The 71,042-nt window shown below is 43.5% G+C and overlaps 1 protein-coding gene across 1 annotated transcript; it reads left to right on the top strand.

Moving 5' to 3' along the window:
* Nucleotides 1-20,248: 20,248 nt before the first annotated feature.
* On the top strand, nt 20,249-70,368 carry CAST (calpastatin). The gene is made up of 30 exons (XM_042023614.1): nt 20,249-20,457; nt 25,110-25,175; nt 32,156-32,227; nt 46,592-46,651; nt 50,806-50,856; nt 51,125-51,181; nt 51,336-51,452; nt 52,466-52,564; nt 53,079-53,180; nt 53,751-53,831; nt 53,926-53,979; nt 54,587-54,682; nt 54,827-54,922; nt 55,609-55,707; nt 56,868-56,951; nt 57,608-57,655; nt 60,044-60,148; nt 60,457-60,552; nt 60,916-61,017; nt 62,040-62,123; nt 62,631-62,678; nt 62,841-62,936; nt 63,448-63,573; nt 64,334-64,435; nt 65,496-65,588; nt 66,016-66,069; nt 66,504-66,593; nt 67,420-67,499; nt 68,557-68,623; nt 69,139-70,368. Exons 1-29 carry the CDS (start codon nt 20,287-20,289, stop codon nt 68,612-68,614), a joined length of 2,487 nt encoding a protein of 828 aa, XP_041879548.1. The 5' UTR covers nt 20,249-20,286; the 3' UTR covers nt 68,615-68,623; nt 69,139-70,368.
* Nucleotides 70,369-71,042: the final 674 nt, after the last annotated feature.

The raw sequence follows: 71,042 nt of genomic DNA, 5'->3' as shown, positions 1-71,042 counted from the left end.
GGCAGAGAGACTCCTCTTCCTAAATGGACTGAACAATATTTGGAAGTGGGCGGCTGTCTCGTTGTGATAATGTTTTCATAGCATGGGCAAGAAGAGACTTCTCTTTCTAAATGGACTGAACAAGGTTATTATGGAAGTGGTAAAAGACTGAACATCTCAAGTGTTGTCTTTGAACATTGTCAGTGGGAGAAGGGAGGAAGGTGGGGGGAGGAGGAGAGTTCTGAAGGTGGTATAATTTTTTTTTTCTTTCCTCTTTTAGGTCTGTTAATAAAGTTCTTTATATTCTTTCAAGTTTGGTGCCTGCTTTGCATTTCTCCTAATCCTTATCTCACAGCAGATAAACAGTAATGAGTATTTTGGACCAAACCACTACACTAAATTGGTGTTTCTGCCCGGTTACAAACCGAACCCACGACAACCTCAAAGGGTTGTCAGGTGTAGGAACAGGCTTTCCAGGGTGGAGTTACCATCCTTGGAGGGATTTAAAAGACATGTAGATGTGGCACTTGGGGATATGGATACTGGTGGACTTGGAAGTGCTGGGCTAGTGGTTGGACTCCGTGAGTTTGGAGGACTTTTCCAGCCTAATCTTAGAGGAATTTTCCAACCTAAATGATTCTGTCATTCTGTGATTCTCCTGTTTGTTCCCTGCCTGGCAGAGCCTGCCCCACCAGTGGAGGCAGTGAGGCTCCCAGTCTGCTCACAGGCTCTGAACCCACAGAGATGATCGAGGTGGATGCTCAATTCAGCACGTGCTCAGACTGAACCAACCAATCCTCATTTAGGCAATGACCTCATGAGCTTTTTCCTATAGCAGAACATTTTATTGACTTCACCTGCAGTTATTTTCATGCAAAGAAACCCTGCCTGGACTCTTAATATGTTTTCATGCATTTAGACAGTAAGTTTTCATCTGTTCCTGGCAGAAAGCACCATGTGTTTTAACAGCCTGCTCTGTGAGGAATGGCAACAAATTTAACTCTCTGTATTGTTTCTCCCAATGAATTAGTTATCTCCACTTATTTCTCAGAAAAAAAAAAAAGAAAGATGTAGATGTTCTCTCCGCACCACGTACAGAGTCCCTTCAAACAGAGCTCCTCCTCCTCTCTTCTGCTGAAGATGCTGCAGAACAAACTCAAAGAGCTGACCACCCCCACCACCAGACGTTCCTGATTGCTTTCACCTGCCCTGCAAGAGGGGAATGTTCCCAGGTCACCCAAGGCTATGTACAAAAAGCCCAGTGCATCCTGTTAAGGAGCTGGGTCCTGCCATGGTGCTGTGTGGTGCTAGGAGAGAGAATGAGGCCCAAAAATACATATTTGAATTCTTAAAATAGAATTTTAAAAAGAAAAAAGCAGTAATTTTTACTGTTTGTGCTAATGGCTTCTATTCTGGAATAATTTCTTCCTTTTCCTGTATAATTTTTCCTTATTTTATATAAATTATGCCGCCTCCTAATCCCCAGAAAACACATGACAAAGCTTTCACAGACTTTGATGGACTTGGAAATGGAGCAATTTTAAACAGAGGAGCACTAATTAACCCATTATTCAAATGAGGCAGAAATCCTTCCACTGCTTTTGGGGGCACAATGATGATCCTAGGGGAGCACTGGGGGCTGGATCTGTAGCCCCTTCCCTGGGCTGGGAACAAAGGGCCAGGGCTGTGGCCAAAATGCTGGTGTTCAGCCCCTCGGCCACTGCTCTTCCCACTCCTGGGAGAGCCTGGGAGAGAGAGACAGCTCCAGTGGCTTGGCCATGCTGCTGAGGCACAAATCAGGAAGATTAGTGTTTGTAAAACAATTCAGTGTCTTCTGGTCAGGGTCTGCAAAATGCTGCAGCCCTATTTTCACCAACAGAGATGCAGAGAGTACATCCTCTCATGTGGAAGAGAGACTTCCCTAACCTTGTTTGTATAGACTTTTCTATAAAACACCAAAAACTGTCTTTCATTACCATGCCTTGGAGGCAACATTGAGAAAACATCAGCAGAAATGCAGCAGGAATTCCTGTTGGGTCCTCCTGCTCTTCCAAAAGGCAATGGGCTGTGAGTTACAGGTTTCACAGAGCCAGTTTTTCTCAAGGTTTACAATGCAGCAAGAAGCACTGGGCATCATTTCCATGGCACCAGTGCAATTTGGCTGTTCTCTGTCAGAGTGTGCAGCTCTGTCTGAGCCATGTCTGGGAACAGTATAAAAGGATAGGGGTGTTTTTGAGATGTCTGCAGCTTGACAGAAGAGAGAATGAGGTTGGACAAGCCTGCAGAGATCTGATTGCTGCTTTGCAGAAGATCACGGGAGGTTGGAGGCAGTATAAATCAAACAGTCATGGAAGGGATTATGAGATAGGATTACTGGGAAGAAGCATTTTCTGCCGAGAGGGGAATAAACCTTAAATGAAAGTGGAGCCAAAGGAGAATCAACAGAAGACCAGCAGAGATGACAGGCAGTGCTGGAAGGTATATCTCAGTGGTCTGAAGCAGGATGTTAAAATACCTCCATGACTTTAGGAGCAAACATTTTCACCATGTTCAGCTGGTGAAAACCTTTTTAAACCAACCTTAGCCATAGTGAAAATGGGGTTTAGTAAATAATCTCCACATGGGGAAACTGAGCTTTGTGATACCTTTATCAGGGCTGGATGCAGCCACAGCCAGCAGGGATGCTCACGCTGTGGGTATATACATAGAATCACAGACTCAGGGAATCACAGAATTGTTCAGGTAGGAAAAGACCTCCAAAATCATCAACTCCAATTGTTAATGCAGCCCAGCCAAGCCATGTTCCCAGGTGCCACATACAAATCTTCATGTGCCTACACACAAGATGTGAGGACCAAAACCCACATCACTGCACACTGGGCTTCTCCAAGTCCCTCCAGTGCCCACTGAAATCCAGTAGCACGGTGACTGCTGACACCAGGAGCAGCTTGGCCCTCAGAGTCTGACCACAAGTAGGGCTGCCCCAGCATTATCAATCCTCTGTGCCAGTTGCTGAAATTCCTCTGATTTATTTTCAGAGGTCTGTCTGCCAGTATAGTGGGAGGGAAGAAAAAAATGGCCTGCTTTTAACTGAAAAGCTGTTTTCACATCATCCTGGCTGTACCCAAGGCTGTAGGCATCCCTGTGAAACAGCCACATCCCTTGACTTGCATGCAGCAGAGAAATTCATCACATAACCATGAGGACAAGCCAGCCTCTCTCAATAACAGCTCTCCCATGAAGATTTAGGGAAAGGGCTGGGGAAGAAGCTGCTGTGTCAGGCTGGCAGCATGCAGAGGCAGCCAAGGCTCTGCTAACAAGCCATGAATGTACCCACTGATTAAAATAGACTGGTGAGTAGAACAGGTTATTCTTCCTCCTACTTAGCAAATTGATCGATTTTCCAGCAGGGAGGTAATAGCTTCAGTCTTCCAGGGTAACGTCTTCTATTAAGAAAACATGAATAGTTTGAGTTTATTTCTAACAACAGTCTGGAGCATTTGCAAAGGTCCAGGGCAGGATGAAGGAAAAAAATTTTACAGTTTGGCATCAGTCACTCTGGGTAGTCCTATATGATAGACTATATTAGGAGCGTATGAGAAGTTAGAAAGGAAATACAGCATAACATCTGCAGGGAAATACTTGGTGCTGAAAGAGAAAAAGGTTCCATTGACAGGGGGAAGCCCAAAGGAAAGGATTTCAGGATAAAATTTATTCTGTACCACCATCCCAATAGCTCCAAAATGCAAATCACTTGCAGAGCCAGTGGTGAAGTTCATTTGCTTTCTGGTTGTGTTGCCTCTGCAAGATGCAAGTGACCAATGAAGCTTCACAATGAAACCTGCAATGGTTAATAATGCAAAGCAGACACAGAGTGAAGACACAGCAATTATCTATACAGGCTTTATGAATGTCATATTTTGCGGGAAAGATTCTCCTTTTTTTTCAAGGACAGCAAGATGAGAACTGGTATCAGGTTTCTCATCCTGATTTGAGCAAAACCTCTGAAAAAATAAGTTTATGCAAGGGAAGGAGTTGTCACATATCGATGGCCTTTTTCTGTCTGTAAGACCTCTGTATGTCTGTAATGCTGGAAATCAGGCAGTATCATTCAGCTGCAGCTCCAGGACAGAGATCAGACTTGTGTTGCTCTGAGAGGGGAGCAGCTCTACTTTATCATCATCCAGCTGCAACAGCTCGAGGGCTTTTTTCATCAGGAATGCTGAGAAGAATCAAGGCCCTTCTGGGGTGGGCATGCACTCTCTGTGCTCTCAGAGGTCTCACAGAAATTCAGGCTGCTGAATTCCAGCTCTAACCCCAAGACCTCTGGTCACAGCAGCCATGCTCCACGACAGCAAAGACATGGGGAGTTCATGTATGGTGAAAATGCCAATTTAAGCTTCCTCTTAAAGACAGCCAATACCCAAAGCAATACTGGAAAACAGCTGAATCTTGCCCAGGATACTCATCATTACTATATGTGCTTGTTTCCTGGGCTGATATTTTCCTAAAGCAAAATCCATCTTGCATCCTTAGCCTAATTTCCTAAAGAGCTTTGAACCCTATGAAACTGTTTTGGTTTTTTTTGTTGTTGTTTTTTTCTTTATTTGTACAAGAAGGAAAACAGACCCAGTGGCAGAAGGTAGGTCCACACTTGGAATAACTTTTCCCAGCTGTTGTTATACCTGGTATTATTTGAAAGGAAAAACTCCCTTCAGAGTCCACAATCTATTAGGCACCAGAGGATGCCCTGCTTGGTTTCTTTCCTAACATTTTTTTGATGCTCAGAAAGGCTTTTTGGTATCTAACAGACTGAAGGCTCTTTAGATTCATCCCATGACACCTTCATCATACACATCCCTTAACATCTATCAAGGCAGGCCCTTCTGCTGCAACCTTATTGGAAGCCAGTAGAAAAGAACCAGAAGGCACAAATCTGAGAAAAAAAAAACTTGACTGACTCCTAGGACCATGGAGCAACCTGTTTTATTGGATTTTATTTGGGAAATTTTTTCTTTAAATTGAAAACTATTTTTCTCTTCCTTAAGAGGATGGGCAGCTTTGCTAATATGAACAGAGCTTGTGCTTTGGCCAGCATATTTTCTTCTCACTTGCTTTTGGGACTGAGCTTGTTCCTGTGGAACTGCTGGTCCTGGGTGGTCACAGACACTGGGAGGTGGACATTCACCTGGGCCTGAGCCACTGTGAATGAAGTCCATCTACTGTGGATTTTAAACCATCCTGAACGTGGAGGGGACAACCACAGCAATGCCCCTGTACTTCTCGTGGATCATCACAGCGTGTCACCCTTGCTCCACGTATTGCTCTGCCGGGTTGCACTTGTAAGGAGCTGAAAAGTGGGTGAACCAGCTGTGCAGGAGAGCAGTTATCATGTTGGAATCTGACCTTCCCCACTGCTGGCTGGCTTGTTCTCCTTCTGCTGTTCCTCTTTCCAGGAGAATATGCAAACACTGGGCAAGAGCTCAAAAATCCTTACACATGTTGGCCCTTCCTTGTCCTCAAAGCATCCAAAGAGTTTGAAAAAAAGCCCGTAGCATGTACTAAAGATCAGAAACCGTAGATTTCAAGAAAGGTGCAAATACAGACACCATTATCATATGACCCAAAAGAGTTGCCTGCAATCCAGGCTGACACTGATGCTTCCAGTGTGACCACAAAAGAACCAGAATGGAAGGATCAGTTTCATCATGCAAATTGTTCCATGCAAACTAGACACAGATTTAGTTTCAATGCACTGACAAGCAGAAGAACTGTGGAGGAGAACTGTGACCACAGGCCAAGTCTTCCTTGACCAGCCTGATCTTCTGTGACAAGGTGACCTACTCAGTGGATGAAGGAAAAGCTCAGGTGAGATCACACCTCGAATCCTGTGTTCAGTTTTAGGCCCCTCATGACAAGAAAGACATTGAGGTGCTGGAGTGTGTGTCCAGAGAAGGTCAGAGGAGCTGGAAAGGGTCTAGAGATGAAGTCATTTGAGTGGCTGAGGAAGCTGGAAGGGTTTATCCTGGAGAAAGGGAGGTGATGTGGCCCAGGACACATCACACCTCTCCACCCAAGTCAGCAACATCCACATACAGTCCCCATGTTCCTTTCAGTTACAGCTTTGAAGGGTTTGGTCAAGGTCCCCCTTGGTCCAGAGAGCCCCAGAGGGCTCCTGTGGCTGGGTTTGCCCACGGTGGGGGCGCCCAGGACATGCTGAGTCAGGCAGTGGGGACCAAGGCTGGGACCTGTGGGCTGGGAGATCCGGCTCTGAGGGTTTCAATATCACGCAGGGTGTGGCAAACTGGGATCTGTTCCAGGGACACCACCAGGCAGCCCCAGCCACAGCCCCACTGCAGGTGGATTCTGACAGCCAGTGAGAGCACATGCAGGGGTAATGTTGGGCTGGATGGGAGCTGGAGAAGATGCCCAGGGGGTTTCTAATGCAGACTGAGAGCTGGTACCCTCAAGGCAGGGCATGGTATCTCTCTTGGGGCTGCAGGCAGATGGAGCTCGAGGCTCTCAGTGACCACAGGTGCCCAGAAAGGCTCTGGGGACATTTCAGGTTCTCCCAGCCCTCTGCTTCCTCCCAGCCAGACCTGCTGAATGCCCTTTCCCTCCACTCCCTCCAGGCCATGGCTCCATCAACCACTCTCATCCTGGCTCTGCTGGGCATCTTGCCCAGCCTGAAGCTGAAGGACCAGGTCAATGCATCCACAGCCAAAGGGATGCAGGAGCATGAGGAATACCTGCATCAGGAGATGACTCAGCTCCTGCAGGAGATTGAGGGGAGCAGTGGCACCATGGAAACCCTGCTCCCTTCAGCACTGCAGCAGCAGTGGCTGCTTTGGGTCAGTGCAGCAGCAACCCTGGTCCTGGTTCTACTCACTGTGGGCTGCTGGCTGGTGAGGAGAAGGAAGACTCAGGAGCCTCCTCAGCTGCTTACACTGTTCTGGTCTTCCAGAAGACACCTGTGAAGTTGGAATCAGGCTGATTGTGTGATGTTTGCCAGTGCTGAAGTCTCCAGTCTATGACTTATGATTCATTTGAGAATCCTCACAAGATTCAAACAAGTGTCTATATGGTGGCACTGACAATCTGCCAACAGCCTCCCCTCTTTGGTATAACAAAGTCCCATGGGTTGTTTTCTATTTTCCAAGTGTCACGTTTTTTTTCAGCCAGTCCCATCTCCCCGTCCCTCCTGTCATAACGAATGTGTGAATCTGGAGGTTTGCCCTTTTCCAGGGAAATCACTGTATTAGAAACAACACTTGGCGTGAAACCCAGGGCTGGGTGCTTGGGCACACAGAAACATCAGCACTGCAGATATGAGCAATGCAGACCCGAGGCTCCAGCACCACCTTCTTCCTGGCTTTTGGAACATGTTGCTCCGCAGGCACCGTGCTGCCTCTTCCTGCAGAGCCAGAATGGCTCCCCAGGGAGCAATATCAGACTTCTGGAGCTGCAGCTCCTGATTACAGCAATGTCTTCTGGTAGCAGGAGACAGACTGCAGAAGCTGAGCAGCAAGGGTGGAGCCATGTCTCACACCACGGGCAAGATGTGCCCATGATTTCGTCTTATCACCTCAGGGTGATGTCTGGAGGGAGCTGTCCCTAGTTCCCCTCACAGCCCTAAAATCATGCTGCTGAGATGAAAAGAATGTGGTATGTTTGCTTTTCTCTTAGGTCCTCTCTCCCCTCAGGAGAAGAACTCATCAGGCCAATTAAAGGAAAGGGTTTGGGCTGCCCGTGTGAATACAGAAGAGCAACCTAAAGGTTTTCATTAAGAGGTCTTAATTAAGAGATGTTCACTAAGGGAGGCTGCTGCTGTAATAGGAAGGTGTCTTAAAGGACAACCTGACTAATGCAGGGTATAACAAATGTCTGCAACAGCAAACAACAGCAAGAAGTCGATGAGCAAAGTCCCAGGCTGTGTGACTCCATCCTTTAACCCCTTAGAGCCTGCTGCTGGAGCAGGATCAAATCCCTGCTCCACTCCAGAATACACATCTCAATGGAGAATTTTTGAGACAGAGTGAAGGTGCACTGTGGCACAGGGCTCTCTGTGACAGCAGCAAACCCAAACAACCTTTCTGAGGAGAACTGAGCCCTTTCTGAGCCCTGTCCCCCTGCTCAGATTTAGTGATGAGTCTCACCCAAGGTCTGCAGCTCCACACCCCTGGAGGGGATGTGGGAGCTCGACACGAGAGGAATGTTGTGGCCCTTGAGGGGATGCTGCAGACCTTGAGGGGATGCTGGACCTCACAGATGTTGTGACACAGGAAGGGGTGCTCACAAAATCTCATTCTGATCTCAGCCTCACAGGTGTCTTCTGGGAGACCAGAACAGCTGACTGTAAGCTGATGAGGAGACTCCTGGAAATGCCCTTGCCTGGCCAGACACGGCGAGCAGGACCAGAGCTGCTGCAGAGCGCCAGCTCCGGGGCCTGCCTGTGCCTGGCAGCGGGTTGCCATGGCTACAAAGTGAGCTGCTTTGAGGGGGAAAAGATTAAATCTGGCCTGGCTGCCAGTCCACAGCTACCCTGGGAGACGTGGCAGGGCCTTGTGCGGAGTGCACAGTCCGGGAGAAGCTCTGACCCCTCCAAAAGCCGCCACCCACTCCAGGGCTTCCAGCTCCCAGGTGTTGCACACGAACTTTGGAACAGGAAAGTGAAGTCATCCCGAGCTATTACAGGAATCAAGGAAGAACTGAGCACTTTGTCCAACTTCACTGTCGTCAGAGGGCTCTTGTCCCCGTTCCCTGGCCAGCTGCTGGCTCAGGAAGAGCTGTGCCTATCCCCACCATCTCCATCTCCTGGGCACCACAAGAGCTGACACACAACAAGGGTCTCCTTGGGCCACATCCAGAGTTTTGTCTCACTCCCCAGCACGGCTTGGCAGGCTCAGCGTTCCCTCACTCCAAAGTGCATCTCTGCCTAAAGCCTTTTTTTGGCTCGCTGCAGTCAGGAACTGAAAGCATCGTGTCGGGGTGAAGAGTGAGCACAGAGCTGCATGTAGAAATCTCTTGGCCGTGGATTAGTTTTCAGCTGCTTGTTCTGCCTCCAAAAGGAAGAAAAGAGAAAAAAACAAGGCAAAAAACAAAGAAAGGGAAAAAGAAGAAAGAAAAGGAAAAGAAGAAGGAAAATAAAGGAAGAGGAAGAGAAAAAGGAAAAGAAGAAGGAAAAGGAAGACGAGTAAAATTTTTTAAAATAACAAGCAGATCCCATGACCTCACCAGGTGGCACACATTTTAAGTGCTTCAAGAGAAAATAAGGAATGAATCAACAGACTATGCTCCATGACTATAATCCCTCTTCTGCCAGTTTGTCTCTAGTTTGCAATTAGTATCAAATGCATTTTTGAAAAAAATTTAAAAATTAAACAGGCTGTCTATTACTGGCATTTCAGCTGTGTCCTCACATGTACACTGGCAGAATACCTTGTGCATCAAATTTTAATTGCAATCAGTTCTGAGGCTAGAACACTAATGTTTTTATTTATAGCAGTGAACCATCACTGCTGCAGAGCTCCCTTTTACCTGTTAAAACTGAAGTCTGAAAAAATAGGATGCATCTGATAGAGCCCACAGCAGTTTGCTCTCTCTCTCTCAGCTGTAAGAGGACTGATAGTTTCCCCATGTGTCTCTCTCCACACGACCTGAGAACAGCCTGGACACTGATTTCACAGAACGATTTCCATTTTTCCACCTTTCATAGCGTTGCTGCCTCCTATCTCAGGCCCAACATGATGGCAATCCTTCATTTCCAGCTGCAGGATCTATCAGCCCATCTCTTTGGATGTGGCAAGGTCTAGAAACTCTTCACAGAAACAAAAACACTCACTGGCACATCACCAGTGGGTTTTAAAAGCAGATGAAGACTTTTTAAAAAAATCCATCCAAAAAAGACCTTATTTTCCCCTGTAGTTGTAGGAAGCCAAATACCAGAGTTAAGTTATGGTAAAAGGAGATTGCAGAACTTTAAGATTCCTACCACTCAGTTTTGTTTGCTTCCTGTTCCAAAATTTATAGAAGTAATGATACCAACTGAATCTGAGTGACAGGTGAAAACAAATTTAGGCAAGGCTAGATAACAACTAAAACTTTTGTGTTTTCAATCTCAGAAAGGATTCGTTTCCTAGGCAAAGAAAGATCACCTGTCTTGAACAACATAAAGACAGAAGTTCTGCTGCACATGCAAGGGAAGGGTCCCACCCACAGGGCAGGGAAATGTGCACCCCAATTTCCTGGCCAGCTCACTTTGAGGATGCCTCTCACTGCAAGATCTGGCACTGCCAGCATGGTTATTTCTGCCTTCATTCACTACTCAGGCTTTTAATTTCTATTAACAAATTTGAGACCTGAAGCTTGGGGCTACTTTGCTATTTGAGTTATTATTGCCTGAGCCTCCCCCCACATTTGCACAACAGGAATATAAAACGGCTTTACATGCAGATAACTAGATTTTTTTCCCCACTTTTCCTTCCATGTCACACCCTATACAGAGCCTCACAGACAAGGCTCTCTACATGGTGCAGGAATGGGGACACGATTCCCAAAAACGTGATAGCGTCACTTGTTTTTGTTACAAGTTTTGCTGCTGCAGAGGGGAAGAGGGAGCTGTAAGCTCTGGCAGCAGACAGGATGAGATGAGCCATAGGGAGGAAATGAGTCACGGCCCCAGCGGGGCAAAGGGAGTTCCCCAGAGAAGAGGCAGCAGAAATCAAAGCCTGCTGTCCTCCTGGGGCACCCTGAAGAAGAGGAAACACAAGCTGGGACAACATGTACCGCTGGACAGGAGAACTCACCACTACCATGCCACTGATGTTCAGAGCCATTTTGAGCAGCTGACAGGGCTGTGTATATCTGAGAGCTTAAATTCCTCAGATTCTGTCTTTCTGCCACATCTTTCAGCACTTCTCAGTATGGTAGGGAGATGCTTGAGACTCACAGACATCATCAGAGTATCAGAAGGAAAAGCTGAATAATATAATTTATCCAAAGTAATGATGCTTCGTTGATGCTGTTCTGATTCCCAGGAATGGTAGAAACCAGGGGACACTATGGACCCTTTCTGGACGATTTGGGGCTGAGGAGACAAAAGCCTGTGTACAGCAAATATTAACCTAGGTATGATTTACTTTGAATGAACCTGCACTGCCAACAGGACAATTCTAAGTCACCAAAAAAAATGAAAACAACAATAAAAAAAATTTATAAATATATATATATATATATATGGCAAAGTGTAGAAATGTCTAAGAGACGTCTTCAGCTGTGAAAAATAAGGGTATAAAATCTGATACCTCCTGGGTGTGTGGTGTAGCTGTTTTTGGGTATCTTACAGAGCCCTGGTCCACATGGTGAGGAGATGGAGAGGAGGGGAGGCAGCGCAGGCGGGAGACACCCCCAACAGCACAAGCACAGTAGTGCCCAACTTGTCCCAAACATGTTGTTTCTCTGCTCAGAAGTTCAGATCCGAGCGAGAACGACTCTTGAGAACCTTAGCGCACAGGATTTCTGGCAAGACAAACAAGAAAAACAAAGGGTACAAGCACAGTCTTGTCAACAGGTCCGTGCAGCGGAGCCCGGCTCATCTGCAGAGTCAGGGTAGGGAAAGGAAAGTTTCAGCTTCAACAACCCAGGTCTGCCAGACTCCGGGCACTGCTGCGGGTGAGTCACGCCTTGTGCATCTCATAAAGAGCTGCTCTGTAAACACGGCGGAATGCAGACAGCGAGGAGCAGCGGGGAACGGCAGGATTGCGGTCAGAGGGAGGAAAATCACCCGGCAGCCACGCACCCGCCCCCGTCCAACCCTGGGAAGAGGGCGCCTGTCCCCTGAGATAAGCCATTGTCCGAGCAAAGGGCTGCTCCCCGCCTCACACCACTGCCAGCGTTTCCCCAAGCCCCCCTACAGTCCCGTGGAATTCCCGTTCGCATTTTGTTTTATGGGATGTACCTGGTATTTCCCATCCCCAGGGGGTGCCCTGGTTCCCCGAGGATCCTCTCCTCGGAATGCGAAGCCAGTCCCCCGACTCGCTGTAAAACACACACAGTTGGGCAGCAGAGGCAGAGGATGTGGAGGAAATGTCTGTGCCGGCATCGCTGCACAGATACAGGCACGCTGGCACCGAACTCGTTAACTCTTTGTTCTTCACAAGTTACCAGCCTGCTTGCAACCACTGGCAGCGGGTTTGGGACTTAAAAGGATCGGGTATCTTCTGACAACAGTACACAATGCTGGCAGAGATTTCCGGAGTCTTTTTTTAGAAAGACAACAGACTGTCTTGTTGCTGTCATGATTTATCCATTTTTTTCCCCGGTTTTTCCCCTACAGGGGGAAAGGGGATTTTCACAGGTGCAGGTATCTTAACCCAGCTCATGCAAAGTACTGTTTTCACACTTTACTGTTGCAGAAATTATGTTTTTTGGACTTGATCTAAAACTCACTGAGGGCAATGGGAAGCCAATATTTGCAGTGAGGTTTGAAGCAGGTCCCTGGCGAGAACAAGTGGCCACATTTCCTCCAGTTATGGCAAATTCTGAGTGGTGGACAAGGATTTTGACTCCTGGTCCCCCTAGTAGGTGGACATTTGCGCTCATACTGTGTTATTTGCAAAATACCATCTATTTTCATGGTCTTAACAGCAGGATGTATTTCTTTTCTCACTCAAGGCCATTATTTTTGCCACATTTAATAATTGCACATTAATTATTTAGCTTATTACTCCACCCCAAAGCTGCTGTGCTGCTGGCCTAGAGCCTCAGGAGAGCAGAGCAGGACAGATCTGTCACGTAGCTCACTGGGGTGAGTCACAGCAGAGCTGCGAGGGGAGCAGCAGGCATGGGGTGAGGGTGTCATCCACCTCCCCACACAGATCCCAGGGGTCCAGCCCCACTCCCCTGCCAGGGAGCTTGTCTGCCCCTCATTCAGAAGTAGACTGGGAATTTGGACACGGGGCAGGGGTGCTCTGCTTGTGCCAGGGCAGAGCACAGCAACACCATGAGCAGGGGTGGCCAGGCTGGTTCTGGCAGCACAAGCCTGGGCACGGTGCCTCTGTCTTGGGCAGTGCCATCACAAGGCACTCCACACAAAACAAACTCATTTCCTCAAGCAGAGGACTTCCTGTTACTCCTCTGCTGCTCCGTGGTGACTTGAATTACTTCAGATTTTGCAACATTTGGGGCTGTACACAAAACCTAAGTTACTCCAGAACCACCGTACATTTGCCCCCCCAAATGCCCACGTTTGTGACAGTCATGGTGTGTCTGCAGATGGAGTTTCTGTCACCTGCACAACACGGCACAGGGCACTGGACACCCGCAGGTGGCGTTGGGGTGGTCACTGCCCACAGGGAGCAGAGCATCACCTCAGCTCGCAGGGCTGTCTGGCCCCATCAGCCTGCCTCGGAGAAACAGCATGTGGCTCTGCGTAGAAGTGACAGATTTGTGGGTTTGTGATGTGCAAAAAAAAAACCCCTCCTCTGTCACAGCTTATAATGATCTGCACGCCAGCCGCATGTAAATCGTGCTGGGTTGCTCTACCCAGTGGTTCCACTGCAAATCAAGTTCTCTGCACTCCTGTGCTCATGCTTGTTCCCAAACATGCACAGAAACGGGTTTTGCTGCAGTGCAGGAGTGCAGGGCTGCTCCACCACGTATCTCAGGGCAAACACAAACCCAGAAGCTTAAAAGAGAAAGAAGGAACTGAGAGCTGCTCCCAAGGGAAAGCAGTGTGTGCAGAGTGGAAGCGATCCACGCTCTGGCTCCATTAATGCCATATGTCTGATTTCAGAGGAGGATGAGCAGGAAGGGAAGCTGCTGCAAGCAGGGATGTCCTTGGGCAAGGCACTGCAGAGGCTTTCATACAGCCAAGCTACACCGAGTGCTGTGGCTCTGGTGCTCACTTATCTATGGTTCAGCTCAATGCCCCTTCAATTTGCTTGCTTTTTTAACTATGAAAAATGTCTGCTGCCTCCAGAGCAACACAGGGCTGTAAAATACTTTCCATGCTACCCATGTTTCCCTTCCAAGCAATCCCAGCTCCATGTTTTCATGCATTTCTGAAACAAGAAATAATTTACTGCAAAGCAGCGTTGCAATTCCCCATACAACATTCCTGTGGCGGCCTGTCCTAACCTTGGCTTCCTTCGTGTTGTTTTGACTGGAAGTTTTGCTTCTTAAGAGGCACCGAGTGTGGTATGAACCTGTGAAGAGACCTGTGAAACCGTGTCTGTAGGGAGCGATCATGCCAAGATGGAGAAGAACTTAATCCATGCAAGTGAGAAAATAGATGAAAGAGGGAAGTAATGGCAGAGCAGTGGACATAATGGATTCAGGGATGCAGGCTGTAAGCAGATACATGGTTGTTAATATTAATGCAGCTTTTAACATGTTAATGTAACTTCCAGATGAGGCACTGGCTAATCAAGTTAAACACAGGATGAACCAGATGCTAACGAGGCTGCTAAATGCTCCACATCCACCAACCCCCATCCAGCAAATCTGCAATTACTGAGCAGACAAAGCCCAGCATTGTAATTTCCCTCCCTCTCAACAGGAATTTCTTGTTTGCCAGAGGTTTTTTTTTTAATACCCTGTCACAAGTGCAGAAGGAAACCCTATGGAAGTACTGTTGTAATTACTGACATCTTGTTTCACAGGCAGCTGCTGAAAGAATACGAGAAGAATCACAGAATCACAAGATAATTTAAGTTGGAAAAGACCCTTGAGATCATCGAGACCAACTGTTAACCCAGCACGGCCAAACCCAACACTAAACCATGTCCCCAAGTGCCACATTTACATGACTTTTAAATCCCTCCAGAGATGGTGACTCCACCCCTGCCCTAAGGCAGCATCACTCTCCAAACGACGAAGGATCAGGGAAGAATTTTAAAACCCTAGGAGGAAGTAAAAGAGATATTTCACAGTCCTGGCAAAAGAGCATTTTGTGTGTTACAATAACCAGCAGTGTCCAGTTCTCTCTCAGAAGCACAGTCCTGAAAACCCCCAAGGGAACAGCTGGAAAAGTGACCATCTTTTTTTTTTTGTATTACAGGGTCATGGCCATTCCGTGCTGCTTCTGTCACTGATAGCTACAAGTCATATCCAGCTACAGGCTGATGCCCTGCATAATCCTTGCAAAAGCTGAGTGGAGGCAGGTGGAAGAGGTTTTTTCCTCACATTTCTAGCCCTAGATGATGTCCAAGGTTTCTGTCAAAATTCTGCCTTACACTAACAATTTGTAGTGTAACTTCAGTGCAAATTTATTATACCTACCAGTGCTGTTTCGAGTTATTTTTCTTCAGTGTTTAGTCATTAGTCTTTTATTCTACCTGTGAATCATGGGAACATTGGTTAGTGATATAGTGCTTTGCACGATACACTTGTACCAAATAGCTGCAAGACATTTATGTATGTATGAATGTATATGCACACTACATATAAAGTAGTTGAGCATTGGCTTTAATTTTGCTTTTGGATTAGTTACAAACTGTATTTTAATCGGGATGGGCTTTTTCAACCTTGATTGCAGTTATCTGTGCATGGGTAAGATAGCGAGAAAAAGAAAATACAACCGAAAACATAAGCAGGGATGTGATGACATGTAAAACCTTTCCTTCATCACCCTGGGATCAAAAGTCACCCACTGCATCTTTGCAAACCAAAGCAGACAATTTTTAACTTCTTTTACTGGATGCATTTCAGAGAACTGCAGCTCTTTTTCGCAACCCTTCAGGGAGCCTCTCTTAATACCAAGAACTTCAGGATTAATTTCACCTGAAGAAGGGTACTGCCCTGAGGGGAACATTCTTCACCTTGAAGGTTAAGGATAAGTGCACTGTGGCACTGGAGGGAATGCTATCAGTCTCAAGCCAATGACTGTTTCTGTAGCATATGGAGATTAAGTGAGAAAATGTCCAAGGAGTATAATTTTTAATCTCTTGCATGGACTTTATGATTTGACACAGATCAAAGCATTTTCCAAAAATCTACACGTTGACATTGTAAGCTGTATTTAAAAGCTATGTGCTTTATTTTGTTAGCATGGATTTCTATTGATTTTGAAACCCTGGTGTATAAAGAGTTCAAAGTATATTCTAAATACACAAGGCTTTTCTGTCTCACCTCTCACAGAGCTCACCAATCTGCAATTTCTGCCTACAGACTACTCTAACCCTACAGTTTGAGAATCCAAGACAAATGGTATTGTAATTCTCACATGTAAAAATCTTTACAAATCAGGCTTATAAAAGTTCAATGAGGCCTAGATCATACATTTTTCTTACTTTCATAATTTAGTTTACATCTGAGAGAATGCCCCTCATCTTGGGTAAGTTCTTTGTAGATAAAGCAGCAGACAGACGTGAGCTGCAGGTCGGCCACTCCTGCATAGCTGCAATGTTTGACATGCACTGGGGCAACGCCTCACTCATCCTGCTGCTCTTCCTTTCAGACTCACTTTGGGGCCATAACCTCATCTGCATCTGTATCCAGTCCAGAAAAAATGCCTGTGGTTTGCTGAAATTTATATTAATTTATAGTGTGGTCTCAAATCAGTTACCTTGAATTTCTGCTGACTCCCAGAACTGACAACACCGTTTGGCTCCCCCAGCAGAAACTGGGGGGAGACAAGAGGACCAAACACATGGGGGTGGAACACAGTCTGGGATGATGAAGGATACCATTTTTTTTTCCCCCTCACAGTTGTATGTGATCCATCGTACTAAACTTTGGGGTTTGCTACATTTCAGTGTAACAAAAGAAAATATGGATATATAAAAATTTTCGTACATATCATACAGATTTGGCTCCAGTAATTATGCAAAGTTAATTTCAAAATGATTTTGATTTTTTAATTAAAAGTTCACCTCAATTACAAAATAACAAATTATCAAACCTCACCAAAGACTCTAATTTTCTCTTGGTTGGTGTCAAAGTTTATGTCTTCTCTCTGAGGGGAGGAAATCTCCACTCATCAGTGGGGATGGAGTCCAGCAGGAAATCTTCAGACCCCACTAAACTAGCAGAGGACATACCACTTATAAAAGATGTTTATAACATGTACAAAAATAGAAGTATCCACAGATATGGAAATAAACCCTTCTTTTAAAAAGTAAGGATTGGCATTAATGCTTTCTAGAGCAAGGATGTCATCAAACCATGCTTATCAACAAACAGAATTTCCATAACTTAAAATACCACTTTCCATTTACTGAACACACGGTGAACAAAAACAGTAAAAGGAGAAATGAAATGTACTTGTTGGTCTTTGTTATTGTGGGTGTGTTAAAACAGGGTGGGACTGAATGCATCAAATTAAGAAGAAAAAAAAAAAAGTAAATCCGGATGGTTTTGGGTTTCAGAGGAAGACAACAGAACAAAAACTTGAGAGGAGTTTCTTTGTAAAACACAGGAAGAGGAGGAAAGAAATTTTAAAAACTATTGTTTTAACTAGTTTTTATACTAAGACTTCTTTTAAACTACCCCGGCTGAAAATCCAGTTACACAAGAGATTTTGTACTTTATTTTGTAGATTTTGTGAATGACTCATAAGCTTGCAGTCATACCATTATGCAAGTTATATTAATAAAATATGTATGCTTGGCAAAAATTTCATCCCATCCTGCCAGAATTTTGAGCACCTTTTTATTGGGAGGCATTTGACGTCAACTGGCGCCCTTTGGAGATGAGGCATGGTGGGGAAAATGAGTCTGTGATTCTTCATTCCAATTTTAGACTCCTAATACCTTGAATTACATGGAAATGTATCCATGACTATTAAAAGCACACAAGCTCTTTTTGAATACTTGTTCACATCACACACTATTGCAGTAAAGAATAACCTGTGTGTTCCTGATGTGGCCACCTGCTCTTTTTCCAGCCAATAAACATTGAAAAAGCTGATGTTTGTGCCGTCCATCACCTCTTGCATCTGTTTCTGATCAGCCCTGTGCAGAACTCAGTGGCCAATGCCAGATAAAATCTCACCAAGCCTCAGTGGATTTGTTCACTTGCAGATTCTCTGAAGGAATACGTAGAAACTGTGACAGAAAACTCTGTGTGATTTTTATACTACACGCTTTTATGCTGCTGCAAGGAAAACTTATTTTTTCCTAATTAAAGATAATAAGTGTCAGACAGACTTGGATAATTACTAGCAACTGCTCCACTCAAATACCCAAATCTTTACCCAAATGAGTAACCTGTTGGAGTGGAGTTTAGGCCTGCAGTATTTAAAAGGCTGACTCAGGCATCCATCAGCTGACTCTACTTCTGTCAGACGAGCAAGAACCTGCTTTTCCATCCCCAGGTAAATGTCCGCTGCTTTCATCCTTTACATGTAAAAGTTTTCAACTAGTTAAGAATAAATTTAGGCAGAAATTGCCAGTAAGCAATGGTTTCTTGAAGCAGTGGCAAGCTAGAGGAACCTTTTAATAGAAACAACAATGCCAAGCCCTTAGCCCTAAAGCAAGATTTCCTTGCTGGGCTGGATGGAGCCCAGTCAGTTTACAAAACACTGCAACGACTGCAGGAGCTGGAGCAAGTGTGTGGGCAGCTCCCCTCCCTCCTGCAGCAGTGTTCAAACCTCATTTATAAACTGAACCTACTGGCAGAGCTGGAATGGATGATGTGCTTCTGGGTCAGCAGAACCCTGAATGTCCATCCTGATATCACCAAGGGTTTCATGTGTTACTGCCCTGTTCCTGTGCAACTCCACCACTCCAGTCACTGTCAGCTCCAGCTGTTTGTCATCAGGCACATTGCAGTGAGATGGGTGACGCTTCCTGAGGGTTCCCTGTAGCCCTCTGCCAGCAGGGAGGGTCTGCCGCCTGCAGCTGGAGAAACGCAGCACAATCTATTACACCTGTCAGAGCGACTGGAGGTAAACCTGCACACAGCAGCCCCATGTAGAAGCCAAGCATTAAACACGGCCCTCGCCTCCCCCTCCTCTGGAGCACCTTGCCTAGGTGTCACATGCTGAAACACTTCAGAGTCAGCCATAACTCTGCATGGATCTAATCAGAAAGGAAAAGCAGGACTGGCTTTAGGCAGACCCATCTGAACATTCCCCCTCTCTCTGCAGATTAAAACCATTTCTCAAGACCTTGAGGGGAGACCTCACCCACTTGTCTCCTGTCTGACAGCCCAGGGCATAGGCACTTAACTGGGTTTACAGACTTCCTACCACACGGATTAGTCCTACTGCCTCTTCCCCAAGGAAGGAGACAAGCAATCCCTAAAGACTGGGACACTTTTCCTTCCTCCTGCTGATGGACAAGGCCTCCTGACACAAGAATGTGTTCAGGAGCTGCTGCTGTTACCTCTTTGGAGCAGTGCAACTCATCCAACAGCTGTTCCACCCATCCAGCGTGTGCCTGGGGTTCCCTGACACGGAACACTGCAAATGCCGACTTCATTTACTGTATGCAGCCTGGCAAGACAAAGTCGTCAAACTGCACCCATTCCTGCACACAGTATCTGTGTTTTCCATTTTATAACCTGACCTGCAACAAATCCCCTGAATGTGAGGGTTTAACACCACATCAACCCATGGGATGCGTGGCCAACTTCCAAACCAAGTGTATTTGCGTGGTGGGAACGAAGCCATGCCAAGGTGACGGCCAAGGCTGGAGCCAGGAGAGGTGGCAGGGTAGCACAGCTGTAGGGAAGGTGGCAGACCAGCCAGAGGCTGGTGGAAGAGCCAGGATGCCCAGGCTGGGGAAGGAAGCTATCATAGGAATAGGATGCCGCAGTTGGAGGGAAGCTGGCACAGGAGCCGGACGGAGGCCGGTGGAGGAGCCGGGTGTTGGAGCAGCCCCAAGCACCATCCGCCTGGCTCCATCCCGGGAGAAGAAGCCGCGAGGTGCAGGATCCACGCTGGGAGCTGCCATGGAGCCTGCTTAGGGTCAGCCGTCCACACCCAAACGCTTTTCCAAGGGGAAAGACTTTCGTGAGGACAAAAAAGTCTGCGAGCTCGTCCCCCCCCTACCACACAACCCTATTTTAAAGAAAAGCCACTCTCGCTCCAGCTGAGCGCCGTCCCACCACGGGCTCCCCGCTCCCGCCCCGCCACCTCATCCCGGACCCGCGGCCCCCCTGGTTCCCCCGTCCCGGCTCGGCCCCGGCAGGAAGGGGAGGGACCGAGGGCCGTTCCAGCCGCCCGCGGAGCTTTGGGAGCGACCGGCCGCCCCCCGCTCCTCTTCCCCGGGATCGACATGTCGGCGCCCGGGAAGGGCAGGCAGCCGCTGCCCGCGGCGGTAAGGCGGGCTCGGGGTTGCGGGGAGGGGTGTGAGGAGGGCGGCGATGCCGCTCCGCGCTGCCCCGGGCGCCCCGCGGCCCCGGCGGGGGAGCGGCTCCGCACCGGGCACCGCCCTGGGCGCGTCCCGGGCCGGGCCGGGCCGGGCAGTGCCGGGCAGGGCGGGCAGGAGGAGCAGCCGCAGCGCCATGGCTTTCGCCCGCTGGTGGTACGCCATGGTGAGTGCGGGGGAAAGCCCCGGGAGAGCCGGGACCACGCCGGGAGTGGCTGGCGGGGGGCGCGGGGTGGGCGGGCGCGGCGGGCGGGGTGTTCCGGCCACTCGGGATGGAGAAGGGGTAAGGAACGGGGGCTGTGGTGCGGCTGGAGGCGAGACAACGCTTTTTAGGAAAAAACTCCAGTGCTTCAGGTCAGGTGGAAGCGCGGTGTGCTCCGGCCGCCGCTGCGCATCCCGTGCCCTGTCAGAAAGCGACACTGAAACCCGGGGGTTTTGGTGCTCTTCTCGGTGCTCGTCTCCCGAGTAGCGCAGGCTCGCGGGATGGCGAAACCGCAGCAGAACGCGTAAGTCAGGATTGTATGTGGGGCTGTTCCTGTTTTGGGAAAAACTGCGCTGCGCCTTTTTCCAGGATCGTGTTCTTCACTGCAGGTGGGTGGCGGCGATGCTGCCGGGAAGAACCGTCACTTGCCAAATCCTCCCTGAGCAAACCACAGCTCTCTGATGGCTCCATGCGGTTTGGATGGACTTGGGTCGCTGCTCATTACTGTGACGAACCGCGACTTCTTTAAATGGCTTTAAAAAGCCTTTAAGAAACCTTTATGGTTTATTACTCACAGGAGGAAGCAGTTGGTCTCTGTATGGGGTGGTGAAAAAAAAAGTTTGCCTTCTGTTAAAGTTTTACAGAAACCATATGTTGTGAAATGTTGGTTTCAGAGAAAACATCACTTTAATGTATTTCCTAAATATATGATCAGGTAGATGAAATGTTTTGAAGTTATGACTCTACTTCTAAGTTGCTCCACGTAGCTTAGACCAGTGTTTAGCAGTGTTTTCAGCTATCAGTCATTGTGTCAGGTCAAATCAGTGTGGTGGAGGTGACACAAAATCACGAAGGGGAAGGTTTGAGAATTACTGCATTAAGCAATGAAATGGATGTAAAAGGTCTCATTAGCTCTGTGTCATCGCATCCAGGGTAAGAAAAGATACTACAATATGACTGTGTGTGATCAGGTAAGAAAACTGCTCCTGCACTTGCTCTTTTGGAAACCCATGGTTGTGGTTGTTGGCACTTGGGGGCCTCCACGTGGGACTGGAGCCCTCTCCTCTCCCATGTGTGTGATTCACACTGGGGAGGTGGGAGAGGCAGAAAAGGTGGGTGAGGGGAGCAGACACAAAGGAAGTTCACGTGATTCAAGTCTAGGAAGGTTTTTACTGACTGGTGTATTTAAAGCTGAGGTTGGATGTAATAAAGGCCTGGGTTTCACCTTTCGATTCCTTACCTGGCTTGATTGTAACTCCCCTGGCACCTCTCTGCAGCTGACAGTTTTCTGAGCAGTGTCAAAAGATCTCTTGTGTTCCTCCCAGTTCCAGCTGAGAGCGAAGGTCAGATTCCCATCTAATTTAATAGCTGTAATGCTGAGTTGATTATTTCAGCTGAGAATCTTGCAAGACTTCACTTCTCACCCGGGTACTTTACGTCCCCTGAGATGCTGCGCAATGGCCTTAAACCAAAGGCTTGTTAATGCCTTCTAAATCTCCTGAGGTTTTGAAGGAATTTCTTGGAAGCAAAGCCTTTAGTGAGGGGTTGGGTTTTTGGGTTTTTGTGCATATAGGTGTCTGTTCAGCTGTTAGTAATTTTCTATGTGCTTTTTCACCAGTTGCTTTCTAGTTTATGAGTGCTGTTTGACTCAGAAGTTAAAGGTGTGTCTTAAAACAATAGTGTGGTGACATTTTTGTGCACTTTAGAACAGGATAAAGATCTCAGGATAAACTTTCTTGCTCATGACACTTACGTATTTTTGTGAACATGTAATTATGGGTAGGTTTGTGTGGGGTTTCTTTTTTAGTTAGTAAGGTTGGAAAATATTTTGGGCCAGCATAAAAGCTACAAGGAATTGTTAGCTCATGAGTCAAACTAGAAATGTCACTTCAGCTTTACACCCTCTGTTGATGTGAGAGAGCTGGGGCTGCTCTGATCCACTGGTTTGGTTATGAATATGTATCTTTGGCACTGTAAGGGAAGATGAGAAGGAAAAGTCAGCTTGTCATTATGATATGTGAGTATGAAGCAGGAGTGAATATACACTGTGCCACAAAACCTGAGCTTAACATTCTTACTAAGCAGATTGATTTACTGCATGTATTTTATTTGTATATTTAATATTTTTACTAGAGGGTTCAAAGCTTGGAAACGCAGATAAGAAAAGAGCTGTCGAAGGACATTTTTGGAACAGGGTCCTTCATCATACCTTATGCATCAACTGTTCAGAGAACCAGCATGTTTTCCTCAGGTGTATTGTGAAGCTGTGCTTTGCAAGGTTACCTCTTCAGGACAGCAGACTTTGCTGCAAGGCAGTACTTTCACAGGCTGTTTTGTTATCTGAGGCCAGAGAGTGAGTATCAGGTCTCTGTGTGTACACAGTGCATTACTCAACTTACTGGATTAAAAAAAACCAGACCAAAACTGCTTTGGTCTGGCCACATGTGCTTCGCTCCCTCAGTTGGAATACACGTATTTTTTGGCCTCTGATTCAAAGTCTCTTTATTACAGATGCTGTTTGACATAGCTGTCTGGAGGGAAGGTGTCATGCTTTTGATGTCTCTCTGACTTGAGTTTAGGGATAGCAAAGTTGTGGTCCTTGTCCTGGTTGACTCCATATCCTCTCTGGGCAGTGAAGCTGCCCTGGGGTCCCTCACGGACACAGAGATATTTTGCCTGAGGGGTGATCGAGGGAATCCTGCCAGTCCCCTTCTGTATCTCCCTCTGCGTAGTCCTGGATCTGTCTGGGTGCCCTTTTGGTGCCCTTTTGGTGCCCTTTTGGTGCCATGGTCCTGTCTGCTGTGGGTTTGTTTGGTATGAGGATGAGGAGGTGGACTTAGGGAGGAAGGGTAACACTGGATTCAGTCCTGGTAAAGGTCTGGCATACTCAGAAGGAAGCAAGTAATTAGTTCCTACATTCCCTGACTTGATTTTGTAAAAGAAAAAAAAAAAAAACTAAGGAGAGCCTGCACTTCGATTGGTGTTGGTGCTTTTAAAGCTATGTCTGAATTTGAAGAAGAAAATGAATGAGAGCAATAAAAGACTTTAATAGCTGGATTCAGGGTAACACTTGATTTTTGGAGCATTTTGATGCTAAGGGTATCCATAAAAAGAGCCCAATCAACAGAGGTCTCCTTTAGCTCCTGAGCCTTATGGCTGGCTCTGAAATTCCTGTTCTGTCAGCAACAGGACACTCACTGATACTGCTCTTACTGATACGTGTGTGATATGCTTTTATTGTAGCAGTTAAGAGCACAGATAGCTGGGTAAATTGTGTCTGTACTGGAAGTGCTATTGTGGAGCAGTGAATCAATTAATCTCTTACCTGAATAGACAACCTGCAGGGCTTGTTTTTCCTCTAAAGAAGCATAATTGGAATATGAGTATAGCATTTCCAATTTTAAAACTTTCAAGTATCTTAGTCATAACCAATCTCATTTTAAAAACTTGAATAGTTAGAGGTTGTCCAAAACAATTATTGAAACTTTTGTTGCTATAGTACTTTTTTCAGCCTGCATTTTCTCCTGCTGATGTGCTGGAACTGATTCCTGTTGAAGATAGTGCAGTGATACATGGATCATTACTTTCTCCCTATAGCCATGTAAAGAAAAATCTGCAGGAGCTCATTACTTTGTGGATTAGCAGGCTTTACCTCCTACTGCTCAGTCCTGAAAACAGAAGGGAATAAATGGGTCTCAAATAATCTCCTGTCTTTACTTAACAAAACAAACCAGATGTGAATCCTCCCTCCCAGATGTCTCAGTTGCTGTGGGAAGTTACACTAGCTGAGATACTAGAGAGTAGCTATATTATGTTGCCTCTTATATTTATTTCTTGCTTTTTGCTTTTATTATTTTTGAAAAAGATTTTTTTGAGGGACCGTATTCACCACTTTTCAGAGATGCAGACAGTTACAAGGTGCTGGATGCCAGTGTGTGTGCTGAGCAAAATTTGTCTTTCTTTACACTGCTGCACATAGGAAGCTACTGGCGTTGTACATCAGGTTAGGCGAATGGAAGAGGTTTAGAGTCTTGGAGGAGATAAAAGATGCAGGAGGTTCAGGGATCCTGGAAGAACTGTATTTCCTAATGTGCCTGAACTGTTGGAGCATTTATGTTTTTCTGTATCGGCACCAGAATTACAGCAATCGTGGTAACAGCTTTCTTCCAGGTGAGGAGGGCTGGGCACAACAAGCATTTTAGTGTGTCTGAGGGAAGTTCAGATGCTGGAGTGGGTTGCACACATTGTGTTGGCATCTCTGAGAGCTGTTCAGTTTCTGCTGAAGCCTGTGGTTCTGACATTTCCAAAACAAGCATTGGAGAGTGCTTTGCTGCTAGGGGTGAGTGATAAGCTGAATATCTTCCAGAGCTTTTCACGAGAACAGTCGTGTAACTGCCCTAAGAGTCATGACCTTATGACTGATTACTCTTGAAGTTATCCAGCAGGCCATTTAGAAATCCTGCCCATTAGTGAGAAGAAAAACTTAAGTGTTCCTTCCTGTCATATTGTGGTAGCTGAAATGAATCATCCTTGCACTAAGAAGTTTGAGAATTTCTTTGTGTGGAAGATATGACTTAAGGTCTTAATAGCTACACTTCTATTTTCTTTGTTTACAGCATGGTGACAAGAAGGCAGATGAAGCTTCTTCCAAGGTGGGAGAGAAAAAAGCAGAAGTGGGAGAGGTAAATTCAAATGTTTGAGCATACTAAAAAGAAAAGTTGGTAATGAATTTTCTCATATATGTGTTTTTGCCTTTTGATAGCAAAGTGGTATCTTTTGGACAATTAACTGGTGACTCCACTCAGTCATTATTCATCCCAGGAATGTTTAGTTTTGTCTTGTGCTGCTGAGCAGTGTCCTGGAAATATTTTATTTGCTTTGTTCATATTTTCCCTAATATTTCACATTGGTATCCATGGAAATTACCTCAATAGAGTGTCTACTGTGCAGTGCCAGGGCAGTGTGGGACACATCTGATGGCCCTGGTTTCACAGCTGCCCAGAAGCACAGGTGAAGTGAGTGCACTGTGATGCTTTCCCCCTGATGCTTCATCCATAGCAGAGGCTTTGTTGGAAATAACTTTGCCTAAGCCTGTTTGACTGCCCTGCAAATCAGGGTCAGTGGCTGCTTTTATTACAGTCCTCTGAAGTAGATGATTTAAGCAACTGCTTTCCTTTCCTGTCCAGAAAGCAAGGCTTCTCTAGCCTGAGAATGTGTTCCTTCTTTCCTCTCCAGACAGCTTGTTTTTTTCACAAATACCATTGTGCATTTATACATTCTTGGTTTAATGCCGTATTCTTTGACTGCACATTGTTCCTCTTAGTAGAGAAGTGCTGACATTTTTGTGGGAAGGGTGGGAATCGCGGCCTGTAGTTTGGGGTTCTGGGGTTAATGTTTCTGACCTCTCATGGAGAAGATCTGTTTCCAGCAAAACAAGACTCTTACTGAAATTTATTGTCCGGATACTTCTGCTTTTTGAGTCCTTAGGATACTGCAGGTATGTTTCCTCTTGTGAATTTCTTTGTATATTTTACTTGTTCCATCCACTCTGCAGTGCTTAAAAGTGGAAATAGATCAAAAACCTCTTCCACAGACCCACTGAGGGGCATTGACCTCGCTGTGACTCACACTTACCTCCAAGACACTCTGATTTGTTAAACAGTGGAGGAAGCAACTCAAAATCTTTGTACAGCTTTCCCAAGAGTCTGCAATGTTACATTTTTGTTTAAAAGTCAGAGATTATTCCTTTACCTTCAATTTTTGAAGCAGAAGTTTATAATATATCTGTAGAGAGCTTTGGGCAGCGTTGTCTAGAATACTGAGTTTGTTCACCTGCCTACTAGGAAAGGTTTGGCATTAGGAAAATTACAAGAAAATGTGGAGGTCTTTGAAGAGTTTATATCCATACTGAAAGGAAAACATTAAAATCAGTATGGTTGTTGTATAACTAAAAATAACAACAAACAACTCTCATCTCTCAGATTCTTTGGGTATATAGTCCTGAAGGAGTGAGAAAAGGAGGGTAGAGCTTTGAAAAGCAGAGGTAGGAAAGGCCTGACATTGGTTTGAGTGGGAGATGCCAATTAGCCACAACATCAAGGGGAATTCAAAATGAATACTGTTAGGGTGTAGAGCAGGCTTCTTAAGCATTTCTTCTTGGAGACTTAGAAGCAGACTGAAGAAAACACAGCAGGTTTACTGTAGATAGAAACCTGTTTGGTAAGACATGGACTTGCACAGAAAGGATGGAACTGTGATATCATGGTTGACGGGGCCGTGTAGTCCTTGGAAAGACTGATCTCCATCACTTCATTGCCTAAAGATTTAAGCCAAGGAAGGACAGTCATACTTGTTTGAGTCATTTTGGCAGTGCTGCTCAAGCTTTAAGTCTAGACAAGATGGGGGGGGATGTGCTTGCACAGGAAGGGTTTGGGTTGAGATTCACACAGTCTGTCAGTCTAGTGATGAGAAGCTGAGTGTGTGTGTATCTGTGCATGGTGCGTCGTAGGAACAGTCAAAAGATGTGCTGGAAACTACAGATGTGTTAGAATATGTAATTGAAAAAAAAAAATACAGGCAGTTTTTCATCAGTGTACATGTCAATAAAAGTGTGTGTGTATGTGTTAAGTTGTATTGGACACTGCTCCAGGACAAAGGCTCAAGTTACAGGGATCTGTCCTAAATCTTCATGTCTTGGTTGTTAGAACCTTACATTTATTGAATTCTAGGGAGAATCAGACACTTCCTGAAAATCTAGATCAGCTTTACTGAAAGGTTTTCATTCCTTGTGGGTGTGTGTATGGGGGGTGTTAACAGAAAAGAAATGGTGGTTGTTGGAATTGCTGGTTGCTCGTGCACATGAATCTGTGGCATACTTTTGCAGCTGGGATGCAGCTGCCACCCAGCAAAAGTGAGTGATGTACTGCAGGTTTCCCCATATCTGTCCCTCTGTTCTCTCACTGTGATGTAACATCCTGGACCTGAGCCAACGCGTTTGGAGATGCCATTGCAAAGCGTACAAAATAGTAAATTTCCTTTATTCCCCTTGCCTCCTGGTGTTCCAAGGCTTTTAGCAATTTGTTAGCATGTGAGGGACAGCTGGTGTGGTTTTATTTTATCCCTCATCTTGATACGGTCTTCAGCTAATGTGTGCCTTTCTACCAGTTTCAGATCACTTCCACTTTTGAGGCCATTGGGGCACTAGTTCTCTAGAAGCCCTTGGATACTAAAATATAAATGCTTTCAAGGGCAGATGGAGCAAAATTGCTGAAGAGAAACCGAGGGTGGTTTATAAAATACACTGAAGTTCAGAAGTCCCTGGCTCACAAATGGAGGCTGGAAGAGTATTTAGAAACATCAACATGGATCTGGACTGTTTCTCCATCTCTGGTTTTGTTTTCTTTCCTGTCTGCTGCTGACCACTGCTAGAGACAGGGAAATGATGCAAGTGGAGCTTATCCAAACCCAGGAAGGCAGGTCTTGCACTGTAATGAGGTGCATTGTCCTGCTGTCCTAATCTTGCACGCCACATCCAGTCAGTGCTGCCTGTCAGAGGGTTGCCCTTGGGGCACAGTGTGTTCTGCTACACAACCACGTGAATTTCATAAGAATAATGCAGAAGAAGTGCTCACATTGTGTGTGGCTGTGCTCTGAAACGCCCCTGCTCTGAGTGGATCCATGTTACTAATATGGAAAAATACCTTTCTCTTTTTACTGTTGCAGAGGGAAATACCAATGAGAGGTTCTGTATCCATATAAAAGCCCAGCCTGTGCATGGCTGCTGTTTGGATGTTAAAATGCAATACTAAAAAGGAAGGCAGAACCATATATTATAGGAATTGGAAGCCCCAGCTTAGGGTGAGGCCATATTTCACCAGGTATGGTGTGAAGCAGGACCCTTTCTAACATGGCCTGGAATTTTGAGTTGTGCTTTACAGCACTGTAGGCAGAACCTGTGCTGCTTGCTCAGCTCATTGTGCTTTACTTAGCAGGAGTTATATTCTTTACTTCGAAAAGTTGACAGTGATTATTGGTGCTAAAGCATCTCTATCCTTTTAGAATTGATTCTTTGCTCCGAAATCGCTGTCTGTGGTACTTTTTAATCCTGATGTTTGCCACTTAGGGTTCCTTATCCAGAAAAAGCATTAATGGGGACAACGGGCATTTTGACTGGTGACAGTCTTGTTGGGGTGCCCACTGCTGGTCTAAGTTGTGGAAGTGCAAGGGTAACCTGCAGTGTTTGTGAGGTTTCTTCTTACTCTGGTACCAAATTAGTTATTTATATCTGCATTGTTTGTTTGTTTTCTTTCCCCCTTGTGCCTCACAGCACTTCGGCACTGGCACAGGGGATTGGGGCCTTAATCCGTCCTCAGTGGAGGAGTGGAAGGGCTCTGAGAAGCACAGCAGCAGCTTCTCTCTCTGTCCCTCTTTTCCGTTTTGGTGCTTCTTTTGGCTAAAATGCTGAAGGTGGTTGAAAAATAACATTATTTCAGTCAAATTCTGGTACTTGCTGAGAGCTGTTGCAATGTAAGTCTGTGCTTTCTGAAGGAATATAGAGTGATTGCTGCTCGAGCTATTCTTGAATGAAAGATTCATAAGGGGAGGCTGAAATGCTGCTGATGGTTGTCAAAAGCGTTTGCAGAACAGAGATAGCACATTCTTGTCTCTTGTGTATTTTCTAAGACAAGTGTACCATATGCATTCTTACTCCAGTCTTGCAATGAACACTTGAATGCTGTAGTTCAAAATGAACATTTAGTCCATATTCTGGACACCAGTCTTGATACATGTATTTCCTTTTAAAATCTGCTTATGAGAAGGATGTATATTTCATCTCCCCTTTACTAAACCTGCAGAATTAATATTCCACTCTGAAACTGTTCTTTTTGTTTTGAATCCACTGCTAATGATGAAGAGATTATAAGTACCTCAATGCCACAGCTTTTATTCCTTCACACACAATTCTTTACAGGCCCATAATTCTTTTAATTCATTTCATAAAGAAGCTGTGCTTTGATAATTGGTTATCTCTGTTATTATCAGGTTGGGAAGCAAGGTGTGAGTACAGCTGCAAGGTAATTCTTCAGTTGTTTGTGTCTGAGATTGTCACAGAAGAAAAATACTCTTCCAGTCTTGGAGGGGGGAGAAGATGGGAACAGCTCTGATGTATTTGTCAATAAAGGGTATCTGAGCTGGTTTGCCTGGAGGGAACATCTTGGGAAACACCATAACATCCTTATTTTAGAGTGGAAGAAGGATAAACCTAAATGAATGATGTGGCCAGCCCTTGTGTTTTTACAAATGTATTAAGGGGGGGTAGATACCAAAGAAGTTGCTGTTGAAAGGTGACTCTGGGAACTAAAATGTGTGGTGGTCAGTATTCAGTAAGTAATACTCATTTAATCTGGTGGCTGAACTTTCCACATGGCTTATCTGCAGGTAGTCTTCTTCTCTGTTCCAGGGCAAAATGTATTTGTTAATTTTTCTTCTCTGTCTTTACCTTTAAATGCTGCTTGGCTTACCACCAAACAAACATTTGCATTAACATTTTTTCTTTATTCCATTTAGTTGATTAACATAAGTTCATGCTCTGAACAAGGATTTATTTCACCCTTTTAGCTGGTTCTGCTTTTTGGAGAGGGGCTTTTTTTTTTGGTTGGTTGGTTTTGCTGTTTTGGGGGGGGACAATGTTTTTTTTTCCTGTTTTTTGGGGGGGTTTGGGGTTTTTTGTGGGTTTTTTTGTGGGTTTTTTTGTGGGTTTTTTTGTTGTTTTTTTTTAAGTCTTACTGTTACTTTGTTTTGTTTTGGTTTTGAGTTTTTTTTGTAGCTCAGGCTTGTTGGGGGTTGGGGAAAGCTACCCTTTCAGGGCCTGAAATTTTTGAGTATGTTGGTAGGTGCCATAAAGACTCCCTTCTCTAAAACAGTACTTTATGAATTTGTGGAATTCTGTGATACTTTCAGAGCATCACAGTTACGTTAGACATCGTCTTTGGTCCCAAAGGTAAATCCTGAACACCATGAACCCTGAGTCAAAGGCTGAGCATGAGGTGCCAGTCAAGATCTGTGGTGCTGAAGGTGTGCCCACAATACTGATTGCTCTGCAGAGTTCTGCTCTTTTTTTTGGCAATCTTTTTGTTGTGACCTCTTTTTTTTTTCTTTTTCTCTTTGAAAAGGGGAGGCTAGCACTTCAAACTTTAAACTACGTGAACAACTTAATTAAAAGTTGAAGGGTTTGTGGATGATGCTTATTACAGAATCTTCAGTGCACTATGTCAGTGTCAGAAAGCCGAAGGTGTTGTGCCTCTCAGTACTGTCTCTACAAAATTGTAACGCATCACACCTCCATCACCTTCCTCCAGGATCATTACCACCTTAGCTGGAACACTGCTTCCTTCTTAAGGGAGTCAGAAATGCTCATTGTAATGAGGGTTGAAGAGTGTGTGGAAACAGATTGTCTGCTCCCTTAGGAATGTGTGGTCAGAGGAGAAAATACCGAGACAAACCCGGCCGACACACGGTGGAAGGGGGCTGTGTCAAGGGTTCTGTGTGTCTTTGAGTTTTGTTGCTGCTTTTACCTCTGACCATCCCTCAGCCTGGGCAGAGACCCCAGGCTCTGGGCTCCAGTGGCTGGGCAGGTCTGTACTGGGCAGCAGCACTGGACTTCAGTAGCTGTGCAGGAGAGTCCTGGGCTGGCACACTCCTAACATGGTTTTAACAGGCAAAAATCAGTGCTAGCCTTGGGTTTTGCAGCATCCTGTGGAGTCTGACTGGGATGTCATTGTTTCCAGCGTGATCCTTGGTGTAAGATCCCTCTTTGTTCCAGCTGGTACCAGTTTTGGGCCGTACTTTGGTTGTGTTAATCTTGTACACATGGCCACAGTGGGTGACCCACTGCCCCATCTCTGGAGGTGACTGTTGAAAGCGCATCTTCGTTTGCTCCAGGTGATCTCCAGGTGATCTCCAGGTGATCTCCAGGTTTTCAAGCTACATTAGAAAGAGAACAAGAGGTGGAATTACCTTAATGGCAGAGTCTCTGGATCTCCCAGAGTGTTACAAATCTGGTGTCCCATGCATTGAAAAGTGGTATTTCTGAGTTTGCTGGTTGGATCTGTGTTGCTTCTGCAGCCTGCCCTGCTTTGGAGAATGTGAAATCTTTAATTGTTTTGTGAATCTTGTGTTTTTTAGAAAAACTGTAATTTTGCCCTTAACTTTGTATTTTTACTTCCCTACCTGAGCTGTGATGTTACCTTCATGGTTAGTCTTTCAAATTATGTCTGAACAGCAATGGTTTGCCCCTCTTATTTTCGTGATAGTTTTTATATAATTACTGTTGCTTTAACTGTTAACTTGAAATGGAGTTGCTGTGCCACAGGAATCCTCCATTAAAACACTGCAAGAGAACTCAGCCTGTTCTGGGTGTGCACATTTCTGGGCTCTGAAATGTGCCTGTGTGAATTAAAGTTACATAGGAGAATTCATTTTTTGATTACTCACCTTGCAAAAAATGTTCTAATGGACATTTTTAAGTGTGCTTTTTCTTTCTTTTTTTTTTAGGATTTTGGATTTGGTTGGGGGGTATTTTTTGTTTGTTTTACAGTTTTACTTGGCTTTTCTTTTTTTTCATCAACATTCCTGACCTTTATGATGTCTTTTTATTTTCTAGAAGAAACAAGCAAGTGCTAATGTCAGCCAGCCCCCCAAAACAGAGACAAGTGGAGCAGCTGCTGCTGCTAAGGTAATGCATACTTAAGGAAATGGTCTTTTTTTACAAGGCATTTGTATTTTTTGGGTTCTGTTTACTTGGTGGAACTTGGTGAGTTTTAAGCACTGACAGCTTGTCTTTGCTTTTGTTGCCCCTGGAGCAATTCAGCAGATCATTCAAGAAGCATTTTAAAGCTGAGTTGCAAAGGGGTGCAGGTGATACTCTCTTGAGGGGAAACAGGGTGCTCAGGTGTTGCAGGGCATTGAAAGAGGGTGTTGAAAATATTCTTGCTGATGCTGCACCTGGTAGCCCTTGTTAGGTACGTAATTGTCACAGGTGAATAAAATGCAGATCACTCAAAAGAGAAGCAGCAATGTGTTCTATTGAGGTAAATAAATATTTTTGACAGTTTGATGGAAGCTGGTGAAGTTTGACAGTAAAGTTTAACTCCAGTTGCAGTTCAGGGAGAGCTCAGACTGGGCCCATTTTGATGGCAGTTGATAGAGTGAGGCAGCTGGGTGCTGGTCAGTAGTGGAGACAAGATCAATGTTTGTTTAGTTCTGGTAGCATTTTCTGTGCTTTGGTTACCCTGAAATTCTGGGTGTCAGAAGCACCTTCTGACATATTTCTCAACCCACCTTCACTCCCATGTGCAAGCCAGGGCCTTTCCAGCTCCTTGGTTCACACCCAAGATGTGACGCTGGCTGCTCCTAAGTCAAGCTGAGAGGGTTCCACTGATCCACCACAGTGTTCTGTATCTGGAGAGAGCCCATTGTTTGGAGCATCCTAACAGCAGGAAGTGTTTCTGTATGTGAATGGGATTTTTTATTTTCTTAATCAGTGCTTTGGTAAAACAATACACCTAAAGATATCTGCATGCTTCCTAAGTAATTCATTTTTCCTTTTTACTTAGTGAGGTTGGAGACAAAGATATAAATCCTGTTGTCCCTTTCTTTCAATGTTTTTGTCTATCACTAAAGACAGCCCAGCATTTTTTTTTCTTTTCTTTCTATTCCTTGCACTTTGCCAGGGTTTTTCTCCTCCTAGTCAACCTGGATGTAGCTCTCTAGCCCGTATCAGTCACCAGCTGCATAGTCCCAGGGATGTTTATGTCTAATTTGCTGGCTAACACATCTCTTAAGTCTTTTATTTTTCCAGTACATGTTCTTTCTATGACAAGCAGAAAAAACTTCTAAGTGTGGAAGGCACAATTTGTACATGCCATTAAGCCTAAGAACTGGAAGGTACTGTCATGAAAATAATGCAATGGAATTGCCAGGAATTGCTGTATATTAGGTTATGACAGCTTAGGTTATGTATTTTACCAGTACTTGGTGTTTCTCCAGTTTCTGTGACATTACAGCATACTTATTGGTAAAGATTATGTACTGTGAAAATACTCACCTCATACTATCTAATGTTGACTTTTAATCAACAGCTAATTTAAGTTCAGCCTTTTTAGTTCCCACTCAGCCATTTCCACCTTTTTCCACGTAGGCTAATTCTTCTGTTAATTGTAACTTTTACTTTCAGCAATCTCCTGTGACCTCTAGTGTTACTTAAAATAGAGGAAAACTCAGACATTTATTGTAGTTTTTGCCACCCGTGCCTTTTTTCCAAGCCATTTGTCTAGCTGTATTCTTCTCTGCCTTTATTTTCTTCTCTAAAAATACCTATTGCAAACAAAAATTTGTAGTATTTTTTTTTTTTTAAACAGGAATTTTACAGGAAGGGAAGTATTTCTTGAAAAGGCAAGATGGCCCTTCCTGTTTTCTTGCAAAATCAGATCAAGTCTTTTAGTGCAGTCAGACATACTTCACCAGTTTTTGGACAATTTAGGAGTGCTTTTTCTTCTGTTATTTATTTCCCCCGATGTAGCTTTAATAATTCTGTTGGTCAGTAATACTTACTTGCATTACTTATCCTAGATAAATTTCTAAATCCTTACCAGGGGAAAGGGAGGTGGGATAGTTAAGTTGCTCCAGCTCACACTCTTCATTTTTTTAACCTATTCCTACCTTATGGTGAAATTAATTAAACTGAAGAGCCAAGAGGGGGTTTGCTGCCTCCACATCAGGCCTGAGTAATTTTTGTTTTGGCTAATAAGTAATAATGACCGATGGCTTGTTTATTCTGGGGTTTCTGACTTCCAGATGCAGGAGCTTGTGTGTGATGAAGGTGTCATGCTCCAGCATGTGGCCAGTCTCATTGTCCAAGTGAGAGCACTCAGCTGCCTGGCTTTGTTTTCGTTGCACCATCCATCAGAAATGCAGTTCTCCCTGCCTTCATTTTTCCCCTGTGCTTTCTGCTGTGTCACTCTTGAGTTCCTGGAATTGCAGCCAGTGTTTACTCACTGCCTCTGCTCAGTGTGTTCCTACAGGGATGTTAATTGGCTGCCTAAGTGTCCCTGTGGTGCAAGAAATGCTGCCTCTCTTGCCTCCTCCTCTGCACTAAGGGCACTTAGGAGGCTCAGTCAGCAACCTGGATGTGCCCAGCTTTTGTATTACTCAAATCTGAATGAATAATTTAGAGAGGCTTAACTGAAACAGATGTTCTGACTCCTTTGTTTCTGTGACAAGCCTTTCTTTCCTCTTTGATGAGGGAGTCCTGTTCGGCTGTTGGTTTGTACCAGGGGGGGTTTCAGTGAGCACCTGCCTTGCCAGGTAAAGGGGGTGAAGAGGGAGGTTCGGGTGAGGCTGTCATCATCAGGAATGTTTACTGGGTTGGTTGCCCAAGAGCAGCCTCTTCCATGTACACATTGATTGCCCAGATGCACAAACCAGGTCATGGCTGCCAGGATTAGCAGGCAGCAGTGAGGAGGAAAAACTGAACTAACCTCCTTCCTCTGCAGAAGGTCTCCTGCCAGTGTTGCTTTTGTTTCCTTTTACAGCCTTTAATGAAGTTTTTGCCAGTTCCACAGCCATCAGGAAAGCCAATTTCCACCTCAGTGTTCAATCGTGTCTATTAATAGAAGGCACTAGTACTTGAGCACAGCTGGATGCAGGCACCCTTCCTGGATTTTTGTGTTCTTATATGGTATTTCTGTTGATAACAGATGAAGTTTTGCTGCTTTTTATGTAGCAGATTTTTTGCATTGCTCTTAATGAGTAATTATTTTCTTTTTCTGGCTGGCTGCTGCAGCTTAGAGAAGTGAGAATCGTCGTTTTATTTTCGTGGACTATGGAAGCAGTGCTGGGAGAGCTCAACAACAGCGGAAATGCAGTGAGAATTATTTCAGATTTTCAGAGAAAGCTTCTTGACCTTAATGATTTAAGAAATTTCAGACTAGTTACTTTCAGCTGGCATCCAAATTAACACTGTTTTAAAGGGGAATTCACTCTGCTTTCTTAACCAGCAAACAGGAAAACAAGGAAAAAGAAGAGCCATCACTAAACATCTTTGACTGAAATCCCTACTATTTTTGCAGCTGAAAAGTTTGTCTGGATTGTCATCAAAAGTGACACCTACTGTCAGTGTTTTTTTCTGCTACACACCCTACTTAACTGTCAGCAGATTTTTATTTTGTGAGCTTTACAGAGGCACCTTATTCTAAAGGAAAGCATTATTGAGTAGAAGGCATCTGAAGTCACAGGATTGGTTGGGAATGTCCACAGAGGTGCATAAATTTATTCTAATGTTCCCAGTCATATTGTGAAGGTTGCCAAGGCTATCTCTAAAATTTGAGATTATTCAGAAAAACAACAATTCAGATTATCTGAAGACTTCCTTTTCAAGTTCCCCCTGGGGCAGGTGTGTGTCATGACAAACAGATTTACAGAATTTATAGGTGTTCTGCACCAGGACTGTGGCAAATCATGGGGCTGTTCCTGGAAGTTGCCCTCAGAGCTGTTGGCACCATGTGAAAATCAGGAGGACTGTGTTTGTGTGCAGAACAGTGCTGGCTTTTCTTGGTGGCAGAGGCATGCTAAAAATAGACTTAAACATTAGAAATTGGAAGCTGCTGGAGTACAGAAGGTGCCTCTTGTGTGGAAGAGCTGGCTTTGTGTAGTGGTACAGGATTTGCAACTTGTAAAGCTGTGCAGTGGTCAAAATAGCACAATCCTTTCACAACACAAATTCTGTACTGCACTCAGAAGTAGGATATTTTCTTCATCAATCTGCAGGTGTTTTTCCCTTTCTAATTCCCTTCCAGGGCTGGCTTACTTCTTATTATTCCCTCAAGATAAAGGGCAACACAGAGGTTATTATGAAAAAATGGCTGAAGGTTTTGTTGTTAGCACAGGGGCTTTTTTATTAAAAAAAAAAAAAACAAACTCTCCCACACTGCTACAGGTATTGAAAACTTGATTATATGGCAAAAAAAAAAATTAAAGAGCAGATCACTATTGGTATTTCAAGAAGCACCTTTGAATTTCTAAATTAATACAGATTATTTGGTTTTGTTGTGCTTAAAAATAGCACTAGGCAGTCAAGTTTTGGTGGCCTTAAGTGCCCTAAATCATCTCAATTGCTTTCAGTTAGTACTCCTAGAGTCTGGATAATCAGTCCAAATTTAGGGACTGTAAGCTCATAATAGGGATATTACTCTGCTGAGGGGAAATGAGTGGGTTCCTTCTCTTGACACCGGTGCTGAGAAACCAAAGGGTGGAAGGCCAACACTGCTTTTCCGATGCTGAATTTAGCGTCACCCCAGCTTTTGCTGCGTGGCGCTCAGTGCCAGCTGTCCCTGCTGGGGGGACCCTGGTCCAGCCAGCTCCAGAAGTGACCCCAGAAGGAGCAGGAGGGGTTTGCTCGCTGTGGTTCAGCGTGGGAGCCCGAACCTGCCGGTCTGGGTGCCCTCCCCGTGCTGCTGGGTGGGGATTGTGTGGCTCAGCACTCCGGCTTGCGGAGGGCTTGGCTTGGCCGGCAGCTGCCGGAAACCGCAGCCACAGCCCCAAGCGCCGGGGCGAGGAGCAGCCGCGTCCCTGCAGCAAACAGGAGCCACACGTCCACCGCGTGAGTTAGCTAGCCATCCCTGCTCTGCTTTCCTGCTCCCTCTGCCTCAGGCTTGTTTGTGTTCATGTTGTAGTTATTTTTCCTTTTTTTTTTTTTGGTTTCCTCCTCTTTCTCCGCCCCCTTTCTGGGAATTTTGTGGGCTGCGGTAACACGAGGTGCCAGCTCCAGGGCTTGAGGCATTCCAGAGCAGTGTCTAGTTAATAAGCCTTTAGATTTATTTTGACATACTGGAAGCAGCCTTTTCCGACACCACGTGTCATGGCAGTTTGGAGAAGAGAGGGACAAGGAAGAGCAGGGTTTAAAAGCAGTATCCCAAGTTGTTCTGTGTTTGTTTGGGGGTGGGGTTGGTATTTTTTCCTTGCTCAGCGGCCCACGCTGTTCTGGCTTCCAAGACCTGTGTGATTTTTTTTGGCATGCAAACGCAGAGCCTATATGCCTGTACACAGAGTATTGCATAGTCAGGGTGTGGTGATCTGCAAGAGCAACTTCTTGTTTGAACTGTGCTCAGGTATCAGTAGTTTATTACACTTAAAAATATATGAACTAAAAGATGTAAAACGTGGAAAAAAAGTAATACTTTTCAATAAATTGTATTCTTTTCTGCAGTAGTGAAAATTAGGTAGGTAGGTATTGCTTAAGTTGTGCCACTGTGCGATAATTGTTGGTAGTATTGTCTCTCCTTTGGAGAAAGTGAAAGTAGTGCATGAAATAGCCCAGAATTTTTAAACATTGCAGATACCTCTGCTGAGTTCTTGATATTTTTTTTTTTTTGGCAACCAGTTTCCTCAATGTTGTATTTTTTTAGATTGATATAAAACATATGCTAACAGCTGCTTCTGCATTAGACATTTTCTTTCCTAGACTAATGTTTGTTACCTTCAGTCTTTTATATAAAATAGTGATTTTTGGTTTGGGGTTTTGCTTTTTTTGTTTTTTGGGTTTTTTTTGTTTCCTTTGAGTGGTTAGATATGTAAGGTAGGTACAGCTTGTAGAAAATCATGTTTCTGATCTTGGAATTGCAGAAATGAGCTCCGTGACCAGTTTTTCCTCACAGGTCTGGTTGTAAAGCTTTGCCCTTTAGGGAGACACTCCCAGTTTGAATTCTGGGCAAAGCTGTGCTGCCCTGGAGGTAGTGGCTCTTGGACAGCTGGGAGTGGGGGTAGAGGAGAAACCTCTGTCCCCAGAAAGCAAAGGAACTGTTTTTTCACTGAGTTGGTCTCCAGCCTCTCCACTGTCACCATTCATGACCTTTGTTTCCCCTGAGAGGAGGATGCCTGTGCTCATTAACGCTCTGGGGCTTTGTCCAGAGTCTCCTCTGCCAGAGGAAGAACCTGGCAGGAAGACCGGGAGGGTGGTGGCCTTCAGCACTCCTTGGGAGCTCCTTAAGGCTCAGAAACCCTGCTGGTTTTATGGAAGAAGTCAGGTCTGTGCCTGCCTTTATGCCATGCTCAGTACAAGTGCTGGAACCAACTAGAAAATGCACATTTTTGATCCCCAGGAGAGAAGCCTCTGTGACTGTGAGGCAGGACAAAACCTCACCAAGGTGGAGATACCATATTTTTTAATTGAACCATAATGCAGTTATTCCTCCAGAGCATGCTGAAGGCTCTCCTGAAGTGATTTGAGTTGAAGCCAGTGCTGAAGCAAGAAGTGCCACAATCTGCCTCTTTTTAAGTGGGAATAATAAAACAGTGTTGAAATTTTCTAACATGATCGAAGAATGAAGCCCAACAACACAATCCCACCACCCCTGGTTATGCAGTTTTGCCCTTAGATGATATTTTAACAGCAAAGTTCTGTCGAGATCCCTTGACTTGGTGGTTTTTATTCTCCTGTGTTTTCCATTCATTTTGGTAGCCATGTGTGGGTCAGTTCATACAGCCATTCATGAATAATATTTTCTCTCTATTTTCTCTGCACTCTGGGAGTGAAAAACAATTTCCAGTTCTGAGTGCTGTTCACGTTGGGTATTGCCTGGCTTGATTGTTGCAGTAGAAGTAATCAAGTTCATAACCTCGGAGACCTTTAGCCTCAAGATGAAGTTGTCTTTTACGTAACTTCAGTGTCTTTTTAAAACCCCCTTTAGAGAATACTGGATCTGTTTGTGACTCCCTGGTTCTGTTTGTTACTCCTCCTCTGCATCCCAGCCCTGCTGAGCAGGGTGTTGTGTGACACTGCAGACAAAGTGACACAAATCCTAGCTGAGCTCAGCAGCGCCACGTGGCATGTGGCTGGCACCTAATCTCTTGTTTTCCTGGTGTTTACTTACCAGCCTGCAGTTTGCTGCTGCAGATAACTGTGGAACGTTCTGGTGTTTGAAACAGCACGCAGAAAATGGAAACAGTTTGGCTGGAGAAGTTGCGGCCAAATTCTAAATGTTCACATGAGGTGAAATTGAAAAGAGGATTTTCGAGCTGCCCAGAGAAAAAGGAGAGCTTGGCTGCAGTGACCGGCTCATACATTACTGTAATCCTATCCTGTGCAGAGTGGGAACCTGAGAAGAGGCTTGACAGGACTGGGGCACTGCTTCTAATATCGGAATATGACTGAATGAAAGTGAAATTTCAGTGCGTGCCAGATTGTAAAATTTACTGTCACAGAAACAGGAAGTTCCCGAGAGGAGGTAATTCAAGAGCACGCTTTAAGGAGAAATAAGAATGGGGAGTTCAAAGCTGATTGTTGATTAGTGTAAAAGAAGCAAGGATTGTGCAGCCTGTGATACTGTTTGCAGACACACAGGATGTGAAGGCAGCAGACAAAGTCTGTTACCCTGCTTGGAATGCACTGACTTTGTTTCCAGAGCTCTTCCAATACTGTGGAAGGACATTAAATAGAAATTGCCTTTGTGTATAGAAAGCCTTTAAAGCAGTAAGCCAAGCTGCATACCGGAGCCTTGGCCACAAACTGAACTGAGTATGTAAAGGTTCTTGCTGTGTAGATACTGTGTATAACCTGTGATCAGTTAACAAACTCTTTCCTTCTGCTTCCAAAAGAAGAAAACAGGCACAGTGATTGTCGCCATCAGCTGAGGGATACTCATAAATTTTTGCACAACCCTAACTTCCTGCATGTAAGTGAGCAGAAACTGAAGTGTTGGAAGTTAAAGAAAGAGTTGAATAGTACAAAAATTGCTTAAAGTGAATGGTCATTCCCTGGCCTCAGCTGTGTTTTGTTCCAGCATAAAGCTGTTTCAAAGTCTCAAGAGTTGCTGAAATAAAGAAAAAAACAAACATGCCACTATTGAACCTTATTAAACCTTGGACTTGAATTAGGTTGCTGCAATCCAGATGTCTTCAAACAGACATCTCACCTAAAGGTGGTTTGTCAGTTTCTACGAGGTGTGAAGCCTTGTTCTACACCGTGGTAAATGTAATTCTGATCTTACTGATTTGCTTGATAACATTCCGTTTAGTGTGACCAAATTCAAATGCCAGTAGGTTGTGTCTAAAAACACTGCTTCAAAACCTGCTGCGTTAAATTTGAGTGGTGTGGCTAACCAGCTCTGGCTGATGCATAAAACTCAGTAGTGAGGTCTGGAAGAGTTTCATCTCTGTGCCAGAACGGCAGAAATTTTATTCCAGTGTTCGAAGTAGAAGAAGCCGGTAAGAGTGAGTGGCTCAATGTTTCCATGATCATCAATAAATTTAGCAGCTCCTGAGGCTGTAAAAGAGTCTTTACAAGCTAATCAGCATCACAGTCTCCTGGTTCAAACCAGTTTCTTAAAAAAATCATCGTGTTTTTATTTCATGAGGAAATGGCTGTATTTCCTCTGTGTCTTCTACCATCTCTCAATGATGGTTGATGTTGCTTCTGGGTATGGATTAATGATTGTTGCAAATGCTTATTCTCCATGGTGAGAAAATGGCAGAATAATGAAATTTTAGGGTTATTCTTTTCCACAGTAGTAGCTGCAGGAATTTGAACTATAATGATAGTAATAGATTGTACATATTTTTCAGTTGTATTCACACCAGCTGAGTTGATGAATGCTAAAAGCACAACGAAGCATCTCCAGAGACAGGGTTTCGTCTTCTTGTTTTGTTTTGTTTTTTTTCAAAGACAGGTATTTAAAACCAGGTATATTGATGAATTGAACTATGGTAGCATGAGTTTAAAAACCAGCCAAAATAACAACTTTGGCAAGGAGTTTTAGATTGAGTTAGAGTATAGTTATGCATAATGTAACTGGAACTGTCCTCCAAGGATTTTTTTTTTTCGCTCCACCTGCCCTCAGTGGCTGACAGGAGCAGAAGGCCTTTGTTTGTAACATGCAGTGTTGGTGAGTTTCAGTAAAATAGGAATGAAAGGGGAGTTACAGGCGGGCAAAGTCAGCCATCAGAAATTGCAGCGTAAATCATTTAGAAATCGTTCTCATCACTTCTACAGAGAAACCCATCACAACAGGGCAGCACAAATACCCCAGTGTCTGAGTAATACACAGGTACTGACTAGAAACCTGCATCCTGCTCTTCCATTTCATTAGGTTCTTAATATTAAGCCTCCAAAAAATTAACTGGGAGACTGAAATCTTCAAAAGAATATGATTTTCTTGGTTGTTGTGGGTATTCTTATCCTTCTCTTTAAAAGTTGTTGCTTTTCTTAAAAATGTAATAGCAGAACTGCATGTAAGAGCAGCAGTTGCAAAATAGCAGAATATTTCCAAAATTACTTGGGATGGAAAATGACATAGGAGCACTCAAAGTTGTAATTTTTGAACTTGGCTACTATAGATACTGTAACAATAAAAGATATTTAAAGAGTTACTGTCAGTGCTAAACCTTTTTTCCCATTTTAAGTCACTGTATGCCTTAGATGCTGTGTAGCTTTAAGTACACACGTTTGTATATTTATGTATTTATTTGTACATGTGCACACACACGCCCGTGGTGCCATCCCTGTCCCACCTCCTGTGTGTGTGTCCGGGAGTGGGAGGGCTGTACAGCCCTTGCCACACACCATCAAAGCAAGTGAGAGGTTTAACCTCTTAACAGCTCAAGTGGTATTTCACGCTTCAGCAGAATAACCCATTATTTCTCACAATGGTTCTCTGAAGAGCTTTCACTGCCCACATCTTACAAGCACTGTTAATTAAAGTTCGGTATCAGGGCCATTCATGGAAAGAAGCAGCCACTCACAGTCAGGTAGATTAGGTTTTCCCTTGCATTACACACCCTGTGAGTTAGTGGTTGTGAAATCATAGGTGTTGTGAGCTCTAAGCCTGAGAAGCAGTCCCAGCTCAGCCATGCCTAAGGGGTGTTAGCCCAGAAGAGAATTTGGGTGGCTCTTCAGTCCTCTGTTCCAGACTGAGTTCAGCTACATCAATCAACAAATATTTATACAAGCTCCCCCAAGGGCTGCTAGAGCTAGAGGTGCCTGATTTGTCCAGGTAGCCTTTGCCACAGAGTGACTCTTCTCTCCAGAAGGAAGATCACTGAGATTCTTTATTAAAGGCTGAGTCACTTTCTTCTTTGTTTCCCATTTCTTGGGGCCCTGACCAAAGCATCAGGTGCTGACTCACCTTTCTTTTCACTAAGTCATTCATACATCTTACTAATTTTTTCCACCTAAACCTGTCCTCACATCTTTCAATATTCATCTCTGCTATGGTGTGATGGCCAAAATTGTTCCAGCACTTGACCTAGAGAAGCCCAAGCCAAAGAGGTTTGGAAGTTGTATTTTACATTTATATTTACATTGTCACAGCAACAGATTACTTTTCCCCAGATTCCTCTTCCCTTGCTTGTTTTTAGCAGGAGCATCTCAGCCTGTCACATTATGGCCTTTACCTGTTTTTGTCAGTATTGCTGCCTGTCTAGCAGGGTTTGGTGGTGTTTGGGGGTTTTGTGTTACTGCCTTCAAGATAACCACCAGTGTCAGAGATCAGGAGCTCTGTTCTATTCAGCTGTCTGAAAGCAAGGTTGTAACCCAGTCTTACAGACCAATTTCCCCATTTTATTCGAGAGAATGTCACCTCAAGTAGTGAAAAGTTGCAATGTGTCCCACTCTGGAGGTTTGTTGCTTTATTCTTGTTGATTCTTATTTATTCTCTTGTCGTCATCTCAGCATTTCTGAATGGGTTGCTTGGTAAGCGTTTGCAGCCTCTCTTCTGGTTTTGAAGGTCTCCACCTGGTGCATTGTGCTCCTTTCTGAGTTCCTGCAATGACCTTCCTCAGTCTGATGAATCTTCCTGATGAACTTCCAGAGTAGTTTCAGTGATTTTTAGTTCTGTGAAACCGAGAGCTCATGGATTTCTTTGCCTTTTGTTGTCTTTTTCCAAAGGGCATCTGCATCCAGTTCTCTGAGCTGTTAAAGTTTTTTATTTTGATGTTTGTCACCATTATTTTCTTCTTCTTCTGCTGTTGCACTTTCCATTTTACTTGCAGATTTCTGAGGTACACACAGTAAGAGTAGATCACCAATTTCTGATAGTTAGTTTGTTTTGCTAACCCGCTGCTTGGCTTCTGTGACAGTTCTCTTTTAACAGTAGCCTGAATGCTGCCCTGGTAACTGGACAAATGAGTTTCCAAGGGATTCCTTCTCTTACCAAATTAGATTCCAGGTCTCTTCATCAGCCCTTCCTGCAAAGCCATCCTCTAACTCAAGAGCACCTGAGGTTCTCTGGTCAGCTCCTGCGCAAAGACTGATTGATCCCTGTTAATCACTCCATGCTGCATGTCACCCAGCAGCTCTGCTGGCAGGGGGGGTAATTAACAGGGATTTTAGTCTTTGCTTAATCAGTGCTATCCTGTAACCTCTTCCCTGTCCTTCCAGTCCCTGCTGTGGTGGTCTCGGGACTCTTACACAGGGAGCAGCTCCTGGTGGGCTACCGGTGGTCCTGGATGCCTTGCTGCAGATTTGCCCCCCAGCTCACACAAGAGCTGTGTGTTAGACATCCCCCAGGCTGGGATCCCTGGCTGCACCTTGCTCACAGGGCACCAGGGCTTGCACAGCACCCTCTACCACCCACGCCTGGTTTCAGGCAGGACCCATGGGGCTGCAGCTGCAGGAGAATGGGAATCAGCACTGATTGCTCTGGTTCTCCCCTCTGGCTCTGCTCTCCAGGGATCCCTGACAGCTCAGAGGACACCCCGCTCTCCATTTGCAGCAGCTCCTGGCTTTCTCTTTCCCAGCCTCCTGGTCTGGTTAAACCCTCACTGTTTGACACCCCAGCCTTCCTGCAAGGGGGTGTTGGGGCTGAGCAGGCCGGGGTGCGAGCAGGGTGTGCCACAGCCACACGGCAGCTCTGCGTCAGGAGGTTTTTGTTGCCCAGTTGCCAGGCAGCACTTTAATATTTACCTCCACGCCTGACACACGTCCCTGTGTTGCTTCACGCCTCCTGCACTCCCTCTGTGGGGCTGTGGCAGAAACATCTGGGCACAGCTGGTGGAAGAGCAGGGTCCTGGGGACGGGAGCAGCAGAGCAACGCGAGGTAAGAGGCTGATCCCCAGGGCCAGGCTGGTGGTGACCAGACCAGCCAGAGGGCTTGGAGCTCAACAGCCTTGTGGCATTGTCAGTCTGGGAAGCTCAGTGTGGCTGCAGAACCTGCTGGCTGAAGGGCTGGGAGAACAAGGACCCCATTTCTTCCCTTTGTGGGAAAAGAAGAAAAGGGAACACACTTCCTGAGTGGCTTTTTTTGGGGAGACAGTGGGAAATTGTGGGCCTTCATTGTGGAACTTGAGTAGGAAGTGGTGAAAGCGAAGCAGGGCACTCCGTGGTGGTCCCTGTGCTCTTCCCACCTGTCCTGCTTTTCCCCTCTGGCTCCTCAGGGCTTTGTTCCTCTGCGTTAACCCTGAGTGTCCCCAGGGAGGATGGCTTGGTGTCCTCCACAGCCACTGCTCAGCAGCCATGCATTGAGCTGTTTTCTCTTTTCAAACTGCGCCTCTTCCTCCATGGGTACATCCATTCTTCACCTTTTTGCTTCTGGTGGTCACTGCTGTCCTGCTGGACAGGGCAGAAAGAAGCAGCTGGGCTTTTGGGAGGTGTTCATCTCTGCAGGTTGTGGCGCTGCTGCTGTGCTGGGACATGGGAAGAAAAAGAATTTTTCGGTGCATTTTAAGACAGCAGCTTGGTAAGAGTTTTCTGAGGGCTGGAAGGGAGAAAGGCTCAGATAAATGTTTTTATTATTAAACAGACAGGGACTAGGGTGACTAATAAGAAGGTGTAGAACAGATACCTGCTTGTTAGTCATGCTGAAGGAATCCAGATTAATTTCTTGGAGAAGGAAGAAAAGGAGAGGGAGAACTGTTAAAGAGCAAATTAGGAAAAATGCCTTGTTGCCAGCAGATTAGCTGATGGTGGTAGTAGAAGTACGTTAAAAGGTTATTAAAAACTTCTGTTCTCTGCCCTGATGTAGGAGACTCTATATATTCCTGTGTGTGTCTCCACCCATACAAAAGTTCCCATCTTTTAAGTAGTCAATCGGTAGGTCTATGGTCTATTATTTGTTTACTTTTCTGCAGTGTGACAACTATATATATATTTTTTTATATATATTTTTATATATATATATTTATATATATTATATATATAAATCTATATATTTAGAACAGTCAAACCTCTCACTGAGCCAGTGGCATGGTAAACAGAGACAATGCAAAAAAAAGGGAGAGAAGAGAAAATGTAAAAAAGTTAGTAAGTTGTGCTGCAAATTTAAATGTGACCTATGAATGTGTTACTGTGACAGAGATCACAGTATATCACAGAATCATAGAATACAGCTTTGTGCGTATGCAAAAATACAAAATACACCTTTAAGCAGAGGAGCGTGAAGCAGGAGTAGAGGAGTAGTATTACTTCTTCACAAAGTATTGATGAGACAGCTGGAATATTCTGGGCTTTGAAGTTTGATACAGCCACAACAGAAACACACCATGGTGGTTTTGGATTGACATCCCTGAAGCCAGGAGAACAGAACATGTCCTTTGTAGAGTTCCAGAAAGGTCAGGTGATAACGTAGGAATAGTGGCAGGACATGTGCTGCTTATGTATTAGCTACTCCTTTTTAACACAACATATTTGAGTTTCCTACTTTAGTATTAAATATTTTCTGTAACAAACTAGTAAATCGAAAGGCACAGGTTTTGTTAAAGAATTTTAAAGAGAAGCATGGATGAATCCTGCAAAGTAAGTACATATGCTTCAGTGTGAGAGCAGGATTTGGGTTTGTCTTGGTACTTGATGAAAAATTTGCTGTGAGTACATGTCAGAGGAGAAAAAATAATGTTTAAAGAAGGTCTGTGGGCATCATCAAACTGTCAAAATTCTGTGTGTATATCTTGTCGAAATACAGGCCAGGCAAAAGACCTAAAACAATAACTCTTTAATTTTCAAAAATAATTTATTCTTTATTCAGCTGGATAACAAGTGAATTCAGATTCTTGATGCTTGCTTAATACTAAGCATGTATAACAAAAGTAAAGTTGTTGGGTTTTTTTCTCTTAGAAGCAGTCTCCTTCTGTGGATGCACCAAAACCACAAATTATGAAGCCATCTGAAACCAGGGTAAGAATTTCAGAAGAAAATCATGCATGTATGAAGGCATGGAATTTCCTTTTTAACACTTTGGTACTGAGTAACTTTACCTGTATTTCTTATCTGTAGCTTAGTTTCCTCTTCAAAAGAAAAAAAAAAGAAAAACTAAAAAAATGCTATTCAAAGCGCCCAGAGGTTTTTACGACAGCAATAAAAAGAAAATTCATTGCAATGCTTAATTTTAGCTGTCACGTTTTGTGACTTGGGTATAGCTCCCCCCAGTGTGATTGCAGGGTTATTTACCTGGTGATGATTTTTCACATACTCAGCAAATCCAGGAGGAGCTTCAGCTTTCTCTGTATGTGCAGTTGCATCTTCTCGTTAATCTCCTGTGTTTCTCTGTCTGACAGCTCCCTTGCCTTTGCCCTTCATGCTTGTTCTGTCTTGTTTTATGGCTGGGGCTTCCTCAGTGTCAGGGCTGTGTCATCAGTCACGTCCTTTGCTTGTTAGGAGAGAGTCATTGTCCTCCGTCACGCCTCTGTTGCCTAACAGGAGTTACCTGTGTTGTTTAAACAAATGATTAATGGTGCTCCCCCCCCAGCCTCTTCCATTTTCCACAGTCATAACAGCAAAACCAACAAAAAACTGGATGCCAAAGGAGGCCAGCAGGGACTTGTGTGGTGGTGAAGGCTCAGGCTGCCTGCGCCTTGTGTAAATGCCAGTAAAGGGATGCCTGGAGGGGTGAGGGTGGGAGAGGCCCCTGCAGGTGCTCTGGTGCAGGCAGAGCCAGCTCTGCACGTAAATAGCGCTGCTGGAGGCCCTGCCAGGCAGCTTTTGAGTGTTTTGGCACAGTCAGAGTTGAGGTTTGGTCACCTTCACAGTGATTTTTTTTTTTTCCATTTATCAAATGGGAAGTTTCTTTGCAACAACCTTTTCTTCTTGTGTCTGGTCATTCTGGCCTGCATCTCCCATCTCTGCATTTGAATTTAGCCATTACATTCCACTCAGCTTTTTGAAACCCTTTTCCTCCATGCACACATACGTCTACGAGCTGAATGGCAATTAAACAAATTTTTAATTTGTGTACAATCATAATTACTCACACATGAAGTCATCTGCCAGCCTCTGGTTTCACCTCCCTGTTGTGTTTGTGGGCAAACTCGTTTGTGTCGTGTTCATTAATGCTGTGGTTCTCCATATGGTCTAACCCAGACAGCTACTGTCTTTCCCTACTTGAAATTTAAAACAACTCTCAGAAGAATGTGGTAAATGAGCCAAAAATAGAGTAGCAGAGGCATTCTTCAGCACTGTAAGACTGGTAGACACAAATCCCTTTGAAACAGTAGCCTGCATTTGCATGTGTACCATAATTAATGTTTTCTTTTAATGTCTGTTGCATTATTAATGTCTTTTTCCTGCTGGATTAAACAAGTCATTTGCATTTTTGACAGTAGACTTCTTTGAAAAGAAGTGAGGTTGCTGAGTCACTTCAATTTCTAGTCCTAAATTTCTTGCAAATTCTTTCCTGATTGCCTGCTGTAACCACATCTCATTTGTCCTTCCTGAGGTCTCTCTAGTGTGCCACTGCTCTTAAACATGCTCTGGACCACTTTTCAGCTTTCAATTCTCTGTGTGTGTATCCTTTGTCTCTAATGAACCTGCAGAGTTGTGCCTCTCTGAGAAAGCCCTGAGTTCACTGTGACAGAGGAAGGAATGTGGAATTTCTTGTTCTGTGGGCAAAGCACGGTGTTAGGTGGAGAGTTTGGAGGACAAGGGTGTAGAGCCAGCACCCAGTGGATTTTGCAGGGTTGGAGGAAAACAGGGTGCTGCCACTGCCACTGTCCCCGACACGTCCCCTTCAGCTGCCTTCCTTTTGCACGTGTTCGTGCAACCAGGGAACCAGTGTAAAAGAATTCTTTTTCATTTCCAGACCATTTTTCAGTCAGTTTAAAATGCCTGCTCTCAGATCCTGGCATAGTGCAGGTGGAAGCAGGCAGTTGAAGGGGAAGTGGAACACCTTTTTCTCCACAGGAATTCAGTGCATGCCACCAGCTGATGCCATGGCTTCGGTCTGTGGCTGCTCACAGCTGACTCTGTTTAAAGGATGGCTGAACAATTCCTCTGAATGGGTGGTCTCATACAAAAATTGTTGGTTTGATTTGCCTGGGGCTTTTTTGGTTGTTTTTTTTAAATTAGATTTGAGCTTTGTAATTGCTAAAACTGTATTTAAATAGATGTGTCTCTGTGTGTGAGCAGGTGTTTATAATCACGTGTTTTATTGTGGCCTCAGCATGCTTTTGTGTGAAAGTCCTGAATCGAATCCTTGCCCATATGGGTTCATTTCTTCTTAGCACTGCCAAACATAAATTTATAGTATGGGCAATTCTGCACATTTTAAAAGTTACGAAAGAACAGTGAATGATGCATACCTTACACAGAAGGTGCATAAAGTATTCAGTGAAATAATATTTACAGTATAAAAAAGGAGACTTGCAGTTGTTCATAACTGGTTTGGCAGGTTGAGAATTTGTATTCAGTGTTCTGTACAGGTGTTGTTGGGTGTGGGCAGAAGTGCAAGTATATTTTATTGTCCTGCAAAAACAAGGTGTGTTTAGTCTTCTTCTGAAAAGCAGATAAGAAAAACCTGAATTTGTGCTCTGACAGCAGGGTACTTAAAATCCTGAGCAGGCAGTAGTCCCAGAGCAAGAAAAGTCAAACTCTGTGTTTTTTGAACTTCATCCTTGCGCTTCTGTTACATTTTTTTGCATCTTGTTGCTGAAGGACATCCCATGACTGATTGACTCTCTACAATAGATGTTACAGAAAAACCTTACTTTGTCTTAAACACTGGAAAAGTTTAGGATTATCCTTTCATTACAGGATTATTTAGTGTGCAGGTACAAAAATGGATGTGTGTGTCTTTGAGTTAGCAGTAGTCATGTAATAAGGACACACTGGTGGGAGCATATAAAGCATGACTGAACCTGAGAATGACTGTGCTTTAATCAGGTATTAGGCATCACGACAAAATAAAAAGCAGGGAATTTGGGGAGGGCTTGGGAACCTGAGAGGTTAAGTGATGATTTTTTTTAAGAAAGGGGTTTTTTTAAATATCTTTTTCTCACTTGGAGAATTTTTGGTTCTCCCTCTCCATCAGTATTTCCCCACTTGTGTGTGGAGGTGTGTTCTTTACCCTGGTCCACATCTTCGAGACCTTTGCCAGGATTATGCCCAGGCATCTGCATTTAATGTGTGCTCAGGATTTCCCAGCCCAGTGTCTGCAGTTCAGTGTGAGGGTGTGAATACTTGCGTAGCAAATGGTAAACAAACTTAGCAAATTTCCCTGTGTGGTCAGCCAGAAAACGGAAGCTGGGTGATTCTAAATGGTAGTGAATGTTTGGCTGAAGTAGCAAGAAAAAATAAGAATAATATGGTGAGGAGGGTGGTTTTTTGTCTTCTTACCAGATATAACTATTTAATTTTTCAGTTTCAGTTCTTACTACTAGAAATTTATTGCTTACTGTACTTTGACTGAGTGAATCACAGGAACTGATTTTGTGGCATGACTGGAGAAGATTTTCATGTGTAAACCCTGGAAGTGCAGTCATGTCATACTATCCTAGCCAGGTTGTTCAGCTCTGTTGTAAAATATGAGCATTAGGAGGTTACAGAGGAGAGCAAAACACAAATTTTCTGCTGTGTGTAGTATAAGGATATTACCTGAACGTATCCCACCCCACGTATGTCCTGTTGAATCTAAGTAATTAATGTCTTTTCCATCAGGACTGTGTGTATTTTTATAATTACTTACTTTACAATTATAATTATTTTATTAATAAACTAGAGAAAAATAATTCATTAAATAACATCTGAGGTTATTTCAGAAATTGGTAGTGGCAATTTGGGTTTGTTATCAAACTGGTCCCTGTATTTAGCATCTTCTTCCCTTCTCAATCCCCCGTGTGAGGAATGAGTTTGTGTGTGGGCGTTTGCACACCTTTGAGTGCTCTTAAATCATTGGCAGCCTGTGTTAGGATGTTGTGAACTGCAAGATTAGTGTATAGTAGTTAGACTGCATGTGTGCCAGCAAGTGTGGACCTGTCTGATATTCTGCTTTACATAATCTGATCCTCTGCAAATAACCATGCATATTAATCTTTGAATAAATGTCATTTATATTTCAGTCTGCAACGACAACCAAAGCAGGATCTGAAAAAAACACCCAGTCAGACAAGGTAAATACCTTTCACCTCTGCAGAGGTGCTGTACTTTGGCCTTTTACTAACTCTGAAAAAAGAGGCTGAACTCCTGGCTATTTCTGTGTCATATGAAACCGGTGTGTAATTTGTGACATACCTGTGCACAAACTCGGGACAGCCCAAGAAATGTCCCATGAACCATCTTTAGATCTGTCTTGTACTTAACTTGGACTAGCATGGATCGTGTTCCATAGCACTGAGTGGTGGAAATGGTAAATTATCTCTGTTTTTTATTTTATAACAGCCAACAGACTCTCAGAATAAACAGCTGTCTGAAGAGAAGCAAAAGGAACCAAGTGATGTAAGTTGTGTAATTTCTCTCTCTCTCGCTTTGAATTTCTTAATTCAGAGGGTTTCTTCTGGTATTTTTCTTCTGTCTTTTGCTTAAAAAAATAGTTTGAAAAAATAAAAAGCCAGCCCTCCGCATCTAGTGATAATCGTTTATCTCTACACAGGGAAAAAACCAAACAACACCTACCGTGACAACAGCTTCCAAACCAAATAACACAGGAAAAGTAACTACAACTCAGGCTGAGCAGCCTCCACCAGCAACCTCCACAGAGACAGCAAAGGTATAACAGAAGCAACAACCAATTTCTATTATTTAAGCCAATTTTTATTATTTTATTGAGGGGATGTTAGGAATCCACATCCAGATGGATTCTTTAGCTGAATATTGTCAAGTGAGACCTTTGGGCCCCCAAAAATCACTATGGAGATAAGCTGTTGGCCAAGCAAAGAACATGAAGAGCCACCACAGTTTTAGGCCTGCTCCTGTGTGTTTGGGGCTCTTCTGTTTTTCTCTGAGGTTATTTTTAAGTTCCTTGTAGCTGCACAGTTGTCATTGGTTCTTTGTCAGGCTCTTTGCCTGCCCACTCACTGCAGTGTTGGCTCCAAATGCAGCAGGAAGGCTCTGGAAGAAACTAAAGTGAGGAAAGTTGGGGAAAAAAGTTGGGGAGGGGTCATTTCCCCAGGGAAAATGGAGAAAAAATATGAAGGAAAAGCATGTGGTGGCATCAGGATGTAGATGTTTCGGTCTCCTGGTTCTGCATGTGTCTGGTGACAAGGCCAGGGTAACACGAAGGCCTCCTTCAGCTCCACTACAACACCCTTATTTTTGGCTGTAAATGGGAGTGTCAGTAATGCAGAAGTCTGCATTTTGTGTGGTGGTGTTGCTCCTCCACCTCTCTGCCTGCAGCAGTTTTCATCCCACCCACTTGAGCACCTTTTGCAGCTGGAGTGTAATGGTGCATTGAGAGCTACCAGGAGTAAATGACAGCTTTCCAAAGAGACTTGGAAGGGGCCTCAAAGTCTTTCTTGCTGTGCAAATTCCTTTCACTGGCAAAGTAAAAAGAAGGAGGTAGAGTGCTTAAAATAGAAAGCTTTCTTTCCCACAGCAGAATCATACTGGAAGCATAGCTTTTATGGTGGTAGCTCACTCTGCCCAAGCATCTGGGTGCTGCTCAGGTGTACCAGCCACAGCTGCTGATTAAAAAAATGTACACAGCCTCAGCGTTGGGTGTTTTTGTCTCTCTTTTAACATTTCAGTAAACCATCCCTTAATTTTTCTTTTATTTTGCTCCAGCAAAAGTCCAAGGAGATGTCCACAGTGACTGGTGCAGCTGCTGGAACAGGCACAGCTGGTCCTAGTGTGGTTGCTGCTGCTGATAAATCAAGTACTGAGGTTGGTAGACATAGCCTTAGACAAAGGCTTCCCTTGTAATAATGTCTCAGAGGGTGCTTCTCTCTCTGAAAGACTTCAGTTTCAGGAAAAAAAATAGATGGGTAACTGCTGAAGTATTGAGACATCCTCATTATTTATGATGGTGAAGCACCATCTGAAAGAAAAGGTGAAAAACCAGTGGTGTGTCATTTCTGCTTTGTCAAATGGGATTTCTTTAGAAGCTAGCTTAAAATTACACAAGTTTAAAATTAATTACTCTCTGTCTTTGGTTATTTTTGAATATATATATGTATCAACTGATACACAAATAGAAAATACCTTGTTAATGATACTGGAGAACTGAGTTTAGAACAATTCTCGCTGAAAAATTTGGCAAGTGCATGCCCTGCTGAAAGAAAGCTTTTCATTTGGTTTATAGGAGTCTTCTACAGATTCACCAGATGATTCAGAATTTTTTTTTTTTTTCCCCTGTGTACACCTTGGTAACTTCTATAATGGTTTGCTTATTTTTTAGCCTGGTATGGATGAGTCAGCACTTGACAGCCTAATAGATACCCTTGGTGGGCCTGAGGAAGATGTGCCTACCACTCCTGTTTACACTGGCCCGGAAATTACGGTATTTTACACTTCACATTCTTATTTCTTAGAAGATCCATCCCTAAATTACATCTGTAGTTGCTCATTACTGCGTTTGCTCAGGACTTGTAGCTGTGATCTGCTGAGAGTTAAAACAGAGTGTGCACAGTAACATTTTAATGTTGGTTTTGTTAATATAGAAATGACAGAGTTCTGGGAATTTGCTGAAGAATGCATAACACTGGGTCTGAATGGGAGAGTCACCTAAGAAGGATTAGGATTACAGGCTCAGTGGCTCAGTAAAACATGACAAAAATTTATAAATATTTAAAAAGCAGTCTGGGTACAGCAATACGTCCTACAGTCTGAGACAGTGACATGGTTTAAATTAGTAATCTGGGAATGGATTTGTGGAGTTCTGCTGGATGATGAGCACTGCTGAAGCTGGTGCAGAGGCGTGTGCATGACAATAGGTACTGAAAGACACTCTACAGTGTCCTAGCCAATCTATGCCTTTTCTTTCTGGCAGTGTCATTGTAGGTAGCTCTATGAGAAATTTCTTTCAGTAAAGAACAGTACACAAACATTAATATGTGCATTATTTTCACAGGAAGACATATATTCAAGATACTTGGAAGAATTGGGAAAACGTGAGGGTAGTCTCCCTCCAGATTATGTTAAACTGTTGAAGGTCAGTGAGTTAAAAAACACATTCTTCATGTGTGTTTTCTGTCATACTGGATTTTTCTGCTTTCCATTTACTGCAAAATTAATTCTCATTTTAGAGCAAAGGATATGGCAAAGATGTGGTCCCACCAAAAGCAAATGAGCAAGATGAAGTAAGGCTTTTTTTTTTTAATATATTGTCAGGTGAGAGTAGCCCAGGTGAAAACAACCCAGTTATCACTGGATTCCTAGGAAAATATAAATATTGCCTGTTCTGCAAAAGTCCCAGTCCCAGGCAGTGGGAGGGGGATGTGGGAGGCCAGATAACCTAGCTACTGATAAAACTAAATAGAGCTTGGCACAGATGTTTTTAGTAAAGATGCAGGAATTTTCAGGACACCGAAGCTGAAACAAGTCAAATAAATACTTACTGAGATATTGGGCATATGAATAACAAAGGGAAAAAATACTGTGCAAGCAGGAATCTCTCTGTAATGCCTTCAGCAAAAACCACTTGTATTTCTACGCTTGGCCAGAGATTCCTGTCAGCCAGCTAGGTTTTGCTGGTTGGGAAGTTTGAGTTACTAAAAATAAAAGCTTATCTGAGACAAGAATCAAGCAGTGGGGGCAAGCACCTTTATTTTTTGCTGTGTCAGGAACTTGTGCCAATGAGGTCACTGTGTGAGTAATCGTGGGACAGACTCAGGCTGTAAACTGAGTTTGACCTGTGATATTTGAACTTTCTCATGGTCATAACTTGGTTTGCAATTCCTTGCTCAGAAGCCGATGACGGATGATGAGCTTGCAGAGGCCCTGTCATCTGACTTCACCTGCAGTACTGCTTCTGCTCAGGAGAAGAAGACGAGTCTGACAGAGGTATTGACACCTTCCCTGCCATTGCATGCATTTATTGTGAGGAAAAATTGACACTGTTACCATAATATTTCATTTTAAAATGATAAAATTTCCTGCTTCTTTTCTATTTTTGCAAATTCACCTGTAATTTCATCTCACTCGTAGAAGCCAAACAAAGAAGGAGAAATTGTGCAAGCACAAGCAGCAAGTTCAGTTAAGACCTCAGTTCCTCCTGAGGAGAAGAAAACAAAAACAAAAGAGGTACACATAGTCATTCTTTCACTAGTTAAGTTAAAATTAAAATTTACAGGCATATGCTATTATTATGTGCTCTTGGTCTTGTAAAGATGCTAATCATTCTCATTTTCAGTTGTAAATCCTCTTTTATGATAGAAAATACAGGGATAACAAGAACTACCATTGCTCAGACTCCACTGTATTAGAGATCAGATGATTTTCCTTCTGGATTCTTTTGCGGAATAACTGTGATTCTTCTCAATAGAGGCAGTACAGTAGAAATATTAGTAGGAAAAACGTCTTAGCTCTGTGATCTGCATTTAAAACTTGTATATGATGTAATTTTCTCATGCTTTATGAACCTTCTTTTTTTCCCCCTCTGAATAGAGCAAGTGTGACCATGCACTTTTTGGGTTTGCCATGTCAGAGCATATGAGAATTGTGTTACATGTCATTGTGACACTGTGGGGGTTTGGGCAGTTTTTTACTTCCTGGTTTTTTTTCTTCTCTCTTTAAGAAGAGCCCCATGTCTTGACTAAAACTGTGCTAATTCTTAGCATGTAACTTGGTGTTAAGGAAATTGGGTAAAGGCAAACCAAAATGACCAATCTGGTGCTGGCTGTTTTCTTCATATACAGCATAAAAAGGTGAAAAAACCTGTGTCAGTTTAAAGAAATAACAAAATCGTTTGCACGTTTTCTTAAATACAGGAAATTAAAGACGATGCAATGGATGCTCTTCTTGATACTCTTGGAGGACCTGAACCTGAACCTGAAGAAGATCCTACCCCTGTTGTAGAGGTGTCAGAGGTAACACCTCACTCCTTTTTTACCCCGGCTTCCCGGTTCTGGCTGTGGAATCCCGAGTTCTCTTTGCTAGACACTGGACAAATGTGTAAAATAGCAAGACTTTCTTATTAAGGGCATAAGGAATGTGTGAGTCTTCACTGATTAGGAAAGTGCAAAAATTAAGAATCCCGGGTGGATACGGGTAGAGTAGAACATAGTAAAGTGGTCTGGAAAATTATAAGCATATAATTTGTTTGCTTTTACAGGCAAACATGCATGTATATACACATTCACTGGTAGATATAGCTCTTCTTTGTTTTTTTTCCCCCAGCACTCTGTACAATTTATAGCAAGCTTTCATTTTGCACATATTTGCTGTTTGACTTCTAATTGACTTTTAGTGTGTGTGCTCCTTTTTACATCAAACTCCATTATTTTTCTAATTTGAGTCTTGCCTTTCACTGTCTTTTGCAAGTTTTGTTTTTCCTCAACAGATAGAATTTAAACAGCAATCCTGTGTTTGCATGTTAAGTTTTAACTTTTTGGTTTAGTTTTGCAAACTCTGCCTGTAACCATAGTTAGAGCAGGTTTTTTCCTGTCTTCACTTACAGCTCAGAGCAAACAAATGACAGGGAAATAGTAAAAAATCTTCTGCTGCTGAGCTAAATTTTGACAAAAAAAGAGCTTCTTGTGTTGCAGATTTAGTCAGTCTGTGCCTTCAGATAACTTAGTGGATTCATTTCTTCATGAAGGAAGCACAGAGAATTAAAAGGTTTTTTTTTGGTGCCAGTAATGGAAAAAGATACAGAATTCTGGCTTGTGTAATCAGAGTGCTGAAATTCAAGAAAAAAATGCAAGAGGATTTGATAAACACAAAAATTCTAAAAGTGCCTGCCACAAAGATAGAGTTCTGAATACTGTCTAAAATTCTTTAGGATTTAAAATAATGAAGCCATATTCACATATGGTGTTGAATCCTAAACCGTTATGATTTTACCACAGATGTTTGACAGGAATTATTGGAGGGATTTTAGTATGCTGTTACGTGGAATAATTTCACCTGATGCCAGTCCTTCTGCACGCAGTAGGGGGAAGAATCCTGATGGCGAGGTTGTGCACTTGGAGTTTTTATTTTAATTTCTTTAAGTGATTTTTTTTTTTTAATGTTCTTTCTTTTTAAGGCAAAAGCCAAAGAGAAAAAGGAACAAAAGGCTGGAGAACATGATGGCACAATACCTCCAGAGTGCAGGTTAACGCCGGAGGTGGTAAGTTTTTCATGCCTCCACTGCTTTGTAGGTAGGGCTCTGTGCCTGACACTTCTCTTTCATTACAGAGAGAGAAAGAACATGGGGAAAACAAGCCAAGCTAATACTTCATCAATGTCTTTCTCCTTGGTGATTTCCGTACCTCTGATCTCCTCTTCCTTTGTGGGCATTATTGTTTCTTCCAAGCATTCTGGGCAGAGATCTTATCTTGCCAAGTCACCCATTCCTTCTCCAAGAGTGGCATTTCTTGTTTCTGACATTAAATCTCAGCGCTGTAAAATCCATCCCTTTGCAGGAGTGCTCTTCAGTATCACTTTGTAACATAACCTTGGAACACTGATGTAAAATGGTGGGAAAATTGCACTCTCTTTAATTTTTTTTTTTTTTTCGGATTGTCACCCAAAGTGATGGAGATGGGTTAAAAGTCAGGCAAAACAACAGCAGAACACTTTTCGGTCTCTTGTATTGTGCTGACATCACATTTGCTTTTTTGATCTACTTACCTGGCCATGTAAAAATTCCCCATTTAGGGGAATTTCTGTCACTGATTAATTCTCGTGTATGTCATTTACTTCACATTATTTTGCTGGTGATTATTGAATATGGCACTTCTTGTAACAACAGAAAAATGTCAATAATACTTAATTTCCTTCTAGGATAAAGACGGAAAACCAATATTGCTGAAGCCTGAAGAAAAACCAAAGGTTAGAAAAGTGACAATATTGTAGGAGTGTGGCTAGATATCCTGTTTTCTCCCTCTCTGTCATCACTTCTCTCTGTGCCATGATGTAAGTCTCTTGGTCTGCTTGTGTGTTTTACTTCCTTGCACAAAACCTGCTGGTCAGAAGCACCAAGTGGAAGTTGGTTTTATTGAAATTCATTGTCTGTGAATGAAGAGATCATATAAGGAAAAGGTTTAGAGAGTTCCAAGACCAGGAGAGAGTTACAAAAATGAGTGCTGGCTCAAAGAAAGTCTGTGGGGGGAGTTACTGTAAGGTATTCTGTAGAGGTCTGTTGGAGCTGTTAAGGACACAGAGAGGTGAAGCAGGAACATCTTTTGTTTTCTTGACAGTTTCCTCTCACTAGTGATCAAATATAAAGGAAAATTACTGGAAAGAAGGAAAAAAAGCTGCTGTGGACATCTTCCTAATCACAAAGAACAATCTGGACTTTGCAAAGAGTATCCATCGTGGCCTGGAAAGGGCAAGAGAGGATTAAAATATTGAAAGAGAGAGTAGCAAAGATTAATTTTAAAGGCACAGGAAGAAAGCAAAGGAACTGTGCGTTGAAGAAACTGAGGGCTCCACTTTGGAAATACTGTGAGTTGAGGAGTGCTGCGAAAAACTGGAAAAGCACAGGAAATCTCTGCTCTCCTGAAACGAGTGTGAAGGTCAGGACCAGTCTGAGTGAGAATGACACAGTGCCCTCTGATCAGAAACATGAAGTAATTCCTATTATTTAGGGTTAAAGTGTGGAGGGGAGGAATGCAAAAGCAGTGATGGAAAAAAGACTTTTGGTCTCTAAAAATTTTTATGTCAGGTCTCAGACATGCAATTATCTTGATTGGTGGATGTTTGAGAGCTGCACAGAAGGGAACTCCTGCCAGGCATGTCATGAGGAGAAAAAGAGAGCAGCTCTGCTCTGGGGGAACTAGGCCCTGCTGCCAGGAGATAATAACCCTGAGGAGATAAGCCTGTTCCACAGGGAGCACAAAAGAGATGGCACACACAAAAAAGTAGAAGAGCTCTAGAAGAGAACATGGCATAAGCTAAGGGAGGTTGGTTCACAGTTGGGCTGAAGTCCTGCACAAAACCAGGACAGAACACAAACTCCGAATCCTGAGATCTTGTGCCAAAGGATTATTAAGTGGTTAGTAGAAAAACAGGTATTCCCATGCTCATCCACTTCCCTTCATGGGAGGCACAAATATAATCAAATCCTTGTTCTGTAGGAGAACCATGGGAGTATCAGACACATGTTGCAGTATTTTTCTGAGCACCTCTTCAGGGTAATTTAAAGAAGGTGGTTTTGAGGAAGATGTGTGTGCCAGTATTCCTTTGGAATCACTGCTGATACTTAGATCAGTGAAACTAAAATCAGCAAAGTGGGGAAAGCTGTGTTGATAGCTAGAAACCATCAGCTGCTTACAGTTCTTCTGTGATTGCTGATGAAAGCCTTCCTTCAGGATTTCAGCTAGGGTTTGTCTGGTTTTTTGGACCTCCACTCTGCATAGTCTTAAGCGCATGCCATGGTATTACTTTTGTGAATAAAAGTTACTACCTAAATGCCTTTTTTTATTTAGTGTCTGAAGGAGGATTTCAGGCATTATGAAAAGTGGGGCCTTATGTGTTGAGACATTTTGTAAAGAATTAGGGGAAGGGAATAAGGGAGGGATTTCTCTCTCAGAAATGTCATTTTATGCATTATGAGTCTGTCCCTAAGCTGTTAAGTTCCATGCAGCAAGTGAATGGCCATCACTGCTAGCAAAGATTTAAACATTTAGCTGTGAAGAGTAATTTGGAGGATCCCAGGAGCTTCAGGTATACACATATAGAGATACATGGACTGTGGAGGCCTAGTTCACATAGTGTCAGTAGATTGTAGTAGATCACACACAGAAGGAAACTAAAACTGCATTTTTACTCACCGAAACGTGCACAGTGAAAACCACTGGGTGTCAGCAGTCAGAGGGCAGGCTAAGGGAACTTTCAAGCAATTCTAATTCTGCTAGTAAATATTAGCATTTTCTTCCTAATTCAGAGGCCGTATTTTCCTTTTCAGTAGCCATGTCTTAAACAGTGTATATCTGGTTCTCTGTGTTATGTTTTATATGCACAGTGCTCTACCTTACACTGACTTACGATAACAAAGAAACAAACTTATTCTGAAGTGTGGTTTTTCTTTGATTTTATGCACTGCAAAATTAAGGCTGTTTTGTTGCACGTAATTGTGAAAGGTTATTTCAGTGTAGGCTACAGATGTTCTCCTGCTTTATGAGTAGCTGAAATACAGTTCTTGAAAAAGTAAATTAAAAAGAGGCAGTGAGTCACCTGTGCCACATATGTCTCTTTTTTTTTCCCCTGTTGTTGCAGCCTCTGAGTGAATCTGATCTTGTTGATGAATTTTCAAAGGACTTTGCCTGCCCTGCACAGCCTGCAGTACAACCCAAAGCACCAAAGCCCTGCAACATATCCAAAGTATGTCTTTCTGGGTCGCTGGAGAAGCTGACACTGACAGTTTTGCTAAGACTGGGTAGTGCTACTGTTCTTTCAAGAAAAACATTTTTTCTTCTCTTCCTGTTTTACCCTTCCTGTTGCCTTTAGTGGAACATGCAGTATTGTCACTCAGCTCTTCATTGAGAATCTTCTGCCTTTAAATTTAGACTTTTCTTTGTCACTTAGTACTGTATTTAGAAAAAAAGAAGGGAAAAAAAGCTGTTTAACAGGCGCATTTTGTGTTTTCTAAGCATATTCAGTAAAATACGGAGTAAATTGTTCTGTTTCAGAAGCCGTCAGGTTCTGTGCCTGCAAAACGCGCTGAGGACAAAGTGGTCCCTCGTGCCACAGCTTGCACTGTGCAGTCTGCAACTCCCATGTCTTCAGTAAGTAGTGGAAGCCCCTTCAGCTGGAGCTAAAGCACAACTCAGTGTTTCACATATGGAATGGCAGAGCACAGTGTCATGGTGGTCATTTCAGTATTGCATGTTCTTCCTCTGTAGTGGTAACCCACAAGGGCTGAGGGGTTCACCAAAAAAGAAAAAAAAAGCCAAGTCAAGCACAAAACAAATGGTCAGTGACCTTCCTCAAAGAGGAAGCCAAACTGACAGTTCTTGTGGTCTCCTCTAGCTCTTACTGCCCTAAAGGAGATGCTGTTTGTGAAACTACTAGGGGCTGCAGAGAAAGACAAAAAACGGGTTTCATCAAACTAAAAATTGGGTTTTTTTGCTGTATCAACTCCCATGCAGGTTGGTCCTGTAGCAGATGAAGCACTGGAAGCCTTGTCCGGTAGCTTAGGAAAGACAGAGCCTGATCCAGATGAAAAAAAGCCTGTTGTGGACAAAGTTAAGGTAGAGAAAAAAAAAAATCAGACCTCAAAAAATAGACTGTTGATGTAATTACCTTCAGCGTTAGTCCATTTCCTCAGGTCACAAACAATGTAGACATTGTGTTTTCACTTTTTTAAAAAACAAAATGTACTGTTGAAACCAGTTCTGTTCTGCTTAGGAAGTACTAGTAGGATTTCAACACAGTGAGTACACTTTCCTAATAAATCTGACTATTGCAGTGCAGTAGTTCAGTCAGTTTATGAAAACTGTGTTTTTATCATGTCTTTCTGCTGAACTGAAGCAGAATTGAGGTGCCCATCAGGGGTAGCACACAGTATGGTCCTTTTTCTGAAGGAACCAAATTTATGATGAGGGGTTTAAAATAGGAGTTATGCACAAAACTTTGGGGGTTTATATATTTAAATAGGGAGCCATAAGTAAGTCACTGAAATCCTGTCTAAGGGAGTGCTGTTCATAGGCACAGTCTGAATGTGCCCCCATGTGCCACCCTAAACCAGATGGAACTGGCTGGAGTCAAGAAACCAGAAGCTGAAGTCAGAAAGCAGCCCTTCGGGTGGCCGGAATTCTGCCAGGCAAAAGTTCCCAAAGTTGGCTTTAGTCCCTTTTCTTAACTGGCCTTTGTCCAGCATAACTTGTATGGGGGGTAATAATCTTTGAAGTGGGCCACTGATTTCTCTGTTCAGCCCTTTTTTGCATGTAGGCCAGGCAGCTGTTGAGTGGATTTCCAGAAATGTCAAGGATTAAGACACAGAGGTATTTTTGATTTCGGTCCACCCTTGTCTATCCATTTACCTCTGCTAGCGCTACTGAAATAGGTAGCGCCTCTTGAGAATCAGGCAGAGGAGTGAAGGCTTTCTCAAGAGAAAATGCTTTCTTTTAATTTTCATGGGATTTGTATCTGGTGGTTGGATTGAATGAGAAAGACCAATTTGAATCAGAAGACTGAAGGCTGAAAGGCTTGCTCGTGTGCATTTCTGTTGGTAGTTGTTTTTCTTACCATGATTCCTATTTTGCCTTCACAGGAGAAAACCAAAAAGGAGCAACACAAAAAACTGGGCAAAGACGAAGAAACAGTTCCTCCAGAGTACAGCTTAACAGAAGCCAAAGTAATTTATTTAATGTGCTGTCTTAGTCTTGCTTCCCCTTCATTCCTGTTCCTCAGAACACATGGATGAAACTAAGACTCCCATTTCGTTTTGAAACATTGATGTTTTGGTTCATCCATTTTTATAGTATCTAGAAATTCTGGTTTGTAGTTCCCACAAATAATCTGGCATCTATCTGTTGGATGCCTGCATGGGCATAGAACTGTTTTAGGTGCAGGTACCTGCAGATTAATAATTCTGAGATTAGTATGCTGGAGTCTTTCAGTAGCTTCTGGTATTTTAGAACTAAATAAACTATGATTGGTTAAAGCTGTTAAGAAAACCCCCAAGAACCTGGATGTTTTAAGTGGCATCTTGAGTAGCAGCAGTAGATGCTGTAGAGGCTGCTGCTCAGATCCCTGTCCCCTGTATCACTTTTGGTTGCTCAGTGAGTGCTCCCAGAGTGCTTGTATTGCATGGCCATTTAAGGACTGCTTGGTTTAATTCAAGAGATTTTTTTCTTTATAGGATAAAGATGGAAAACCACTCCTACCAAAACCAGAAGAGAAGTCACAGGTAAAAAAAGTGACTATTTCAAATAGCTGTTTCATTCATGACTTACTTACCAAATGTCAGCAGGGTTACCCACTGTTCAGTTTAAAAATGGGCTGTGTTACCTGCTTACTTTTTAAGAGATGAAGAGACTTACAATCTTCTTTTTTTTCTTTTCAATGGCAGCCTATGAGTGAAAATGATCTTTTAGAGGGTTTGACAGAAGGATTTTCCTGTTCTCCGTCACCAGCTGCACCATTACCTACATCAACTGTACTAAAGGTGAGTATAATTGATTTCTGAAAGATGGTTTTATTTTCAAGTTGTTTGAATAATCTTGACATTTTGTATGTTTCCCTTATGTAAAGTTCCTTAAATGAAATCCAGTAACTAAAAACTTGAAATACTTCTTGCAATAAGTTAATAGGAGAGCAGGACTTAACTAGGATTTTTTTGTTTGTTTGTTTGTTAAAGTTAGGTGGCCTTTTTACCACTTACTTGCATAAGCAGTGCTTTGCAGCTGAGGTTTTTAAAAGTGTGTTTTGGGAATATTAGATGGGCTTGGTGAAATCTTAGTTCTGTTGGAGTCATGTTAAACCTGTTAAAAATTCAGCTGTGGTGGGCTTTAACCCAGAACAACAAACTGAGATGAGGAATGGTCGCACAGTGTATATGTGGGAGTGTGTTTCAATCTGAAATAAGCAAAGCTCCTCAGGAAAAATGAAGTCCTAGAAATTACCTGTGTGAGTGCTGTGTTTTGGATGTGTGGAGTCTGATGAGCGTTTTCCTGTGGGTCCCCCTGTGTGTCTCGTTCTTCCAGAAAGACAAGGAGGGTGCCAAGCCTGCGAGTTCTTCAGATGTGGTCTCTGCTGCTATGGTTTCCTCAGTGCACTCAGCAGCCCCTGCAGCTTCTACCTCAGTAAGAAACTTCTCCTGTAGGTCCTTACCTCAAAATGAGGGGCTGAATAGTGAGGAGAGGCAGCAATATGATCCGGACAGTTTTACCAGTGTGGATTGTTGCAAAATTTAATAGTGTATTGCTAAAAACGGCTACTGCAGAGAAGGAAAATGTTCCCCTGGGGGGGAAAAAAAAAAGGGGGGGGGAAAGAAAAAAAGAATGAGTGGACCCTCCATTTTCAACAGAATTCCACAGGCAGCACCATGATCCCCTCTGAATGCCAGGGGAACTCTCCTTCCTGGTGTTTATGGCAGTGTTGTTCACACATTTTTATCCAGCTAGAGGGATCTTCCCCTGGTGCTCCCAGCCTGGTTTGGAAGGGGAATACAAAGCTCATCCCACCTGTGTTGCTTTTAAGGGATTTTTTTCTATCCAGGTTTTGGATAAAATGGCAAAACGAATGGCAATTGCCAAACAACCATTGCCAAACAATTGCCAATCATTTCATAGATCTGTTCTCATTACAGCAGATAGGCTTATTTATAAAAAACCAAAATCATTAAAATATTAATTCCATAAGCCCTTCTTGAAATTATGTTTTCTGCAGGTCTAAATATTCTGTCTTTTCCCCAGCTATTATGCTACACTGCAATTACAAAGGGAGAGCTCTTTGTTCACTCAAAGTTGTACAGTTCACTAACCAGTACTTATATATTAGATTGATGAATTACATAGTTTTTGCAGCAGATGTGCTTTCACAAATGTGTTTCTATTTTGTTAGGGAGAAAAAGAGATGGATGAAGCAGTGGATCTCCTGTCTGATTCCCTGGGACAGAGGGAACCTGACCCTGATGAGAACAAGCCAGTTGTTGATAAAGTAAAGGTAACAAAAGACATTCTGAAACTTGAGCAATTTGGGCAGAAAGAGGGGTGGGAGGGAATAAACGAAACCAACAAAAAAACCCCACCAAAACCCCCAGAATCTGCAGTAGTTCTCATATACTCACAGGAGTATATGAAATGGGGGATTTTAGATGTTCTAAGAGTAAGGTTATTGGAAAAAAATACATGTTCTTATGTGTAGGTATATCAGCCACTCTTCAGTCATCTGGGTTACTTGTGTGTTCTGTGAAAAATGTTGATTTGGTTAATATACTTTAGCCACTTGGAGGCAAGTGTTGAAATGTTAACCAAAGATTTGAAATAATTTTAGTTCAGTGCCTTTCATTGCCATTATTCTCATAATTTTTCAGGTGTCTTTTTGGGCCTCAGTTTCTAAAATTGATTTTCTGGCCCTCTTTTTGTCAAGCTTTGACTTTTATAACCACACATATCAAGTTCACTCAATCAGTCACATTGTTAAACTTCCTTGTTTCTGCTGGTTTTGTCTTCATTTAGTCTTTCATAAAATCCTATCAAGGCCCTTCTGCTAATAAGAAAATTAATTTCTGCATAATAGTAGTAATAAATTATAATTTCTACTTGTAAATTGTACTGTAAGCTACAGTGAAGTACATTACTGGGGAAAAACAAAACCACCATATGCTGCCTATCAGTAAGTTTAGGCTGGAATCTTAGCTGGAAAAAAAAAAAACCAAAACAACAGAAAAAAAGAGGTCCCTAAAATGTCTCCCATTAACAAAGACAAAAATGTTCTTCAGCAGTCTGCTGGAAAACCTCCTTGTGATGTTCTTTGTGGCATGTTCCCAGTGTGCTGCGAAAAATCAGAGCAGCATAAGTTGAAAAACAAACGCAGTTCTTAAAACTTTCAGGCATGAAACACGCTTCATAGTGAAATTAATAAATGGGGATTTTCCCAGTAGGTTTAAAATTTTGAAGTGGAAAAGGCTGTCTGTCCTAAGTTTGATAAGCGCCCTGAATTGTTCATTGCTAATATTTCTAACATGGGGTATTAAAGTTGTTAAAAAATTAAATACTTTCAGGAAAAGGCTAAATCTGAACACAGAGACAAACTTGGAGAGAGAGATGAAACAATCCCACCTGACTGTCTAAAACTTCTGGAGTCAGGTGAGCAGGTAAGGAAAAACTTGCCTAGTTTTTATTTGCAACAGTGGAGATTTGAGTCTGTCTTGAGCCAGTCTGTCTTTTTTGAAATTACAAGTTGAATAAGTGAGTGACTGTACTGTATCTATGTATTAGGGTAAAACATTGGAATATCCTGCAGTGAGAGTAGCTCTATCCTTGCATGCTTATAAGTCAAAAAGCAAAAGAAAAAAAAAAGTAGTTTCATTGTTGGTTTGTTTTGGTTTTGGGTTTTTCTTTCTCTTTTTCAACTGGGCATTCTGAACAAATTAATCACTTTGAACTACTAAAGAATCTGTTCAGAATGGTGCAGCTTGCTTGGAAATCTGTGAATACCCAGTAATGCCATATGTAAATACTTGTATTTTAAAACTAATCTGGCCAGTTCAAAATGAGGATGTGCTTTTTTTTCTTCCCAAGAGTAAACCAGCAAAGCCAAATTCAAAGGATGACGTGAAGCACAAAGGACAGAAGGTAACATTTATGATGGGGGTTTACTGAGGATTTTTTTCATATTCATGATATTTATTCTGTGGGTTTTTTCGTGCTCTGGGCTCTGATTTTGTTTCAAAGTTTTGTCACTGTAGGCTTAAGGGGTTATTCATTGCAAATACTCATAAATGCAGGAGGCAATAGGAACAGTGTGGACAGTAAAACTTTGGTGAAGAGTAACTCTTCACAATAACTGGAGTTTTTATGTACAGCTGCATTATGAATGTTCAAGAAATCATGCCTCTTGGAAACCTCAAATAGACATCTCTGCTATATGTGTAAAAATGGTACAGTTCAGGTGTGTTTTTCCTTAAGAAAGGGATAATTAATTAAAGCAGACAAATTCCTGAACCATTAGTTTGACTGTGGGAAGTTGGGTTGCATATTTTGTGACTTCAAAATTAAAATTGTTGCAGAAACCTGCGGATGACAGTGCAGCTATTGATGCCTTATCAGGTGACTTTGATACTTGTGCACAGGCCCCTGCTACACCCCAGCACTCAAAGGTAGGACATTTTCTACTAATGACCTGCAAAATAAAGAGTTTTTCACTCCTCACTGTTCTTTGCAGTAGCTCTGTTCAGGTTTACAGGAAGCCTGTCAAGATGCAGGGATTGTCTCACTACTGCAGTGGAGGCTGGATGCGTTTTGCTGTGTATTAAATACTTGGAAGCAGGAAGGTTTGTGGTAATTAGAACCTTTTAGACAGGCTTGGAGAAGTAAGTTGGGGAGAGAAAGGTGGTGACAGTTTTTAGAGTGTCCAAAAACTGCAGAGAGGCAGAGAAGCCTTTCCTCAGTGACAGGAGGAATTGTGTAGGAGTGGTTGTAGGCTTGAGCTGAGACACAGTTCAAGAGGGTTTTGTGGAGAGAGGAGGAGAGAGGAGCAAAGACTTTTAGAGGTATTAGGGAAAACAGCAGATAACAAGAAGAAAGCAGAAGGAATGGACTGGGGAGGTTTTGCAGTGAGAAAAGGAGCAGCAGCTTTGAAACTGACGTTCAAATCAGCTGTAATTCCTGGGAGGAAAGAGCTGTGATTCCAAACAGCTCTTCTGGCCACTGCAGAATCCTCAGGCAGTTGAAGACAGGGCCTCTGGTGTTTCAAGTGCTGCTTCGTCTGCTTGTGAACTAAATCTGCTGCTGCAGCATTACTGCTCTGTAGTAAATACAGAATCTGCCCATCTCTACCAGGTTTTTCTCATGCAGAGTCTCCAGTCAGCACAGCCTGTGTTGGCTGCCAACCACATTCAGAAGATTGTGTTTTGGCAGATACCAGAGTAGGAGCCATCAGTGCTCTATTCTCCTTGTAACTGTAATTATTTTTTTTCTTTGGAGTGTAGGACAAAAGTGGGAAGGAAGCTACGACCACTAAACCAAGCTCAAAGGACAAAGGAAAGCTCAGAGACCCTAAAACGGTATAAACACATTTATTATAGTATGGACAGTCACACGAGAGGGGCAGCTGGATTTTGGATTCATGTTGCAGGGTTGTTATTCTGGGGAGAGTTTTACATCAATAGGTTGAACTTGATGCATTTTTGTAAACACGCACATAGGAGAAAGGCCCCTGTCTGTTTCAAAGGAAATAAACATACGTGTCTTTCAGACAGAGTGTGGTCCTCTGAGGGGGTTCAGTGCATGCTCCACAGGCTTCTTCTTCCCAGATTTGTTGTTCTAAGAGTCCAACTTTGCGTGCCTATAGCTGCCTCAGACAGGATCCCCACCACTTCTCTCATTTCTTGACAGTTCTGAGTAGCAGCCTCCCCAAATTACTCCTACAACCACAGCCAGGTTCCCAAGTTATTATCATAAATTATTTTTTTAAATGAATGAAGACCTACATACTTTCATAAATATGCAGAATGAACATGGTGGGGAAAGGCAGGCAGCTCTTTCTAATTTCAAAAAAAAAGTGGGGGTGGGAATAAGATAAAAAGGGTTGCTTGGCTTTTGTTATCTCTAAGTACAGAAAATTGATAGAGATTAGGGTGAAACTTGTTCCATCATGTTGCTCTCACAGAGGGTATCTGCAGTAGATGCCTGAATCAGATGATTACATTTGCTCTGGGAATTTTACATTTTACATGCCAGTTACGGGATTTCCTGTTGTTGTTATTAAATCACCACAGGTGCCTTTTATGTGGCCACAGAACTGACTTGAAATTCCCAGTGTAAAGTTGAGGAGTGTCTTTATCTCCTCTTCAGGAGGATGTTGTGAGCTGATCACTGGTGTGGGTAAAAGGGTGTTGAGGAACAGGGAATGACGAGGTCAGGCACAGCCCACTCTGTCTGAAAGAAAGCAATTGATGGTGAAAAGGTGAAAATATTTGTACACAACAGAAGTCACATACTTTTGCTGAACTTCTGTATTTCAAGTGCGGATTGTATTTATGCCTGAGCTGTGATTCTGACAAGTGTCTTGTCACTGCCTGATTTAGGTTTTAGCTTCTCACTGTTTCATCCTCTCTTTAGGCAAAGGGACAGTCCTCCAGCAGCAAATCTGAGAAGCAGAAAGCAAGCTAAACATTAACCTTACCAGGTGAGATTTCTTCTTCCCTGTTCCCTGGGCGACCACAAGGACAATTCGCACTTGTGAACTAAAGCTTAGTTTTGCTGGCAGTCCTTGAACCAAACCGTAGTTAGAGCTGCTGTTAAGACACAGTGCTTGGGATGGCTTTGCACTTCAGTGTTCCCAGGCAGAAAAGACCTTTCTTCACACCCTTTATCCATTCAGTCTTTACAGAACTACTTCATGTAGCTACACTCCTTTAGGCTGTGGATTCCAAGCTTTCCAAGGTGTGAGGTGCTGCTCCTCCAAGACATTTTCACAGGGTAATGAGGACCAAGCACATCTCAGCTCACGGTTTTGATCTTTAGGATAGTGAGCTTGTGTCATTCATTACCTCTGCTCTGGACCCTTCTGGAGCAGGGCCTGACTAGAGGTTTAGTTTCCCATAATTCTTCCCAGATTCATGTTGTGAGTTTTATTTCCAATTTAGAGAAGAGGAGCACTCTGAGCTTTTGTTTTGTTTTGTTTTGTCTTCTTCCCCCCAGGATCCTGGTGCATCGTGTAAAATGTCTTCTTTCTGTGGGTGGATGATGATTCCTGAAGAACAAAAGCTGATGCCAAAAGCACATAGTTATTCTGGGTGGTTTTTGTACAGTGATACTTGCTGGACTTTTTCTCATCTTTTCTTTTTTTCCCAGTAGTAGACTCAGGTGGTTTGTTTCTTTCCCCCAGCAATTCAGTTTATTAAGACTCACATCGTCTGACTTTCTTTGTAATTCCCTTCAGCGTTCAGGGGGAAAGAATGCTTTCTATTTGCAGGAAATATATTGCATCGATGAAGAGCTATGCCAAAAAAAAAAAACCCAGAAAAAAAAAAATCTGCCGACTTTTGCACATAATCTCCACATAGTGCCTGTAAATCTCTGAAGGGTTCATATGTGCTAGCATTTTTTAACGTTGCAGTGAATGCATAAGTATTCTGGAATATAGTGAGCTTTAGCTACCGTCAGCTGAGCTGTGCACCCTCTTGCTCAGGCCAGTTCCTGGTGGGGAGCTGCAGGCCAGCTGTGGGGTAGCTAAAGAGTGAGAAACTGGGGATTAGCCGCTTCTTCCAGCACGTCTGGACATAAAGCAGGTACTTGGGATGCTGCCTTTAGCCGTAGGTAAAACACACTAGGGCAGGACTTGTTTGTTGTTTTTTTTTTTAATTACCATTATTTCCAGTTATATCTGTACTGTTATCTCGTAATTTCAGGAGTCTCCTGGACTGGACAAATAACAAGTGTAACAGCTACCAACACACAGGGTGGGGAAAGAAATGAGGTGCACGAGCCTCAGCAGCGATCAAAGTTCAGGTCCATGGGTGGGCTCCTTTTTATCTTATTTTGCACTGTTTCTAGTTCTCCTGTTCCTGGCACTCCAGCAGGGGATGCAGGGATGGGGCTGCAGGTGATGCTGCAGGGAGCAAAGCCCCATATCTCCTGTTCCCTGCAAGGACAGGCACGGCCAGGTGCCTCTCACGGGTCGGCTGCCGCAGCCCTGGGCTGCCACCACCTCTGTGGGTTTTCCTCTGCCTCCCTGCCCTGCAGAACATCCTTTTGCACATCCTGGCATGTGCACAGCTCGGCCGTAGGCTGGCAAGGGGCAGCCACCGGCAGCAGAGCCCAGGGTCTGCAGGCAGGGATGGTGTGGGGACTGAAGTTGGGGATATTTAGACTCGTGACTGTACTTTGCAGTCTGCACCGTGCCGCTCCAATAAAGTTTTTAAGGACGCACTGTGCTGTTCCTGGCTTTTCATTTATTGCTGCTGGTGTCTCATTGCTGCTGTCAGGCAGAAGAGAGCCTAGAAATAATAAGAAACCTGCAAACACTGGCACATAAAAATTGAATCTAATGTTTAAAAAAACATATGCAAAATACACAGTCAAGGTTGGAAAAGAGCTTTGAGATCGTCAGGTCCAACCTGTGACCCAACACCACCTTGTCACCCAGACCATGGCACTGAGTGCCACATCCAGTCTTTTTCCTTAACGCCTCCTGCACCAGTGACTCCACCACCTCTCTGGGCAGGCCCTTCCAGTGCCCAGTCCCCCTTTGTTTACCTGTTGGCGATCCTCTGTGAAGGCCATCACGACCTCATCTACTCCTTACTACAGGTTTTTTGCCCCTTTTCCTTTGGATTTCAAAGTTGCATCGTACTTGACCAAGACCAGATCTAACCTGTGGAGTGCCACCGTGCAGGGAGGCAGCTGGAAGACCAAGACATAAATCACTGAAATTTATTGTGCCCAGGTAAAAGCGCACAGTAAGTTCACCAGTCCTGAAATACCTGTGTATGAGGTCCCATCTCTTCTGTAGGAGGGCTGCAGTGCATCTGCACACGCCATCCTAAATTAAAGGGTGGGGAGGTAGTAATAAGGGGGCTCTGGGGTACCAGGAAGGCCACTTA

The sequence above is a fragment of the Corvus kubaryi genome, unplaced genomic scaffold (assembly GCF_017639235.1).
Source record: "Corvus kubaryi isolate FWS band 111438036 unplaced genomic scaffold, C.kubaryi_AGA036_p1.0 37249, whole genome shotgun sequence".
Classification (NCBI taxonomy): Eukaryota; Metazoa; Chordata; class Aves; order Passeriformes; family Corvidae; genus Corvus; species Corvus kubaryi.
This window is presented reverse-complemented; position numbering and strand designations above follow the sequence as displayed.

Bases quoted from the DNA above. Each gene is read 5' to 3' on its own strand.
- CAST (XM_042023614.1), top strand. From the start codon at position 20,287: ATGCCGCTCCGCGCTGCCCCGGGCGCCCCGCGGCCCCGGCGGGGGAGC. The intron at 61,018-62,039 runs GTAGAGAAAAAA...TTGCCTTCACAG, and splicing joins CTGTTGTGGACAAAGTTAAG to GAGAAAACCAAAAAGGAGCA. The intron at 62,937-63,447 runs GTGAGTATAATT...GTTTTCCTGTGG, and splicing joins CTACATCAACTGTACTAAAG to GTCCCCCTGTGTGTCTCGTT.